Here is a 72,089-nt window from a genome sequence, read left to right as displayed (position 1 = left end):
AATTTCTATCCCTAGCCTTATAAAGTATATGAGAGGAAGGAATGAAAAAGCATAAGTGAAACGGAAAATATAAATGGAGGAAAAGAAAGAAAAATGAAGAATAAGTTAACCCTCTTAGCTTGAAGAGGTTACAGTGTAGCTGGCAAAAAATATTAGGTAATACTTGCTTTTTTTATCCATCAGGGACTCAGGGGACAATGATTGTACAATAAACTTAAAAAATGGAAATATGTAATCCTAATGATGGTGATATAAGGGCTGGCTGTCTGTTGCTATTGTGTGGGCTTTACTGTGGGGTGAGACTGTACAATCATGACTGGTACAAGCACTCAGTACTATGAGCGGGTGGGTGCCAGTTGCTCTAAGGGCATCTCACCTGCTGCTATGGGCCTGACTGTGGGGTGACCTTGTGCAATTGCAAATGGCATAGCAGCCAACATAAGAAAAAAAAAAAAAAGCGGAGGCTATGGACTGCATTCAGTCAAGGGCAAGGGCAGAGGCAGATTATTAGGTGATTGTGCCATTGTCACCCTGGGCAGGGCATGGCTGGGAGAATGAGTGTGTGTTTGCGGAGGGGAGGGGCACAGGTGTCTGTACAGGAGAACAAACATTGATTCATGTTGGGCTGGGTGGACCACTACAAATGGCAAGCAACATGTGGCACCTGAAGAAACGCACTAGACCCAGTTATTGAAACAGAGCAGCTAACCTCTTTCCCATCCATCTGCAATTTGAATTGACATGTGATGGACAAAGGAGTGAACTACACAAAAGTTTCAGTGCCATCTGGTGGACAAAAGGGCTTATTATACATATTGGAGTGCATTTCTATTTGCATGTGATGAATCCATGGACATGGTATTTTAATTCATGGTAACCCAAACTAAACTACATTGGGCTGTGTTTTACTTTAAAATGCAAAGAAGACTTTTAAAACGTCAGAAAAACCCTCGTGCAAATCATAATGCCACTGAAATGCAAGAAATGGCAAATTTCGTCATGTGTACAAGAGCCCCCGTTCTGTTACAAGTTTACACTGGTTTCTGATCACTTAAACTGGTTTATGTGTACCTTCTGTCCCTAGCCTTTATGTCACTGCACTGTAAAATGTTGACAATGTTCTTCTATTGTCCTGAAGGGTCAGGCCAAAACTCAGGCGCTCAATACTGCACTGTTAGACAGGAGGGCGTGGTGTACAATTGCACATGCACACATAAAAATCAATTAAGCACACATACACTCACTAGGTGCATATACCCCTACTAGGCATACACACTCACACTAGCAACTCAGATACACACACATTCAAAATAACCAGTCTAGGTTCATGCACACCTATCACCAGTTTAAGCCTGTGCATGCTACACACACCAAATTTAGACTGAATCAATTACCATTTACCAACACCTGCACATCCAATACACATACATGGATTATTAATTAATATACCACACACACACAATGATATCTATATATGTATATATATATGTGTATTCACTTATTCACCCACATACACATACACACAGGTGAGTTCCTAAATTGGGTGTTGTGATGTGTATGTATGTATGTATGTGCCTGGTGTACTTGGGATACCTGGGGAAAGGTTAAGGTAAGAAAGGAGAAGTGTAGGGAGTGAAAGCTGCTGGGAGTGAAAGTCACCAGGACTGTGATTAGAGCCCATAGACTAGAGGGGCCTGGGCTGAAGAAGTTGCAACACACAGGATGGCCAGGCAAAGGACACAAGATGGAGACTTGACATACAAAATGGAAACTTGACATTACTTTGGTTCACTTACAAACACAGGCCTAAACCATACAATATCCATATGAAACAATAACTATCAATATGAAAATGATCATAATACAATATACAACAGTAAAAATCAATACAAACCTAATAATAATACAATATAAAACAGTGGATATCTAAAACCAAAAACTTGCTACCACAATAAAAACGTTAAAGCTTCTCCTAAGTCTGAGCTCACTTATGCTTGTCTATAGGGAATAGAGAGGGAGAGAAAGAAAAGCCAGAAATAATTGGGGAAGGGAAGGGAATGCATATCTATCATATATGTGTATGTGTATTTGTATGTATATGTATATTAAAAAAGAAAAACTGGGGGTTTTGCTACACTTCTCTTGCCTACCTTTTCTCTAAAACATTATTTCTTCAAAAATAAATTTATTGTAATGTTAAGGCAGAAGTCAGTACAAAACTTTAATGATGAAATTCTAAATTCAAGCTAGGTGTACCAAATCATTCATCCGGGTTTGAACACAATGTCTAAACCTGCCATTGTTATTGAATATTTGCTACTTCTGCTTACACTGATAGGTAATAAATAAGACTGGTTAATTCACTGCAAATTATATTCATTGAAAAATTCTTAAATCAAACACATTTTTCTATTATTTAGCCATCTCTTTAGTTAAATCCAGTAAGCCTAGAACAAGTAATGCTAACAGTAAATAAGTCACCCTAAAGTCTGTCTTGAATGCAGCAGACCCTTACTAATCTGTACTTTGTTAATCCTCACAAATTATTATTCACACAAAAGACTGTTTTTCTCTTTCTCTTCTGAGATTCTCACCAAAAATTTGGTATCAGGGTGCTTCTGTGAGTTTTTGTATTACTGAAATCTCATGTTTTTTACAGGTATACTGTTGTGTATTGTGAAGAATTAGCATAAGTAATTAAACAAGATGTTGGTTTTCTAGATTAAATGAGCCATGCATTTTGCAATCCAATTACTGTACCTTGTTTTCAAATTGAGCCAAATACTGATCCTCTCACCCCAAATTCACTGGAGGCTCCATAGTGTATATACTCACCCAGAAGACAGGCCATATGGAAAAAAGTATGGGCAGCTCCATAACTGCTTCATGACCAGGAAGAACTGGGATGAGGTGGACAATATGTGCAATCCGAGACGTGATCCTGACTGGCACCCAGCAAAAACCCTGCTTCTTCCTCTCCTCTGTAAATGTTCCTCACAAGTTACTGCAATACTAAACCACAACAGCGTCTCATGGAAAAAAAGAAAAGAAAAAGAAAGAGAGGCCAGTGACAGAGAACAGGCCAGTGACCTCTGTTGTATTTTCCAGTTTTTCCTGGAAGAGCGGAGAAAAAATATTGATCTTGACAGATCTGTTCTCTTCCATTTCAGCTCATTTTTTGATGTGTCAGTTGGTTCTACAATTCACTTAATCTCTCATTATTTCTTATGATCTCATATAGCTGAGGATCTCCCAGTCTCTACATTGGCATGCCAGAGGAGGTACTGTTTTTCTCAACATCCTTTCCCAGTCTGGCCTCTAAATATGGAAAAGAGTCACAGAATCATTCTGAAGGTAGATAGGGATGCATTATCAGTAGCTGAGTAGCAGCTATATATATCATATTCAAATTGAATTGTGTGGAAGGAACTTGGAAAGACTATAACTCAGTTTCTTCACTTCACAGGCAATTTGTTAAAATATATTCATTCTCAGGCATCAATGCAGATTTCCACACAAATTTCCATCATACAATGTAAAACAAAGTAAACAAACTAAAAAACCTGTACTGAATAAGATACACTTACAGGGCACATCTATGTGTGCATATTAATATGCAGCAATAAACTCTGGCATATATTGCGCCAAATTTCAGTGCTCCCAGGTGCCACGTTTACATGTGTGCCCCAGACGACAGCGTGCTGAGCCAGGTTGGAGCATCCCCAGCTGCCTGGGGGCCTGGGAGGTCAGCCTGCCAGCCTGGGGCTGCTCTGACCTGACTCAACATGCTGCAGAGGGGCTGGCTAGGGCACAAGGGTGCTTCAGTGTAGGTCAGCATCTACATGTGTGTTGCTGTGCATGAAAAAACTCTGCAGCAGGATATACTAGTACTTGTAAATACCAGTACTAAGCTGCTGAGGAATTGATTAGTTTCCTGTAGCCTAATAGGCCCACACGAATAGACATGGAGACTTTTACTGTGGAGCTAATTGGGCAACTGCTGTAAATGTCTTGTGTAGATGAACCCATAGTGAAGTCCTACACTGGGAAGGGCAGTATGTATGAAGACTGTTTTATTATTCAGGGAAAGTCAGATAATTTAGATGCATGGCTTGTTTTAAACTGCATAGCGTAATATTTGTTCTGAGTTACCTGAATAAATCACTGTTTAATCCCTTGGTGATGATAGTCAGAATTTCTCGACACTAAGCTTTAACACTTAGCATTTGGAAATCCTGATTGGCAATTCCGAGAGGGGAAAAATATGTTAGTTTGTACAAGACTAAGACCATGGTTATTTCTTGTTTAGACAAATAAATAAATAAGTCAGGGTTACCAGTGGCCTGAACCCAATTTGCTCAATGATTTGGAAGTTGATCATACTAGGTGCTTAGCTTTTCTAATCAAACCCTGAGCACCCTCAACTCCTCCAGTCCTTAATGTCTCACAGCAGATGCTTAGCAGCTTATGGGATTGGGCATTAACTATGCATATTACAGGCATGAGCATGCTTTACTTGTGCAGACAAAACTCCTCCTGAATTCAGTTTGAGTTACGTGTATGTAATTGCAATGAGCTGAGACCTTTCCTGTATATGTTAGCTGAAAACAAATTAGATTTATTTGATGTTTCGCATTTTCACCATGGAGAATAGATCTGTGATAAATAGCAATCTTGTTGCTTTGATCTCACATTGAAACACAAGAATGTATAATAAAGTCATGACCCTACTTGTAGGTACAAGAAAACAAATTTCTGATTAGTACATAGGCTAAATAGCTGAATAGAGTCTTTATATTTTTGTTTTGTCTTCAGATATTTTATTGAAAATTATCTTTATTCCATCTTTTCTTCAAAAACAAGATTACTTGTTTGCACCATAATCACCAATGTTATAGTGTCTCTTACTATCATGAAAATAATTAAACCTTATAAAGGTTTCACATGCACACAATCCTGGAAAGATATAACAAAGAATGAATGCTACATGCAGAGGTTACAAGAGAAAACCTCCAATGTCCTCTTTGCAGATGGTGAAGTTTAATTAACCAGATAAAATGGATCCATTTAGAATTCTGCAGAAGTAGAATCACATACTGAGAGATCCACCTTTTAGTGGTATTCCCAATCTCCAGAATAATAGTTGCACTGATTACAAAGCAAATTTATTATAAGCTAAACCGTTAATTAAAAGTGCATCCATTTTAGTATAAAGGGGAAGCATAAATGGAGAGAAAAACCTCAAAAGTACCTGACCTTATTCCATATTCCATTTATTTTGAAACATGTTTAAAAAATGGCAATTAATGAATAACAGGAACATATATATTTAATAAATAAAATATATTTTAATAAATAAAAGCCTTACATTGATGCTATCGATCTATCTATAGATAAATATCTATTTGATAGATAGATAGATATACCATCAATGTGTGTGTACATATATATATAACATCAATGTGTGTATGTATATATGTATGTGTGTAGATAGATAGATAGCATCATTGTAAGTATGTGTGTGTGTGTGTAATGTATGTATATGTGTGTGTATATATAATTTAAAAAGCATCAATGTAAAGCTCGTTAAACCATACTATATTTTTAAAACAGAAAAGAAATATCACGTGGCAAATACATGAAGAAATAAAGAAAAAGTGCTCTTGGTTCTCTCTAATTTATTTCAATATCTATATAAGAGATCAAGAGGCATAAGCCAGTTTTGAGCCTGGGAGATCAATGGAGATTCCTTCCATGATACAGATAACTGCCTTGGTTTCATGTCAATCATATCAATTTACTGTTGCTATCAATGGTATTACAGGAATTTCAGACTTCAAGTAACCTGGTAGAATCCATGACAAACACTTTTCCTTTACGGATCCCACAGAAGGAAACCAAGGGCACCTATACACATGCAGAACATCTGCTCTGACATGTGATAATTAGCACAAGTTGGAACAGGCTTGATTAATCAAGTCCGCTGAAGTGTGCTAATTAGCATGTTCCAGCAGCCTCTGCATCATATGTATTCAGGATCCCCATACTTCAAAATGGCAGCAGGGCAATTTAAAGTGACCCTGACTATTTTGTAGCACAGGACACTGAGTACATGTGATGCTGTGGGTGCTTTAATTAGAGAGGATCTCAAAGCTACTCCAATTAATGCCCCTTCCCATTCCAGCACTTTTGTAAAGACACCCTAGGGATATACATACCATGGGGTGTTTATATACATGCTCCAGGTGGGGGGAGGGCGGTGCTTTAATTAGAGTGGCTCTGAGGGCCATCTGGGGTGTCACATATACCTGCTCTGAAAAATGGTGGAGGGGGCACTTTAAAGCTCATTAAGTGAGCTTTAGTTAAATTGCTCCTGACACCATTTTTCAGCACATGGACGCTGATACACATGATGCTGGAGTCTGCTGGAGTGCGGTAATTACCACATTCCAGCACACTTGATTAACGGAGTCTGCTCCAACGTGCTGTAATTACATGCTGCACATGTATAGGTGCCCATAGACTAAAGGCATGGACAAACATACATTAAAGCCACTTTAAAAGCACAGGGGGAACTGCTGCTCAGAAACAGGTAGCAGCTGTGATGACCTAAATATTAGGTGACTATGATCCTGTGGTGGTACAAATTAGCTGAATCACCCCAATTTTATCTGTGAATGAAGCAGAATTATAGTTGGCAAGTATAGTTGCTACACTTGTACCACTAAAGATTCATGAAGACTGAATAGTTGCATCTTAACAGCTTGTATAGGTTTCCTTTGATAGCAATACAATGATTACATCTCTCAATACCATAACCTTTTGACTGAATCACAAAAATGGTAGAAAGGACCCTGCCACTCAGGAGCCACCCACCTTTCATTTGAACAGTCTTTCAGGACTTAAGAAAGGTTGAATAGGATCACACTTAACTGCTTAAGAGGTAAAATGGTAACTGGTCCTAATATGCTTGTTCAAGGTCACACAGACTGTCAACAACAGGGCAGGGAATTAGATCTGTGTCTTGCAGGTTCTAGGCAATCACCTCTTCCACTGGGCCATCCTTCGTCAGCCTTCCTCCCCTCAACCAACCAAGTATACCTGGAATGTCTTTTTCTTCTGACTGAAAGATACTATCAGCTGCAAGACTTAGATCATTAGATTTGAATAATTTCTGTCACACCAGGATTTCAAAGACATTTCCTGCTATAAAATATACATATATTTATCCTCATGTATTGAAAAAGCCCCTTAAACCAGTGAAATCCTGATCCCATATAAAATTGTGGATGTTTTTTCCTTGACATCAATCAAACTAATATTCCTCTCAAGGAAGGGATGGACAAATTTTTATGGCTGCAGTGTTTTTAGGGGGAGGAGGTTGTTGTTTTTTAATGGAATTATAATCAGGGAAGCAGTATTGTCAAGAGGATGAAGAAGAAGAATTGCCTATAGGATAAACTGATTATGTAGCTCGAAAATAGAACATGTTAATATTAGTAACATCTTTACTTCAGGGCAATCTCTTATGAATGATCTTTTTTAGGAAGGATTCCCATATTAGCCAGAATTAAAATTTGCAGGATTGAGTCTTGAAAGCACTTGAAAGTAGCACAGATTCTTATTAAAATGAACAGGAACCCCAGTTCTCCCAGAAGGACACGGGTGTAAGTCATATTGCTTTTAGCTATGCTTCAGTCACTTTACTTCTCTGCAGTGTTATAGCTCTTAGAAAAGGCACATAATTTTGCTCATATTTTCTTTTTCTCAAAGACAAAAAATGAAGAGGAAGAGAAAAAGATGAGAGAGACAGTGAATCCAGGGCTCTAGTCCCATTATTTGCAGGTAGGCATAATCATATCTTCACATCAAGAATGCTTGCATTTGCATCTAACTGCCCCTTCTGAGAAGCAGTGATGTAAGAAAGCCTAGCCAGACCAAATAAGCTCATATTGGTTTTCATAATCTGTCATAACAGAAAGTAGCAGAGACTTGAATAATTATCTGCCCAATGTTACAGACAGTGACATACATAAGAAGCAGAAAAAAACCCACCTTGTTGTATCAACTATGCTCACCTAATTTGTCTTAAACACTGGAGATCATCATGAATCATAGATGGCACAGTTTAGGAACAGTGGAACTAGCTTTCATGTTCTTTATTCTGCATGTGTTATAACATGGTTTGTACACTTAGCAGATAGATTTAGGTATGTCGTTTGTATATGTCCACTGTATTTGTCTTTTGGTGGGATTCTTCTCCAGCTATTGTGTGCCAAACTACAGCCACTTCCTAACACATACTTTTTTCAAAAGTGAAAGAGTCAGTTCCTCAACCTGTGTAAAGATGTGTCACTTCTCTGGCAAGAATAATATTATGTTAAGTTCTAGTGACTGAGAATCTGCATCACTATATTTAAATACAACTGGTGCAAAGTTCACCTTGACATTAATGGATGTGAGAGAAAGAAACATCCCTTCCCCTGATAACCATTTTAAAACATTCTGGGAGAGAAAAGGATTGGGTCACATTCTCTTTGAAATAAATTGTTCCATTTATTGCAATGGTAATTTGTACTGGGATTTTCTTTTTTGTGTTATCTACCAAGTGAAAAGGGGCTAGGAATCCAGCTGTTCTGCCTTTGGGGTACCATCAACTCCTGTTTATTCCCTTCTGATTTTTTTATTTTCCAAAAAATCAGCAAATGTCTAATTAAAAAAAAGAAGTCAAAATGCATGATTAATTACAAATCAAGAATATTTTGAAAGCAGGAAAAGAAAATAAACAGCTCTGGTAAAGTGAACAGATGGGATTACAAACTAAATTGCCATCATTAGCATTATGAATCCTATAATTAGTTATTAGAATAACAATACATATCTAATATTAACATGAGATAACACTACTGTTGTTGGAGGTGGGGTAGAAAAAGAAGCAAATTTAGAAACATTGTAGTCAAGGACATATTGGGCCTGTTTTCCTTCTGACACACTGGTCTAACTTTATTCAGTCCTGTGGATTTAACCCCAGTTTACGAAGATGTGAGAAGAGACACAGAGCCCTATAACTGTTTTGTTATTGGTATACTGAGTTAACAAGTAACTTTGCTTACAAATATGTCTTAAGAGTATTCTTAATGGCTGGGGGCTTAAAACCTGATCAAACTTTCCCTGAAGTCTGTAGAAGATTTTTTTTTTTATTGTTGTTTTTATGATTAACTACAAGAATTGGTTCATCCACTCCATTTTGGGGGTGGGACATCTAGTTTCCCCAAATGCCCACAAACTCATGTGCCATCGCCTTATGCTGTCAGTGTTAGAGAACTGCCCCCCCTTGAATGAGCTCCAAGAGGAGTTCTGCCTCAGAGTTACTTACTGAACTTTCCTGAACATATATCAATTTTTCTTGAATTAGAGAGCTAGAAAATCTAATTGAAACAACAGAATGTTTAGCTTTTCTTGTAGGCTCTTAGGAAGTCAAACATGTACGTTAAAAAGAAAAATGCGAACTAGTGATGTGTTCTACATGCTGTATGGGTAACACTTAATTGCAAAGAGACATCATTTTGAATGCCAGTTTTTCCCTATCTTTTTGAAGTATGTTCACTAATAAAGCTGTGTGTGATTTAAGCAAAACTGAAGATGAACCTAGCCCCCAATTTTCTTAAGCAGTTATGTACCAACTTAATTTTTAAGCACACACTTACACCAATCAAGTTTGATGAGATGTAAGAATGTGCTTATGGTTAAATATGCATTCACTGCTTTATTGAAATAGGGTAGCTTTCTTGAATCTGAGTCAAAACTTGATATCCTTACTAAAATTGAGTAATACCTTTCTAATAACTGGTCATCCTGAGATCAGTGATGTTATTTGTAAAAGAAAGACAATGGGCAAGGGAAACATTCAGCTTGATTTTTAATATGTGACTTTATTCTTTTAGTTAAATATTTTTGTTTCCAGTTTTCCACTGAAATTATATGTAAGAATAGGAAAAAAAAAGGACTTAGGCACCAAGATAATATGCTTGATGTATGGGTGCTGTCAGGCAGTGAGTTGAGGCTGTGTCCACAAGTTCATATGATTAGAAAAATTCTCCAGGTTTTGTTTCACTGACAGAAAAACCTAGCAGCAGAGCACTATACAGACATTAGAGAGGTATGGCTGATGTGGAGCTCAGAAACTGTGCAGCTGATGGGTTGTAGCCAGAAGACTCCTATCCACGCACCCTAGCATGTTGTAGGCTGTCTTGGTATCCCGGAAACTGCCGCTAGCAGCCAAGTGCACAGGACAGTCCTAACTGGCTAGCTGCCTGATGGGACCATACCTCTTGAGGAGCTCTCCACAATTCCTTCTTTCTCCTTCCCTGCTATGAGCCTTTGAAAGAGAAGATCCAGAGTGCATCTGCTGTCTGTCTGTTATAGCAGAAGCAACCTGCAATGGATGCCTGCTGTCACTCCCTACCCAGACTACTCAGCAACCTATAGTCTTGGAGCCTTGCAGCCTTGGAGTGCAGTGTGGAGATGGAAAAAAAAAGGGGGCATATCTTGCTATCTGCTCATGTGGGCAGCAAAAGTGACACACTGTTTCTCAGGGCCTATGAGTAGGGCTGGAGGCAATGCACTCTGGGATACTAAAGGACTATCCTTCAGCTTCTATCAGAAGGGCAAGCATACAATGTTCTATTTCCTGGGAGAAACTCTCTTAGTAAGTACATCTATTGAGTTAAGGGTGATTTATTTTTCTTCTTGGAACTGCCATTTTTGCTCCAGGAGAAAAATCTTGAATGCCTGTACACTTGTGGTTTCTACCAGAAGAGCAGTGACTCTCCCATCCTGGTAGAAACTGAATGTCTGTATATGGCCAAAATAATATAAATTCTCCTTGCAATTAATTAATTTTGCAAACTGGAAGCAGTCTTTGAATGTTAGGCCCTCAAATCTTTGGGGACTCACAGGTAGTAACAGCAAATTGGTGGGAAGGTAATACAATACAATGGATATTATATTTGTTTTGGTTTTTTTTTAACAGAATTTGTAGGGAAGATCCAGGCTTAAAAGATTGACTTTAGAAGTAAAAACTGCAGTAGCAATACTAGTCAGAGGGAGCTAGGGAAGCACCTAAAAAGTTATGATTTAATTAAGACGAGTCAGCATGCATTTACAAAAGGGAGACCATGTATAGTCAATCTGGTGAATTTTAATTTTATTTCAGCCAATAAGAGTGTTTACCAAATTGAATAGGAAAAAAAGAAAAGAATACCTTGCAGAGAAGCAGTTTAAGAAAGAAAGCCCATTATAGTGAACCTGTCCGGGTGTTTCCATGAGTAGATTTGATGGTAAGCCTGCAGTTTCTGAAAAGGGGATCAAGAAGATAACTCATGAAAGTATGCACAATTTTAAAAGGATCAGAAAGGATAGATAATTACAATTTCAGCTAGTGTCATCTGGTGTTAAAAAATGATATAATTGTTTGCCAACTCTTACAGTCTTATTGCTATTTGGTTGTTTTGTTTTGTTTTGTTTTCTTCTGTTTTTTCTTCAGTATTCAATTAATAGATCAGCACAGTCAACTTCTTTATCAGACAGTATGAAAAATAGCTCTTCTGGCTTCTCAAGAAAGATCTTTGGGGGGAGTCATTCAATGCTTCACTGTTTTTTGGACCAGTACAAATGCATCCGTCTTTGTGTTTACCCCAAAGTGAAATAGCTGATGTTATTAGAACACTTGTTGCTTTCAATTTTCTTCTGTCATTCATAAACTGGTAGAGGAACCATCACTACAATTAATCAATCAGCCTCGCTTAATGTAGCACACCTCAATAAGACTTGATATCCATTAACATACTGGAAAATGTGTACGAAACCCTACGAAGTGGCTAGACAATGGTACTGTAAGTAAAGTCAGTGTCATTGGGGTTGAGATAAAGGCCAACATTTTCAAAATAGCCCAATAACCATTTTCAAGATAACCTATAACCTCAAATTAGAAAAGAATGAAAGACTCATTGAAGTGTACCAAAGATCATTTTGTTTCCACTCAACTGGAAAGTTGTTGTTAGATACTATGGTAATGGATAGTGAGATAAAAATAAAGACAAAAAGATGACTCATGGAATTATGTGATCGCAGCATTCAAAAACATAAGTACACATGAACTTGCCAATATAATTCATTTGCAGTGGTAAAATCAGAAGATCACTTTTTAAAACGAGCTAATGCACTGTATTGTGCAATCAAAATTGTTTCAGGTGTATATAAGGTCTATTTAATCAACACACTTAAGACACATTCATATTTTGACATTACAGAATTATCCATAAACATTTGTTTTTGTGTTTTGGGCAATAAAAGGATAGGTTGTAGACCTGTCCCTTGATTCTTTTATCAGTAACCAATTTACCAGTTCACTTGTAATCCAGGTAATAGCATTTCTTCCTGATGCACTTAAAACAATGGTGCTCAACCTTTTGGTCTTATGGGCAGGGTGAGTGGTATAGGGCTGGCCTGCAGCTCAGATCCCACATGAAGTTAAGTCTCACATGCCTGGATCTAGCTTTGTGCCGTCTGAATTGGGTCCTACATGCCTGGAGCCACCCAGATGCTTCCTTTTACCACTGAATTAGGCCCTGTGCTTTTGGATCCTTCCTTGCACTGCCCAGATCAGGCACCATGCAGCCAGATCCTGCCTTGTGCTGCCTAGATAGGGATCTGCACACCCAATTCCCACCTCACATCACTCAGATCCCCCCTCATGCTGTGATCAGGCCCTGCACATCTGGATCTAGTCTTGACCCATCCTGGCACTGCAAGCCCAACCAAGCACATGCAGCTATATTATCTGCCCAGTGCCCACAGGTCTCCTCATGGTTCCAGAAATGTGGTGGCAGGGGAGCAGCAATTCATGCTTTTGCTGCCCCCCCACTGCCAAATTTTTGGACCTGTGATTAGCCCTGCAGAACAGATGTCACAGCTTTGTGGGCCGGATCTGGCCAGCAGGCAGGGAGTTGAGCACCCCTGGCTTAGATTAAGAATGAGGCATCAAAATGTTGAAAATATATGGCCACAACTTTACTTTTTTTCAATTCCTAGCTTATTTGTGCATGTGTTTGTATGTGCGTATATACACATATGCACCTGTAAATGTGTATTGTGAGAATTAATACCAATGGCCAGAAACTGGCACTGTGAAAGATTCCCCTCACAACTCTGCAAGTGCACCTATGTCCTCTGTTGAACAGATAACTCCAAATGAGGTTAACCATGGCAGACTCTGCGATCATTACATTGTGCATAAATGTAGGAATGGATGAGACTATCAGATACTCATCTACTAGAGAAATAAGTCCTGGGATATTTAGCTGAACATTCATTACTGTGTGAAAAGGGCCAGAGCAAAAAGGTCTTTTTGTGTTAAGGAAGCCTTGTCCTCCTGACAGGGATAAATGTTTCCAGTTATTTTAATTAACAGTGAAGCTCGGGTGCATCATTGACAAATTCTCTGACAAAGTCAAAAGAGCAGCATCAACAAATACCATGAAGATGAAACTGTGAGAATGAGAAAAAGTGGTTTGGATTTCTATGTATATCTGAGAACCTTGGAGTGTTCGAAAGATAATGTAGATATTTCTCAACCTGCTACTGCAATAGCTACTATTGATATTAAGGACAGTAATTGCAACACGAGTCTAAAGTAGCCTTGAAGGAATTTAGCAAAAAAATATCTGCTATCTCTAGCCACATACCTTATTAAGTGAAAGGGACAGCTCGTCTGACGTAGTGATTATTCTGTAAGGAAGCATTGCAGAATCAAACTCTGAGCAGGTATATGCTTTCTTTTTTATCATATACCACCTCCAATGTCAAAAATCCAACCAGAAGCCTTTCCTTGACTTCAATATGTTTCGGATCCAGTCCAGACTCAGTTCAGCTCAGCAGTGTTAGAAAAAAATATGTTATGACAGGGGATCCAAATGGAAAATAAAGCAAAAATATAACATTTTACATGATTTTTAGCATAAGGCAAGTGATATTTAAACTGTTGTTGTCTGTAATGCATTTAGAAGAACTTGAGAATTTAAACCCACAGGGAAAAATTCCTGACAGAGCTAGTGATTTTTTAGGGTTGAGCTTAGATATTTTGACAGGTTTAGTGAAGTGTTAGGCTACTACAACTTTCTTATCTTCCTACACCTTCCTAACACCAAACTTCCCCCCCAAAAAGTACACCTCTGAAAGGTGCTGCCTATTATGCCTAAATGTCATGACTGAATCCTGCAAAACTGTCCTAAGTTCTATGAAGAAGCACCTATTCTGAGATGGCGTGAAGGATTTAAGACATGGAAAAAGAGAGTATATATTTCAATTTTGAAAGTGCCATCTTAAATGTATCAGTACTGTATACATATAACACCTATCACTGACCCATTTGCAACATGCTACAAAGCTGCAAAATCTCAATCCCAGATAACAATTAATAATATATATATTATATATGTATACAGGTAAAGAAGACTGAGGCAGTGGGGTATAAAGTGCCCAGGGCTTAGTGTTTAATGTGTCATTTAGCAATCTATCCTTTCCTTCTCTCTTTTACTGAACAAACTGTTAAAAAAAAAACCTCAGAGAAATGATAATAGAAATCACAAATGCTAAGGATCATAGCAAGTGTAATATAACATGAAGCAAGAGCTACCTTGTTGAGTCTGACTCTTCAGCACATATTTGCAACCTGAACAGTCTGCATAATACAAAGAGAAACTTGAACAGAAGGGGAGTGTGTGCTGCTGAGGTTTGAAGGCACAGTACATTATAAATTCCAAGGGTAAAGTGAACAGAAGATGAGTGTGCTATCTCAGGTCTAGCCAACATCCTATATCAGCATCCAAGATATGGAATATTTCCCTTTTAGACTACGCTGATACAATGGTCTGTTTACAAAACAAAGGATAATGCAGGTCATCAAGCTCTTATCCATGGTACTCTACTCCAGGAACTACCTACTAGTAATTGACCTGCTGCATTACGGGTCAGATGTAATCCAAAGTACACTGTCATCAATTAAAAGATTCTCATTAACCTCAGTGGACTGTGGATCAAGCTAGTGTTGTGAACAGCATCAAGAAAAAAATCTGTTTATCCCTTCATCACAAAAAATGAACTGTTACTTCAGAAAAGCTATGCACAGAAGAGACAAGAAAAATAAGAAGGAAGTATTTGTAGCAAAGTGTGCAGTGTCTACAACAACAGGTGTAGTAGTTATTTGGAATTAGGATACAGTAGGATGCCAATGGCTAGCAGGGAGTACCAATACCTAGGAACTGATTTTCATTTGTAATTTCATGTAGAGCAGTGGTCATCAACCAGTGGATCTTGATCCACCGGTAGATCTCAGAGCCTCTTGGAGTTGATCTGAGGTGGGGATGGGGGGGTGAGTGTCTGCATGCATGCATGCACCCCAGCCCAACAGGTCAGTCTATGGGGGAGGGAAGGGGCAGGGGAAGATCAAAGCCCCTGTGGTGAGGGACAGTGCATGCTGCAAATTAGTCCTGGGCCCTCCCTTAGTGCCATAGCAATCCCCTTCCCCTGTCTGATCTGCTGCAATTTTTTTTATTTACTGCCCTGTCTACTGCTGTGCTGCCTGTGCCCCCTCCTCCCAGTCTGCCATGTGCTACATACAGAGGCTGCCCTTGCCACATGTAGTATGTGTGCAGTGGATTGGTCACCTCTGCTTTTAAAGGATTGAATTCCCACTGGAATTTATTGCTACATGTTTTTTCCTATAAATCTCTTGTTGTTTAATTGAGTATTATTTGAGCTCCAATCCTACCATACGCACTTGGGCAAAATGCCCACTAATGCAACTGCACTACTCATTTGAAGAAGACTTATTTGTATAAGTAATGTCTAGGACTGTAATTCTGAATAAAAAAGTTAAAAACAAGGTATTTAACTTGCTGCGTTTGCATCTCCAAGGTACCTTCAGAAAAAGATCTGCTTTAATGTGCTATTTTTTAGTGACTGTTTTTTTATTGGAAGTTCTATATATTGAATGCATGAGATTTGCCTTTTTGGAGGAAGGCATATCCAAGTAATATGTTTCTCAACTCCTTGAGGCCTGTAGAAGAACAATAGGAAGGAAACAGTTTTGATGTGCTGCCAAAGTAGGAGGGCCCTATCCTCATCTAGTGCAACTCAGAAAAGCTCTACTGACTTAAGCGTAGGGGGGCTAGTTCATACCAGTTGAGAATCTAGCTTGAAAGTTTGTATTCGCTTTTGGTGATATTTTTCACCCAATTGCCTTCATTTTAAGTTCTCTCCACTTGAACAGCAAAATAATAGCTGTAATATCACAGTGGATAGGGAAGACTTTGGAATTACAAAGTCTGCTTGGAAAAGCGAAGTCCAGATGATGTTTGCTTGAGTAAAGCACATGAAATGAAATCACTCTATAAATGGACCATAACATAAGGGCTTTTACAGCTGGCCTTAGGGCTGTTAAAGTATTCTTCTGGAGTGAAGTTCACTTTTAAGCACCACTTTTGGGTAATGGACTGTTTTTCCTTGCTTGCTTTGTATCACTCAAATTTTATGCAATCCAGGTGTTCTAATCATAATTTAAATATTATGGCATATGTGATTAAAATATATTGTAGTTTTCTACCTAACAAAATAATATTAACACATAAATAAAATGCTCCTGATAGCTGAGGGAAATAAGAACCTGCCATTCAAATTGATGGATAATTTGCAGCTCCCATCTCATAGAAATTATCATTAAATAGTGTGATTTTATTAAACATATTCTCTGCTCCTTGCAGATGGTCGTGTTTTAATTTCCAGCTAGGAAGTGAGTTAAATGAATATCGAGGATGTGTATGAAGGGGAACACATATATTTTCTGTTATCTATAGTCTATATACTGTATAGTGCCACAGAAACTGGATTGGAGTTCATTATAGTAAATTTTGTTGTCTTATTTAGACATGTATATTATTACTTGATGTCTAATTGTAGTGATTTTTTCCTGCATGGAGATATCTATTTTCGCACACACGTTAAGTTGATAGAAATATTCAATTTTGCAGGATCAATACCTTAAATGTTGCTTGGATGAGAGGCAGGGTTCATTGGGTAGAAGTGATATCTTTTATTATACCACCTAAATAGTTGGAAAAAAGTTCTTTGCGAGCTTTTGGACACAGACACCCTTCTTTAGGTATTGGGAGACTCTGATGATGTTAGTCTCCCAATGCCTATTAGTCTCCCTATGTCCTTAGACCAACATGGCTACAACCAACAACACTGCAGCTTGGATGAGAGGGTCAGAGTATTGTTGTAGCCAGGAAATGCACAAGAGGCACAGGATATTTTGTGATATCTTTTATTGAACCAACTATATAGATGGCAGAGGTGTTGGATGAGCTTTTGGACACAAAGTGCATCTTCTTTAGATACATTTCTTTAGTGCCTAAAAATTTATCCGACAGCTTTTCCAATTCTACAATTGGTCCAGCTTCCCTCTCCCCTCAGCATCTTCAGAGGGGGTGTGAAGTCCAGCCCACAGGCTGGATCAGGTCTTCAGCATTTCCCAGCAGCCCCTGCCCATAGCTGGTTGCTATGGAAACCCCAGCAGCAGTGGTCCTGTTAGAGGACAGGGACAGGGTTTCCATGAAGACCAGCCCCAGCAGCACTGGTAGGGCACACAGATGGGCAGGGAGCTGTTCTGAGGCTGGGATCTTGCAGTGGTAACCACGTGGTCCAGAGGTGGGGCACAGCTGTGATCCACTGTCCGCACACCCCGGGCACAGGTAGCAGATCGTGGCCCTGCCCCAACTGGACCATGGTCTCACCACTGCAAGATCCCAGCCCCAGCCACAGAGCAACTCCCTGCCCAGCTGCTTACCCGGCTATGACTGCTGGGGCCAGTCTCCATAGAAGCTGGGGCCTGTCACCATTTTGCCTACCCCTGCCTTAGATTAATTAGGTAATGATGTGACATTATTTTATAAGTGGCACTTTCTTCAGGTAGGATTTAAATTTGGAAGAGGGCAGGGGTTTTGTAAAAGTTCTGGGACCCACTATCACTGACTAAAACTTTTTTTCCCCACAAAAAATGTTATGGAAAAAATAGACTCTTTCACTGATTTTTTCTTTTTTCTTTTTTACTCTAGCCATAACTCTGTTCATATCTTTTTTTTCTCATGTTGGATAGTCTTTAGTGCATCTACTTAAATTCACTCCAGTGAACATTGTTCTTCCCAATAAATAAAATGTAATATATCTGCTCCACTGGCAGTATAAGGGCAGGCTTCAAATTGGGGCAAGGGGTTGCTTCGAGCCCCCACCCCAAAACCTGGGAAAAATCTACCTAACTGGGGTCCTTAAAGAATAACTTCCACATTCACAAGCAATTTTATTGCCAATATAACCGTTTATTAAAGGTAAATAAACATAATGAAGGCTTATCTAACTTCCCCATCAACTATTAAACACCCGACAATGAAATACTCAAAATATCAAATACCCCCAATAACTAAACTCCCCAAAATATCAAATAACACCCTTGTCACAAACCCATATACAAGGGCACTTCCAGAGCCTGAGGTTTCTCCTTTGTGCATTGCCACTTGCACCAAGGAACAGACTGAGGTTGCCCCAAGACAGCTCCCTGTCCCAGCAAGGCTCACTTAGACTGCCCTTTCACTGGACCCTGCAACTGCAGTGAGGGATTTTCTGCCAGGCCTGTTTTTAAGCTGAGAAAAAAAAATTATAGCTCCCCCTTTCCACTGAAAGGGTAGCCTTGGAATATCACTCACCTAAAAATCACTCTTTTCACAGGCAATTAGTAAAGGAGACAAACAAAAAAAGGATTTATTACAGGGGAGACAAGAGTTATGCAAACAAAACAGGCTGTAGGTTTGGAGACAAAAGTAAAATGAGTACCGATTCTTCACCTCTTGTCTGGCTACATGGGCGTCCTTGTCAGAGGTCTAGACATCAGCATCCCTACCCACTCCATTATAATAAGGAGTCAGAGAACCCCTCAAAGCCTGAGATTCAAGGACAAAATTATAACCTACCTGTCCCCCCCAAAATCTCCAAGGGTATCCCCCGCCCCTGTCGCCATTAGCATTATTCTAGTACTCGTGAGTCATCAGGAGCCTTCAGAAAGCTCTGGTCTCTTTGGCTAAATAGAATTGCTCAGGCTCAATGAGCCATTACTCTTGTATCTTTTTCCTATTGTGGAGCTGATTTCCCAACTGCAGGGACACAATATGCAGGGATGTCCATACCACCCCTGATCCCTTCTGTCTGCTATTGTGAGTAGCAATTGTTCTGGCCCTCCAACAGAGTGGGAAGTGATAATCAGCCGTTCCACCCACTCCCTGAATTCCCTGGCTAAGCCTCATCCAAAACCATTGAGATATACATAGCCAGTGTAACATAATCCATATAGTGATAACAGTAGTATAAATGGATACAGTATAATATAGGTCATCTGAGACTACACATGCTATATCAGTACATGAAAACACAAGAGTACATTTATAACATACCCCCCAACCATAACAGGGTTCATGACAACTCCACCCAACAAAAAAGCACTCTAACTAACAAATAAAAATACTGTAAATATCAAACATCCCAAACAGCAGACCCTGGGGGGTCTTTTGGTGTCAGTCAGTTTCTATCTGAGAACCCCGCACCCTGGCAGTCCCACCTTGTTCAGCCTGGAGGGGGTGAATATATGAGTCTGCCCTCAGATTTCTGGCTGGAGATCCTGTCATCAGCCACCTGCTGCCCCTCAGGATTGTGTCGCTGCTGCCAGAGTTACTGTCCCTGCCGCTTTACAGAGTGCCGCCTGGGTCCCTGTCGCCCTGAGTTGTTGGCACATAAGCGCTGCATGGGGTTGCTGCCACTTTGGATTGCCACCCCCATTGCTCGGGGAGTGCTGCCCAGCACTGTCCCCTGCCTGACTTCGCTTAGGACCACTACTGCTCCTGCTGCTCAGGGAGCAGTGCTTGGATCAGTGCTTGTGGTCTCCACCACGCTGACACCTTTAGGGATCACTGCCTAATGCTGCTCAGGATTGCTGCCACTCAGTTGCCGCTGCCATAGCACTCGGGGTCACAGCTGAAAATGCCCCTTTATGGATCTCAGCTCTGGCCTCACTAGCAAGACAGCTCCAGGTGCCTGTTACTAGTGAGGATTTTACTAGTCTCCCACAGCTCTGCCTCCCAGTTCACCACGCAGACGTCCCCTGCAGCCCATGTGTGCCTTCCAACTGAAAAAAAATTGGGGAAGTGACACAAAGATGTGACCAGCAATGCAGAGACTAAGCCTTCCCTTGGCCACTTGCATATAATTTTTAAGTCACAAATCAGAGGATGGACACAAACAGACCCGTAAGCTTTTAAACCTGCATATCTAATGCAGGTATACAATTTTTTTTAACATTAACAGTAGGTCACATGACCAACCACACACATAAGCAGGGCTACATATTATAGGTACCTATTGATTTCTCTAGAATTTCCATGGGTGACATGAGAAGATAATATGTCCAAAGTGGAAAATCAAATTTTGGATTTAAATTTGCTCAGCATCATTATGAATTTTTGGTTTTGTTTTTTTTTAGTATAGTGCAATGAGATTTTGGTACATTAATTATAAAGGGGCCTAAATGATACATTTCTTTACACTATGCTTAAAATAAATACCTTTCATTGCATTCTGCATTTTCATTCTCTTAAACAGACTCTAATCAATAGTGAGCATTTAGAGTTAAATTATATGCAGTTCTGTCAGAAATGTCTGTTAAGATTAGGTTCCTTTATTTTTCTAAGTCTGTCAACATATTTCTTTATTGCTGTCATATTTTTTTCACATTTTTGTTTTATCTGAAGAGAATGAATTAATTAAATCAATTTTAAAGGTTTATAGCCCACTTTAGTTTGAAAGAGTACTTCTCTTTTGAAAAAAATGCTTCTCTATATCAAAGCGAGAAAAGTACCCTTACATTACCCATGCCCTGGTATTGTTTGCTTTGTCCTTAAGTTGTAGAAAGTTAGTACTGCCTCCTGATTTTTCTCTTCTTATACCTTAGCTGTACATAATTAGTATATTCATGTGCTGGTAAGGACAAATGTTACTACAGGTGATTCCTAACATAGAAAAAAGAACGCTGCCACTTTTAAGGATTATAAGGAATAGTATTATAAAAATAATAATACAAGGATTATAAAAATAGTAATACACATAAACAAGACAAATACAAAACAGTTGGAAATAATGTTTCTAAGATCAAGTTAGCTCAGCTTCCACATCTGATATTTTTTATTGTTAAGTTTTGCATTCATATGGTAGCTTAATAGCTAAGGACCTGAGTGATACTTTTTCTATAGTTTTGATTTTAAAATTAGACTAGTACTTAAAATGATGTTTGACAGGAATTCAAGTGTCAGGAGAGTACAAATGAAGAACTTTTAGTCACTTACAGTCAGAGTTATTTTTAATCCCTTTGATTTCTTTAAATTCTTGTAGAAACCCTGAAATTAATGATGAAAATAATCATACACTTCCTCATGTTAAAGGCTCTCAGAGGAAAAATGTATAGCGTGATTGCAGTTAGATTATTCTGCCTCATTCTCATGAAATGATTATTATTCTGGAAGGCTCTTCAAAAGTTAAGTCAGTAGCTTTAAAGGGGATTCCTGGACCATCGAGTACAGTTCTCTGCATTCGCAGGCAATTATTAACCCACAGCTACAAGGAACAACATTGAAAACATCAAGAAAACCATGTAACGTGGCATAGGTAAAAGCAGGAGAGAGAAAGGCAGTGCCGATACTCTATTACTGTGATAACAGAGGATTGGTTAATATATGGTCAGAAGATCCTATGAAAACAACCTTGCTTTGCCACAGAGAAAGGCCACTCCTCCTCACCCCACCCCGTCCTCCATAGTCCATGCCAAAGTGACCTAAAGAGAAAATTTCATCCTCTATTCAGGGTCCTGTTTGCTTGTTTTTTTCCTTGTACCAGCAGTACTATCCTAGTTCTCCAGTCCAAAAAACTTCCAGGCTTAGCTATGGCCAACATCCCAGTACCTTAGAGGAAGGCAAACCCTCGCCAAATCTCCCCACTCCAAAACACCGTACCATGCATGAAAGCCAAATTTTTTTTTCTGGTTTTGACTGGTAACCAGTCAAAGCCCTGAGACAAGAGATTACCAGATGCCTTCCATACCACAACTGCAATGTTTCACTTCAACCTGGGTACTGGAAATGTTTCCACATCATTCATAGAAATTGGTGTGCCAGAACTCCCTGTCATACCATCTCTTCCAAAAATGTATCCAGTTCAGTCTTAAAGGGTGTTTATAAATGTGCTCTGGGAGGTATGAGTGGGTGGTGCTTTAATTAGTGAGCCATGCTGATTAAAAGTGCACGAGCATTATGTGTATCAGCGTCCCCACACTGAAAAATGGCAGCAGGGCAGTTTAAACTAAGGCTCGTTTGATGAGCTTTAGTTGAAAGTGCCCTGCCAACATTTTCCAGCACGGGGACGCTGCTATACATGACATCGGAGGCTGCTGGAGTGCATTCATTTCTGTGCTCCAGCAGACTCAATTAGCTCCAATGTACTGGATTTGCAGCATATTGGAGCTGCCTCGCTGCATGTCTATAGGAGCCGAAAGAAACTATTTCCTCACTTCCCGCTTTTTGCTTGGAAAATATTTCTGACAGTCAAAAATCTTCTTATGTCCAAGCTAACTTTATCCAAAACCCAGTTTATAGCCATTTGAACTTGTGCAGCCTAAGAAGTTCTTTGCCTTCCCTCATATATTCTGCACAGGTTGGTTATATCCCCCTGTCTAGAGGGGGTAGGGTTATATGATAGGGTATATAGATCTCACAATGGCCACCAAAAGATTAAAGAGATGATGTGGAGTCAATAAAACCCACCTGCTGTTTCTGCCATTTGTCTTGGATATGGAAAGAATAAGAGAAGACAGCAGCTCAATAAGTTGATGGCTGACCTTGAGAGCAGATTTATAGCTACTTCTAGAGAGGTTTGACTTGAGCTACAAACTATTTAAGGGACTGTAACCTGCCATAACCTCACTAAAGGTGAGACTAATATTTGATTTGTCCTGTGGGGGTTGCCTGATGGTGCTGCCATCCCATCTGAGAGGGGCAATGATTAAACAAAACATTTTTTCCTTCCACTTGACTAGGGACTTGGCTTGTTCTGAGTGCAGAAACAGGCAAACCAGTCATACCATTCTAATACATCAGCTGGTTGTTGAGAACCAGTCTGACAGTGAGGAAAAAAGTCCTTCCTAGTCTCAAAAAAGACAACTTGTACAGCATCCACTATCATATTTCTGGGATTGAGAGTTGTTAACCCACATGTGAGAACTGGATTCAGGCTATACAAGAGCTGAATGGTTTACAATGTTCTTGCTGACCTGCTTGCCCACTCCCCTTTTCATAGGAGCATGTTCCCTGTTCCTGAAGGATGGTGGTCCTTAAAGGAGACTCTGCCCTTTTCCTGTCAGACCAGGAAAAGTCCCAGCACTTTTAGGTTACAGTACCCGCCTCTGTCACAACAGCATAATAGTTATGATCAATTAACATGCTTTGAAAGGGCAATCTTATTAATTTATGTTGGCATAGCCTTAAATAACAAATATTTCCTGGGATTGCATCTGCAAGAAATCCAATAAGGAGGCCAAGACAGAAATGAAGGCAGAACTTGGTATTTTAACTTCTGACGTGAACTGGTTTATGACCCTGCAGGTGCACAAAAGTATGCTGCAGTCTGAATATGAATGTACAGTATGGAAGATTAGATGCCACCTGAATTTTGAATGTTTATCTGCACATACTAAATAAATGTGAATGTTAAACCATCTGAGTACACAGTGCGAATGTATAAATATGCACTAGCATTTGGTATGCAAGACAAGTATGTGTCAACAGAGGAAAGTTTACTCAGAGATGGATTATAAATATGTAGGAGGTGAACTTTACACCTATACTAAAGTCCATAGTTCAGCAGTTTTAGCAGTTGTTACAAAAAGCAAGCAGTTTGCAGTTTGATCAGTGAGGCACCAGAATCCAATAGCCCCAGACTTTGTAGGAGCTGATAGATGAGGATCAATGCAGACTGTATTTGCTCACTTAATACTATCAAGCCAAGGGCATCTCATTTGAAATAATTCAGTAATTTACATAGGCGGAGCTCTTGTGGAGAAAACAGAAGCCAAGGAGCAAGAGCTGCAAATTGATCATAGATTTTTTTAACTCTGCTACTTAGTGGGCATGTCTACACGTGAATTTACACCAGCTTAAATTTACTGTGCAGTAAATTACTACACAGTAAGTGGTAATAGGACAGCATCTACACATGTAGGTGTTAAAGTGCATTAATGTTGTGTGTGGACTGACTTGGGACTAAAGTTAGTCCCAAATCAGTCCATACACACAGTGTTTACCTACACATGTAGGCACCTATACTTGCATTACTGTGCAGTAACTAATCAGGCATAATGCAGGTATCAAATTTACACTCAAGTTAGCATAAGTGGCCATCTGCTGCACAGTATGGGTGTATGCATATAGATGAGCACCCATAATGTGTATTCATTTCAGTTACTGTACAGTAAATGCACACATGCAGACACACCCAGCTTCCCCAAGATATTGCCAGTTCCTTACAGGCATAAAGGGAAGAGACATCTATTATTAGAAAAAATGGAAATAAAAGGACTTTAAAAATATCTACCTGAAAACAATATCTCTGCTTTAGAAAGAAACAGGAAAGGTCATACATAACACTGATATGCATACGCTATAGATCCTTTTAACTTATCAAGTTATATTCCAGGAGTTGTTTTGGTGGCATTCATGATATAAGGGACAAACAAAAACCAGAGGAGGTAAACTGTCCATTTCATACTGTAATAGTCTTTCAGGTGTTTCAGGTAATGAATAGTGCCTCAAAATGTCTTGTAGCTCACACTTATTACTATGGCTGACATTGAAGATTTTGCAGAATGTTTTTTCTACCTTTTTTCACCTTTCAAGAAGTTAGTCATTTACTTTTAAAGTTTGGCTCCATTCTTGAAAAGGGAATGGCATGGTCTTGCTAATTATTCAAATTCTTCAAATATCATTCTTGACACCTAAGACACTTCTTTGGTCATCAAACAAGGAGAAGGGATAATAGGGACTAATTCATTTTTGTATTTTTGATATAATTACGAAATGTTGTAGAAGTGGGGCTTTTGTCAAAATGGAAGAGTTTTATGGAAGGGTTAGTTACTGTATAAATGAAGAAAATACATTTTTTCAGAAGCGAATATAGGAACACTAAAACAAAAAAGGAAAATTACAGGGCAATGACGAATATTTGGAAATCAGATCCTGTTTCCTTGAGAGGTCTGTTATTTCCCTTCTTTTCTGCCATTGACTTTAAACATGCAATATGATTCCTGGTAACTTTCCACCAAAGCATACACTTGATAATATTGCTATTTGTTCATCACCTTTCATACATCAAGATAGTAGCTGTGTGTTTGAAGCATCGGCTATATCATAAATCAGTCATAAACCTTTTTAGATTTGAATTGCCCCTCAAAAAATAACAATTATTCATTTTCACTAATTTTGGCTACAGAAAATAATTGAACAATTCTTCCATTGCAAAGAACCCAGAAAGACCACAACAGGTCAGACCGTTTTTAATGTCAGATAGAGTTCATCAACGCAGGTAAGGAAGCTATGTGACCAATCAGATTTGGCTGAATGCTTCTTCCATGAGATGTCAGGGTGGTTAACATCACCCATGACAACCACACTTTGAGAGCATGCAGCCTCTGTTAGTTCCCTAGAGAATTTGTGGTCAAGCTCTTCCTCCTGGTTAGGAAGTCTAGGGTTTCCAATGAAAGGCTCAGCTAGCTGTACACTAATGCTAGGAGCATGGGGAATAAACAGGAGGAATTGGCCCTCCTGCTAAGCAATAACACATATATGATCTCATAGGGATAACAGAGACCTGGTGGGACTCCACCTATGACTGGAGCACAGGTATAGATGGCTATACCTTGTACAGGAGGGATTGCGCTGGGAGGAAGGGAGCGAGTATAGTTCTCTATGTCAAGGAGCAGTCCACTTCCCTACTAGCTGACATGGGCATCCAAAGAGGGTGACTTGAAACCCTCTGTGTTAGAGTATGGGGAGAACGTGGTGAAAGGGAATTTACTGTAGGAGTCTATTACAGACCTCCTAACCAGGAGGAAGATCTTGCCCATGAATTCTCTAGGGAACTAACAGAGGCTGCAAGCTCTCAGTGCATGGTTGTCAATGGGTGATTTCAACCACCCTGACATCTCATAGGAGGAGCATTCAGCCAAATCTGATCGGTTGCATAGCTTCCTCACCAGCACTGACAAGCTCTGTCTGACTCAAGAAGCCCATGGGCTGACACAAGGCAAGGTGCTGCAAGATCTGGTTCTGGCCAAAGGGGATGATCTAGTGAGTGACCTGAGGATTGAAGGGAAGTTCAGTGACAGTGATCATAAGTTGATCACCTTCCTTATCCATCACAAAGCTGGCAAATGCAGAATTTCAGCAGTGCAGAAATCCTCAACTTTAGGAAAGCTGACTTTCACAAGCTTAGGAGGTTGGTTGTCGATGACCTGAAAGATCAAGATCTGACAGGGAAGGGAGTCCAAGATGAGTGTTCACTCCTTAAGGATGTGATCCTAAAAGCACAAGGGAAGTCTGCTCCAGCCCACAGGAAAGGTAGTAAAAGGGCTGGGAAACCCCCTTGGCTAAATAGGGAACTCATGGACCTCTGTAATCTTAAAACAGAAGTCTATAATGGTTGGAAAATGGAAAATACCTCTAAGAAGGATTATGTGTCACTGGCCCTCACCTGTAGGGAGTGTACCAGAAAAGCCAAGACCAAAACTGAGCTCAAGCTGGCCATGGGAATCAAGAATAATAAAAGTCCTTCTTCAGATATGTAGGAAGTTGAAAGAAAAATAAGGGCAACGCTGGACCCCTGCTGAATCAAATGGGGAAGATGACAATTAACACCCAGGAAAAAGCTAATCTCCTCAATGATTACTTTGTATCGGTTTTTCACCAGCCCAAGGGGATCACCCTGCCTGACAGAACACAGGACTACCAGGGTACGAGTGACCATACACCTACATTTGGTGAAGACCTTGTGAGGAAAAACCTTGAGAGGCTGGCCATCCATAAGTCAGCGGGCCCTGATGAAATGCACCCAAGAGTGCTAAAAGAGTTAGCCGACATCCTAGCTGAATCATTGATATGGGTATTTGAGAACTTGTGGCACTCAGGAGAGGTTCTTGAAGACTGGAAGAGGGCCAATGTGGTGCCTATCTTCAAGAAAGGAAGAAAGGAAGATCCAGGGAACTACAGGCCAATCAGTTTGATCTCAATCCCAGGGAAGATCTTGGAAAAATTATCAAAGAATCCATTCACAACAGGCTGACAGAAGGTGCAATTCGGAGAGACAGCTAATATAGCTTCATCATGGGTATGTCATGCCTGACCAACCTCATCTCCTTCTATGATGAGAGGGAGAGATGGATGTCATTTACTTGGATTTCAAAAAAGCCTTTCTCGTGGCAAAATTGGGGAACTGCGGCCTTGACAACCTTATGGTCTGATGGCTGGGGAACTGGCTCCATGGTCAGACCAAGAGAGTGATAGTCAATGGAACCGAGTCAGCATGGTGTACGGTGACCAGTGGTATCCCTCAGGATTCAGTACTGGGACCCATGCTCTAATATATTCATTAATGATCTGGATTCGGGTGTCAGAAGTGGACTGGCTAAGTTTGCGGATGACACCAAACTATGGGGAAGCATGGTTACCCTGAAGGATAGGCTGGAAATTCAGGCTGACCTAGATAGGCTCGCAAGGTGGGTGGATATAAACTGATGTCCTTCAACATAGAGAAATGCAAGGTGCTCCACCTCAGGAGAAAGAATCCACATCATACCTATAGACTTGGCGGTGCTTCACTCACTAGCACTATGTCCAAAAGAGACTTGGGGGTCATAATTGACCACAATATGAATATAAGCCACCAATGCGATGCTGCAGCTGGCAAAGCAAATAAAACCCTGACTTGCATCTACAGATGCATCTCAAACAAGTCCCAAGATATCATTCTCCTGGTTTATTCAGCTGTGGTGAGGCTGCAGCTGGAGTATTGCAACTAATTCTGGGTTTCACACTTTAAAAAGGATGTGGAGAACCTCGAGAGAGTCCAGAGGAGAGCCATATGAATGACCAAAGGGCAAGAGAGCAGGCCTTATGAGGAGAGGCTGAGGGACATGGGACACTTCAGCTTAGAAAAGCATAGTCTCAGGGGGGACTTGGTGGTAGTCTGAGTATATAAGGGGTGTGCATCAGGATCTGGGATAACATCTGTTCCCCAGGGCTCCCCTACGGAAAGCAAAGTCCAATGGTCACAAACTCCTGCAAGACCATTTTAGACTGTACATAAGGAAAATGTTTTTTACTGTCTGAGTCTCCAGAGCCTGGAATAGTCTCCCTCCAGAAGTGGTGCAAGCACCTACTCTGGATACGTTCAAGATGTGTTTGGATAATCATCTTGCTGGGGTCATCCTGGCAGGGGGGTTGACCAGATGATCTCATAAGTCCCTTACCGTCTTCATGTCTATGAAATCTTTGAAATCTATGAAACACTATGGATTCCTATTCAAAATCCCTGGGTTAATCTTGTGATTCATGTTTGCATACCTAACAGTGCTAACATTCTGTGGCACTCCATAGCACCCTTGCAAGGATCTCAAGGCACCCCTCGGTGCCATGGCACCCTAGTTGAGAATCACTATCATAAGCTTTACATAGTAATCTTTTTTTTCCCCAAATTAATTACAGTTCTTTAATTTCTTATAACTGTATTGTAATTCAATTTACTATAGTTCAAACTTTATTCCTAGCTATACTAGAAATTCTTGAGTTCCATTGTAAAAGCTATGCAAGTAATTAGCTGTTTTAATAATCTCAGAAAGAATTGGAAGACAGTGTCACACAATATTTGTTCAGTTTTTTCCAGGATGTGATTTAATAAAGGACCAGTAAAGATTTTTCGTAACATTAAAAGAAAATAAACCTAAACAGCTACAGCAAAGATAAAAATATTGTTTTATTTATGCCACAATGGCCATCAGAGTTCAGCAATTTATAATCCTAAAACACATGAAGAATAGGGAATGGAATAAAGCTGCCACACTACATATCTGAGGCTTAGCGTGCAATCTGAAATGGATTGATGCCAATAGTTATGTAGAAAAAAATGAAAAATGCAACTGAAAAATATATTGATGAAAACAATGAAAAATGTGATCTGAAATGGATTAATGACAGCAGTCAGAAAACACACACTATTTTGTCAATCCACCATCATGCAACAGACCTGCCAATATGGAATATATTTTGGAAGAAGGCAGAAAAAGTAGAAGATCAAAAAGTTTCTATAGAAGTTTATCACCAAACTCAAGATCATGAGCTGGTCTAAATTTTGCAAATCTACAAATCCAAGAGGAAACATTAGCTAAAAATTAATAGTACTTTACATTTAAAAAATTATGTTCAAAAGCTTTTATTTGATTACAAATTAAATGCTTCCAAACACAATAGCATACATCTGGGGTACCTGTAGAATGGAAGTTGATAACCACTATTCCTCTCTCACTCTCTCTCTCACACTCGCACACATGCACACACAGATACATAGGTATGGAAAAATTAAACAGCATGAGGTGTGTGTGTGTGTGTGTATGTTTGTGTGTGTGTGTGTGTAATATGTGTGTAAACAACTTTACATATATAAAAATGTATATGTAAATTAAACAAATGGCAGCATGATGTGTGTGTGTGTGTGTGTATGCAGCACACACACATTTAGCTATCTCTCTCTGTATATATTTATATATATAACTAAACATGTATAATATATATACAAACATGCATACATCATGCTGCTGTTTAAATTTTCTAAGACTAATTTATGTGTTATTCATCACAATTAATTTAGTCGAAGTTGTAGCTTCTTAATTCTTGCAAAGACTTTTTTTGTAAAGCACTCTGGTGTTGTTTCCTGTTCTAATGTAGAGTCTTTAACATATGCTGCAGTGCTGTATTATTCTCACAGAATGTTCTGTCTGGACTCTATAACTTTGCTGAAACTTCAAAACAATTTTTGTCCACACAAGAAATCTCTGCTGCAATGTCAAGAAACAAAAATGTATAGTTTTATTTCTCGGTTACCCTAGTCCTACAGTTTGGTGTAGGGATGGAGTGGGGAAAAAAATCAAAACCACATTGTTGTTCTCTAAGCTTGAACCTCAGCTGCTGTAACAGTATCAACGCACCATTGACATGAAGTGAGCCATTTCCTCAAGTTGTATTGTACTATACTCAGGGCCTTATTGTACCTTATGCTGTAAGCTGCACAAATGTTGATCAGCTGAGTGCCGGCTTGGAGTTTGAAGCAGCCACATCTTAAGGCTAAAACCTTCTCTGACTGTCTCTCACCTGCACAGCTGTGACTTGCCACTAGAGGTCCGAGGAGCAGGCCTGGTGAGCCAGGGCAGGCTTCTATCCCTGCTCTACAAGCAGGGGTTGTGAGAGATGGGTTGGGGGGAAGCAGGGCAGTGGGGACATGTAAGTATGATCTGCCTTCCCTGGAGCCCGGTGCAGGTGCAGGCAGCATGCTGGTGGCTCACCACCATGAGGCAGTGACCTTCCCCTCCTCCTCGTCCTGCCCACCTCTGCTGCCACTAGGGCTGCTAAATGCTCCTACTAGACATAGCATGGTGTCGTGGGAGGAAATCAGTGAGGTGTTGTGGTGCAGTGCTCCCAGGTCAGGTAGTGATGAAGTTGTCAGTGGCTCTCTGGGCTGGGCAGCAGAGCCAGTGCCAGAGCCCCTCTTGAGCAGTGCCCTCTGCATCCTCAGCACCATCTCATGCAACTTTCTTCTTTCTTTTGTGCTTGGTCATGCTCTGCCCATCCTGGTGTACCAACTCTGGCTTTCCCATGCCAGAGTTGCCATTCCCAACCCACCTCAAGCTATAACTGTCTTCAGCTACAAGTAGAAACACCATGTGAGGGAGGAACCACTACATCCTGAGATACTAGAGGACTTGAACTCGAGAGGCAGAGCTGTGGAGAGTGATCACACTTTAATGGAACAGGATTATGTGGATCCAAGATGATCCTGCTCTAATGTAGTATAACTTAGACCTGCATAGCGAGGGCTTTAAGACACTTAAAGGTGTTTACATACAGCCAGTCAAGGGGTTAAGAGCTCTAGGAGCCACCTAAAAGTATCGTGTAACAAGGCCCTCAATCTTTTGTGTATGTTGGAACAGTGTTAGAGCTACTCCAAATAATGGACCCTTATGTAGTCTGTGAATAGCCATAGTGCAGTGCCAACCCAGAACCTGCCCCCTCTACCAAGAAATAGGACACAGAGGAATTTTTTACATAAGCGCTACAGAGGCCAGGGGAACCAAAACATTGTGAATATTTTCAGGATATTTTAAGGATACTCAATTTATGGCTCCTTTGTGCTGCCAGAGCAGTGCTGCCTTATGTGCTATAATCAAGTCTTTTATTTCCAGTGGAGGTGCAGATAATAGAGATTCAGCTTGTGCTTTACCTTTTGTAAAGGAGGTGGTGGCCTTTTATGTTGGTATACAAGACCTGTCACTGAAAATGGAGTTACTGATGAGTATTTAACTTGTATTGCTGCAAAGCAGTAATTTTTCATATTGACTGAAAAAAATGTAAGGAAAATCTGAAATATTCTACAGCAACTTATGAGCAGACTTTTGTACAGAACATTGCGATGTTATAGAAATTGTTATGGGGCTGGCTGTTCATTATATTCATGTAAAAGTTATCATCTTTCATAATTATAAAAAATATAGCTCATAAACTAAAAACCTTTTAGATACCCAGAAATATCTATAAAAATATTTACTCTCCTTTTTTACATGCCAAATTAAAATTTATTTTGTGTTTTCAGAATTTTGAATAAAAAATCATAAAAGGAGAAGTCTATAAAGTTTCTTCCATATAACTTCATAAGTTCAGAATACACAATGAAGGTTGCTTTTACTCCTTTTCTTTAAAAGCATGAAAAATGATAGGCAACAAAGCACTCTGGTTTGCAGACAGGTTTTTCTTGTTCATCAGAATAAATAGTATAACCATCATGCACTCTTTAATAATATGAAGTAGTACATGGCTGACAGTGTTTAGTGTTTCCAGCCCGTAATCTATGTGGTCTCTATGATTAATGTTGTTTATAAAGTTCTAAAAGAGTGTAAGGTATTTGGTTAAATGTGAGTAATAAGGATTATTGCAACAATCAAATGGAGTATGCTTTCTGTAGTTAAAAATCATGACCAGCTAAAAACTATTAATATTTGCACAAAAGAGAGCTTAATGCAGAATTGTGAGGCATAAAACATTCCTGTGCAGTCTGTTTAAATGAAAGGCTAGATTAGGAAGTAGGATGAATTCTGAGATTGGAACCAAATGTTCTGTCCCCCGGCAGATGTTGCTTCCAGCAAACAGCAGGCAATATTACTCAATGGAAACGGTCATGTCATGTGACCTCCTTCACATTCAAATGGCAAAGTATCCAGAGGGGGAAAACATGTCTTGGGAACTTGCTCTGCCAGGCTTAGAATACTGTTTATGTTCAGAATTAAGCCGTATAGGCTGTGTCCAGACAGGCAGGGGCATGTGCTTGCAGTGGCACAAATTGCCACAGTGCACACCCCTGCACATGTGCTTCTTATGGGACAAATTGTCCTGCAACAGGCAAACTGTCCTTGCCCAGCTCCTCTCAGCTCTTCACCCAGGGAGAGCTGGAGACTGGGGCCAGCACTGCTGCTGGTCCCAGCAGTCTTACCTGGTGCCTGGTGTTGGATCTGGATTTAGGACCCAGAGACCTCGTACCGGGTTTGGGGGAGACAAAGAGAGGGATAGGGAGGGACCCTTTGTTATTCTCAAGCCTCTGTTTTGTATTCTCCTTCCCTCCTGATGACTCCTGATGACTCTTTATCTATGGCTATCTCTGGTCTCTCTGTGATCACACATCCATGTAGCCTTCCAGGCCTTCTCCTAATTTGGTCTCTTCCCCCAAAACCAGGACTCAGGCCCTCATCCTGCTCTGGGGCCTTGCTGCTGGTGTCACTTTATCTTGTGTTATGGGACAGTATGGTTCATACTCCCTTGGTTCCCAGCCTTGTTGGCCTTGTTGTCTTAGATAGCATGGTGTATGCCCCCTCAATTCTCTGGCTGTGTCCATCCATTGGCCTTGTAGTGTAAGACAGCCTGTCTGCTTTCAGGGCTGTGAGAAACTCTGTGTGTGAGACCCAGGCTTCTTAGAAATCATTTAACCCCCGGTGCCCATTCTGAACCATTATAATGCATGTATCTATAACTATAAGCCAATTCCTAAAAAAACAGACCTTTAAATATCATTTCTAAGCCAACAGCCAGGGGCAGCAAGGGCACAGCTTGGGCAACACGGAGGCTTGGCTGACAGCCAGAGCATCGCTCTGGACAGCCTGGCCTCCATGTATGTCATTGCATGCTTTTTGCATACCCCTTGCACCGCTTTTTTCTCCAGTGGTTTTTTTGGATATCAGGAAATCCTGGTAGCAAATTTTGGCCCCATCCTATAAATGTGCAGCTTGGGGCACATTTGAACATTCACCATGTGAGGTTTGTGGCACCACAAATCACACATGCCTGCATGTGGGAAACTGCCCATAGATGTTAATGGCAGCCCAAGTTCTGTTGCAATGCAGATCAGTGCCCATGTTTAAGGCCACAATCCCATCAGAAGCCACTGAGCATTATTAAGTGACTGATGCTGACAGCATGAAATTCAGAACATGGGAGGAAGAAGATATGAGGCTGTCTACCATTTGACCAGGTCCTGTAGGGTGTCCTGTAGGTTAAAGATCTCTCAGAAGTGGGAAACCTTGGCCCTGTGTCTGGGTGGATTGAAGTCCAGGGCTTCGACACTTCAGAATTGCTCCCTAACCCTCCCAAAGCAACAGATTACAGCAACTCTCTAGTTCTCCTGTTGAATCTGGCCTAGTAGCCAGAATGAAAACATGATTCTTTAGCCCAGTAAAGAAGTTCCTCGCTGAAGTTGCAAGTCCTGGCTTCTGCCAGTCTGTCTAAAATGCATAATCAGTCCTGGCAGCCAGAACTTGACCCAGCAGTCTCCCTTCCCAAGAATGTGCCCTCTTTATGGGGCTACGGAGTCATAGCTTCACACTGGCATTTTAAGCATTTTACATATTGCTGCTATGGATTGCCCTTTGCATTCTATATCAAAACATGCAACTATATGCTAAAACTACTCAACATAAAGGGTTAAAGAAATGCAACTATGTCATTAATTTTAATTTTTTGCAAGAATCTTGTCTTAGTTCGGTAAGAAGGTTGCTAAATGATTAAGTCTGTTAAAAATCAACTCTAGAGAGGACCAAAAAGTGAAAATGATTAGAGAACCTGATCAAAACAGACCCAATGTTTTAGAATGAAATGCTTTTTCATTTAACAAGTTTCTTTTGCACAGTATGCAAAGTTAAGTGTTGTGATATGTGTGATATTTAAATGCTAATTTTTATTATTGAAATTACTTCTTCATATACCTATCTTAATTACATTATCATTGTTTACATAAGGAAATCCCAAGAGGAAGCTTTGATATAATATTCATGTCGCATTTGAAACTTCAATTTTCTCTTTCCATTTCTTTTCTCATGGCTTGATGTAGTAACTCTTATTCAAGTGAATAGTTTTACTCCTTTGGATAGTCATCAATGAATATTTGTCAGGTACTGAAGAATGGCCCGGCACCCTTACCAACACCATCCTGCAGGGTACTGTGCACGGACGAAGAAGAAGAGGAAGACCTAGGACAAGCTGGACCACCAACATCAAAGACTGAATGGGATTAAAACTGACTGATTGTACAAGGATTGCAAAAGACCAGGAAGAATGGAGGAAAGTTACTGCTACATCAAAAGTGCACCAACGTTTGGTGGAGCCTTGGGACTGATTTGACTTAAGAATGATAAATTAATGATACCAGCCATATCATTGACAGCTCATATATATTTAAGTACAAAAGTTCCATTTGTCTTAAATTGTATGAGATAAAATGCGTTGTCCACATACAGTATGAAGTACATTTTCCTAAAGTATTTGCAAATATATGAACAGGACTGTGCATAATTCCTGTACATTCTAGGACTCAGGGAAGAGTGAGTCTTCTGAGACTGCTGCAGAAACAGATAATGAAGCCTGAAAAACTTGCAGTACAATGAAGTGGTGGTAGTATAGTTCTCTGTTCTGAGAGACAAGAATGTAGTTCTTAGGTCAACAAACTTCAAATCTGAAATATGGATAGATTATACAAAAAAGGGAGCTGGATTTTCCTAGGACAACTCCAATATTATTATCATGCTACAACCTTCCTTCCTTCCTACTTTACTGTTGATTTCTTCACTCTTGTCATTTTTTTCCCTTAATTTTTACAAATTTAGAACATTTAACTTGCAACGGCTGTTATAAAACCATACAAAATGTACTCAGCATCTTGTTAATCCATGAGCTATTGCATTAAACTCGATGGAAATACTTGGGGTACAAGGGTTTTCCTCATTATTAGAAGGGGTCGCAGAATTGCATACTTAGTGACAGCACCATAATCAGATTATGCCATTGCCCTGCTATGATTCATAATTTACAGATGGGGAACTGCTGCACAGAAATGTTAAGTAATTTTGCCAGTGGAATTGTGTGGTGGAGCAAGACGTTGAACCTAGGACTCCTACATCCTAGGCTAGTGCTCTAACCACTAGAAATTCCTTCCTCTCTACATAGGATAGATGACAGGATTTTTGAAAGCTCTGTGAAGCTATTCAGCCCTGTATGGCATAGATAATCCAAAGGGAATCCAACATGTAGGGGTTAAGTGTTAGCAGAGTATTTGTGAAATACCTGAGGTGAATCTCCATGCCATTCATTCTTGGCACCTCTGCTGAGATTTCTGAATAAAGGTGTTAATTATGATCAGGGTTATTTTGTTTTCTTTTTTGTGAAGAAGTCGGGGGTTGATGTGGATATTGATTTTCACTAAAACGTGGAGTAAACCCATAAACTCGGTCCACTTAAATCATCAAACAGCTGTCAAGCTGCCAGAATTATTGGTCATTAGCCAGCTTCAGAACAATGACCGTAAGATGGAAGTCTGTGTGTATACAATTTTCAATTCCCCTAGACTTCAAGTCACATCTCACCTCCAGTTTTAATGCTTTATGGAAATAAAGGAAGCGAACTGAATGCCTCTGCTTATTTGGCACAATGAATAAACTGATGAAAAATGCTACTTATAATAAAAATACCATTCTAGAATTTCATTTTCAATAAGGGTTCCACAGAATACTTACATGTTAGGTATCCTGAGCAAATAATATAAGTGGTTTGCAAAGCATCGGTAATGTAACAGCCAGAAATGCTATGGAAATTTAAATACCATGTTCTGAAATAGAATCAATGAAACTGTACAAGCACTGCATGAAATACAGTGAAACAAATCTAGTAGGAGAATAAAAAAAAAATACAGGAAAATTGAGGACAATAACTTGTCAATTTGATTTTGTTTGTAATGTTTTAAGATGAAAAAAAGGAAAAGTTGGCATGGATTGTTTTTTTGTTCAGCCCCCCCGCCTCACCTCCCAATTTTACTGAAAGCTGAAACTGAAAAAAGAATGGGTGTTTTGCCCCCTGCCTTTTATATTCTGAAAAAATCTGCAAAATAGAACCCTTTGTTTTAAGAATAAAAACACTCCCTAAACACCTCTCTACATAACTCTCAAATCTGTTCCTAATATGTGAGTAAGAATGGCAGTAATTTTCACTTATTTTGATGTACTTATCACATTTGTGGAGTCTGTTTTTCAGTAACCTTAAGATAACATGCAGTTTGCTACACAATATGGAGAAAGCAGTGGACTGGGACCTGGGTCGTTTTTGCCCAAGTCCTGCAGGTGACCTTGGACATGTCCCTTTCTTTCTCTATGCCTTGCTTCCTCTATGTGTAAAACCATGGCAGTAGTCTTTGTGAAATAGTGTGATATTTCTGGATGAAAAGTGCCACCAATGATCTAAGCAGTAGTAGTCTTATATTATTCATGCCTATTGGCCTTTTATAACAAAACCAAACTTTATTCATAGCAAATGGCTTTCTGTAAGCAAACAATGGATTCTAGTTCTGGATTCTGTAACCCGTGTGTACATTTGCTAATGATTCAAAGATGCATATATGCAAAGGTGCACTTCATTCTGTAAAAGCCACCTTTGAAAAATCAGGAATTTTCTAACTAAATACAGTGAGTTTTAGGAAAAATACATACACAGATAGCTGTTGATAAGCATTATATCTTATTGTGAGGAATACTTACTGAATGCAGTACTTAGGGCCTAATCAACTTCCAGTGCATAAAATGAAGATTAATGATGTATTTAAGGCTGAACAGCATGTGTAGAAAATTGCATGTGCTGTACCCATGTCCATCTATGTGAATAGAGACAAATCGATTTCTAAATGTGGTCAAAGGTAGCACTGTCCTGGTCCACTTAAACTCAGATAAGAGGTCACAGGAGCCAATGATTCCATGGGATGCATCTGGCTTCAGGCATATTGGCTCCATAATGCAGCAGCTTTTTACTAGGCTGAGCATCTACACTTTGTAATTCGGTATTGGAAGGTCTGATTTTCTCATATAGCTTTGCTGCATACTATCTTCAGCATGCCTGTTTTTATGGACATATAATATGTGCCATGGTATCTGATGGCTCCTGGTGTCATGCTAATTTAGGCTAATCTCAAAATTAATAATTAAAAGTGAATTTCTGGCCTTCATGGCTAAGAAAGATAGCTTGAAGAAGTGTCCTGCCTGTATTCCAAGGTAAAAAAGTCAGACGTCAAATAAAAACATTGATTATTTTTAATACTGTCATGATGTTTAAAGCATTCAGGTCAATTTTTGAAGATTTGGGGCTGAGAATGCATGTATGGTAATGGAACAACTAGTTTGGTTACTTTTCAATTTGAAATAATTCTCAAGTGTTTTCCTACTGGAAACAGACAGTGAAGTTAATAATACTGAAATATCCTAGACTTTATCTTTTAAGAAGCTGGAATTCCTACTCTTTTCTCAGTATACTCCAACCAAAGTGGTAGTCTATCAAAACTAATGTTTTTCAGGGTTATATTTTCATCTACACCAAAACACTATTTCCAGCTAGTCACTTCTTTGTGAGCTTACCTGTTTCTAGGGTTCCTCTCCAAACACTGTTAAGCCTTTATTAGAGGCCCATTCCTTTCAACTTTATATACAAGTTTAGACATGAGGACTACTATTATGTCAGAAAAATCAATGTAATCAATTTTTGATAGCATCAGCCCCTTCTAACAAGTTGTGGTGATCATTGCTGGGTTTGACTGTTGCCTTGTAAATGCATTACATTGAAGACCAAATCATCAAATTTACATTACATTTCAACCAGTGGTTCCATTGTGCATAACTTGCAGAGCTGGCCCAGTAAGGAAACTGGTATAATGGATGCTTAATAGGACAGCTGATGTGTTTTATAGGATGATGACATTGCTTCTCAATAAAGAAAACGAGTGATCATAGGCCAAGCACATTTTTCCAAACAAGGGAACTAAATTATTGCCAAGGATAATGGAGCCTCATGCTTTTAATCGTTGTTGGACATTAATACAATAATAAGCCATTCAAACATAAGATAAGGAATTGTGAGACAAAAGAAATCTTAACCACCTCTTATTTTCTTCCACCGTGCCTGCTGTTTCCAAGCAGTGTGTCCAACTTTCTATTTTGGTACTCAGTGATTTTGCGTAAAAGTCAGAAGTTCCCTGCCAAAATAATTCTTGACACAAAATTTAATTTAGGATATATATTTGATATTTGATCTAGATCGAAATAGTTTTGGGTTGCTGAACTGACCCATAGTGTTTTGTTTGAAGTCATATCATATTGCCATATTGCCTCATTGGAGTGGTATGTGCAGTCTGTCCTGTGTCCATCTTTAGTTGGACTACAACTCTGTTCCCAAATGTGGCAGTGTGATAGATCATAGGTATGGCATTAGAATGATGGTCCCCTTCCCTTAACCCCTCCCAGCAAAGAAAAAATATTTCAACTCTGTCCCAATCTGAGGCAAAAAAAACCAATTTGGAAACATTCCTGTCAACACAGTGGACATTCTGGTTTTGCTCACCTCTCATTTTGAAACTATCCATATGGTATAGCATTGGTCAATTTTTTTTCCAGTAGTATGTTTTCCTGCCAAAAATTGCTGATTCGTTGGAACCAACATGATCTGCCAGAACGCATCAAATTAGACTGTGCTATGTACCAGGATAAAATCTGAAATTAAACATTTCAATATACAAAGCTAGAATGCTATGTTGCATTAGGCAAGGTATGCTCAGTACAAGAAGGGAAGTGCTTGAACCAGTGCACAAAGCACTAGTAAGACGCCATGCAGAATATTGTGTACAACTCTTGTCACCAGCGCTAAAAAACAATTAATTTAAAATGGTAACGGTAAAAGAAGGGCAACTTTGTTGTTAAGAGTATGGCAGTAAGTTTAAAAGAGTTTGATTTGTTTAGCTTAACAAATGAAGTTAAGGAAGAGATCTGATTATTTTGGTATAAAAACATTAATGGGGTTAATCTCAGAAAGGAACGAGAACTGTTTAAGTTAAAGATGAATATTGGAATAGAAACATAGAAAATTAGGGTTAGAAGGGACTCAGGAGGTCATATAGTCCCAACCCCTGCTCAAAGCAGGACCATCCCCAACTAGATCATTCCAGCCAGGGCTTTGTCAAGCCAAGTCTTAAAAACCTCCAAGGACAGACATTCCACTACCTCTCTAGCTAACCCATTCCAGTGCTTCACCACCCTGCTAGTGAGAATGTTTTTCCTAATATCCAACCTAAACCTCCCTTCCTGCAACTTGAAACCATTGCTTCTTGTTCTGTCATCTGTCACCGCTGAGAATTCTAGCTCCATCCTCTTTTGAACTACTCTTCAGGTAGTTAAAGGCTGCTATCAAATCCCCTCTCGGTCTTCTCTTCTGTAGACTAATAAACCCAGTTCTCTTAGCCTCTCCTTATAAGTAATGTGCCCCAGCCCCTGAACCATTTTGGTTGCTCTCTGCTGGACTGTCTCCAATTTGTCCACATCCTTTCTATCGGCGGAGAACCGAAAACTGAGCACAATACTCCAAATATGGCCTCACCAGCACAGAACAGAGTGGAATAATTACTTCCCTTGATCTGCTAGCTATGATCCTACTAATGCAGCCCAGTATGCCATTAGCCTTCTTGGCAACAGGGGCACACTGCTGGCTCATATTCAGCTTATTGTCCACTGTAAACCCCAGATCCTTTTCTTTAGAGCTGCTGCCCAGCAAGTCAGTCCCAAACCTGTATTGGTGCATGGGGTTGTCCCATTCTAAGTGTAGGACTTTCCACTTGTCCTAGTTGAACCTTGTGAGATTTTTTTTTTTTGGCCCAATCCTCCAATTTGTCTAGGTCACTCTGAATCCTAGCTCTATCCTCCAGTGTATCTACTACACTGCCCCAGCTTGGTGTCATTCGTGAACTTGCTGAGGATACAATCCATCCCATCTTCCAGATGGTTAATGAAGATATTGAACAAAACCTGCCTCAGGACCGACCCCTGGGACACTCCACTTGATATCAGCTACTAGCTAGACATTGAGCCATTGATTGCTACCCTTTGAGCCCAGCAATCCAGCCAGCTTTCTATCCACCTTACAATGCATTCATCCAACCCATAGTTCCTCAGCTTGCTTGCAAGAATGCTGTGGAAGACGGTATCAAAAGCCTTGCTAAAGTCAATGTAGATCATGGCCACTGCTTTCCCCACGTCCACAGAGCCAGTTATCTCATCATAAAAGACAATCAGGTAGGTCAAGCATGACTTTCCCTTGATGAATCCATGCTGACTGTCCCTAATCAGCTTCTTTTCATCCAAATGCTTAGAAATGGGGTCTATAGTTCCCTGGATCCTCCTTCCCTTTTCTTAAAGATGGGCACTATATTTGTCCTTTCCAGTCATCTGGGACCTCCCCCAATCATCACGAGTTTTCAAAGATAATGGCCAGCAGCTCTGCAATCACATCACTTAACTATCTTAGTACCCTTGGATGCATTGCATCTGGCTGCATAGACTTGTACATGTCCAGCTTTTCCAAACAGTCCCTAACCTGTTCTTTCACCACTGAGGACTGTTCACCTTCTCCCCCAAAATGTACTGCCCAGACCTGACTTTGCCTGTGAGTTGGAAGGACTTCACAGTTGCTATGAACAAATTTAAACTGAAAATTAGAAGAAGGTTTTAACAACCGGAGTAAAGTTTTGGAGTGAACTTCCAAACAAGGGAGCTGGGAAAAGAATCTGAATTGCTTCAAAACAAAGTAGAGGGAAGCATGAAAGGACATGTCTTTGGATCAGTAATCGGCTCATATGGTATATGTGACTCAAGTATTACTGTTCCCATAGTAGGTTTGAAAGGCACTGTCTTAGGCTGAATATGCCTGATATCCCCATGCTCAGGCCTTCTTTCCAGTGTCCTAGGGTCCCAGAAGGATTTTTCCACAGCATGAATGCTTTATTGATTACTTTTGTTTTTCCCACCTTCTTGTGAAGTGTTAGGCATGGTGCTACAGGTAGAGCTGGAAGTTTTGATTAGTGTGTGCAGATGCTTAGGAAACTCTCAGCTACCTAGCTTAGATAGTTTTAGTCTTGTTTTTAAGATCATAACTATCACTGAATTTGGGGTCAATAAGGATTCCCCTCCTCCCCCTAAGTCAGATTACCAAAGACTGGTAGGGGCTTTTGTCTCCATTTATTGTTATAGGTGCGGTTCTCTGATCCTCAGGGATCATATGAGTATATAGTAACCTTATAACTGTTCTACCATTGTAATGACATGATATTACTGGTGTCTTGGTGCCCCTTGGTCTTTGACATGTGGCACATCGTAGGTGATTTTTATTTTGTTTTCACAATGTACGTGATGGCTATGGTGCATGTGTGAGGTACTGGACTGGAGTTTATGGCTAAATGGTTGACCGTGTGAATGCAGGAGACTGGACTCAGGAGGGTCTCTTCTGTTCCTGTATTCTTATGTTATGGTATGTATTGCCTATTTTATCACAGAGCTATTATAAAATTATAATAAAATACAACAGTTTGACATATAAGATAAAATAAAAGCATAAAATAGCCTAAATAAAATAGTCAGAATGTATATGAAACATTTCAGTTTTATCAAAAACAATATTCCTGCTGACCTGCAATGAATTTCTTTCATGGGAAATTCTGAAATCCAGTGATTTATGACAAGACTAAAAACTAATTTTGAAATTTCAGAATTTGTCATGAAATTTTGTAGACATTATTTCATAAACATTAGGGCTGGAAGGAACCTTGAAGATCATCAAGTCCAGCCCCCAAATGGAATGGCAAGTGCCTGATCAGCTTGAATATAATCAAAGGGAACTTAAGTTTTCTCACTTGTGAACCTAGTGCTGAAATTATTCTTAGGAAGAAGGTGGAAGCAAGAAAAGACAGGCATGTATAATATTTAATAGCAGAATTATTTGTTTGCATTGACTGAGACATGATGGGTGGGGGAGGGGGCAGCTTGGGAGGAAACAGAGGAAGACTTAACTTTTATTTATTCAAATGCATTCACTGAGAATTAAAATGGAGATTGAGTAGAGAAGGATTTTTAGAGGAAGAGAACTATTGTATTTCCAGTGAGTCATGTCATTGCGATAGTGTTTTATGCTGTAGAGCAGTCATTTTATAGATGAATAACTGAACTGCACTCCTGCATTTTGATGTGCTTAGTACCTGTTCTTGTATTACAAAATTGTGTGGTACACAGCTTGACACTTGGAAGAGAAGCATTAAACTGGACTTGTTACAAATAATTGAAGTGGCTTTTCCAGTATGAATGTGATAGATGCAGCAGAGTGAGTAAATACTGTACAAGTTGCCACATGGCTGATCTATTGGAATGCAAACAACAAGCACGTTGTACTTAATTTTAACGGGCAAATCCTATGCACTCACGTGGAAAATACAGTAAGTAAATTGGCGTCATTCGAAGCACGTAAAGCTTACATGGCAGACAGAAATGGAAGATGTGGAGGCTGTGGGGCATTTGGGTGAACTTTCTTCTCAGAAGCATCTGGCATCCATCCAGTGAACATAATGGCTTGACAGGAAAAATATAATGGTATTTTAGGTCATCTTAAGGAGGCCGCTAACAATTTCCATTCGGCTAAATGACAGAGAGAGATCACAATAAAGACATCATTGCTACAGCAAACATATTGTGGAACTTACAATGGTATTAAGTAGTATTCGGAAGTAAAATATGAAACAAATAAAACATGTAAGTATAACGGTTGCAAGAGATGATAAATGCATCAAAAGAAACTTAAAATATGCATATCATTATTGCAGCGGTAGCTGTTGTTACAGCAATGTGTAAGAGCAGCCATCAGAGCACCAGAAGCTAGGTATTAAGAGCTAAAAAGCAACTCAGAATCAGGTGTAGATGTAATTTCTTAATTTTTCATAACTTTATGGGTACTTCAATTCAATATATTAATTATTTCACTACATTCTGTTTATAAATTTATATTAGCAGACTAAAATGCAGTATGGTTCTTGTAATAGTGATTTTGAGCATCACTCTATATAAGTTATCAGAGGAGGGAACATAATTCCTTTCATTTTAAAAGAAACATACTTAGAAAATCTAATTATTCTTCTGGAATGTTTAATTAATTAAAGAAAACTGTATGCACCCTTAAATGAATGCTGTATGCATAGATCATATATATTGGTGGCACTGACTGTCTAGCAGATTTTTAATGAAGTTTTGAAATACAGGGAGTTATACTTATCCTTTAAAATATGCACGGAAAATGAACTTGTAATTCTCAAAGCTGATCTCTGGATGTCACCATAGCTACATAGAGTTAGATCTAAAAGGGTATCTATCTGGAAGAAATGTGATTCTCAAAGAAGAAAAACAGAAAGATGGGTGGCTGGAAAAAAAAAAGCTTGAAAATCCTATGCATAGATCACCCAGAACAAGTCATTAGCTTATAATTAAACAATTTAGGTGCCAATTTAGAAACAAGAGATGGCATTGTATGTTGTATTTCCATCCCATAAAACTTTGAGAAGTTATTTAAAAATACCAAAGGAATTTGGAGCATAGATCCTACTGATTGTATCCTTGTAGAAGTAATATGAAAAGTAATAGAACGGATACAATACAACTTCCCTTTTCTATGTCAGTATTCTAAAATGCATAAAAAATATATTAAAATATATCCTTAGAGAACTCAGTTTGGAACTTACAAGCCAGACCTTTTTTGTAAAAAAAAAAAAAAAAATGTTTTTTCTTCTAATTACTTCTGAGAGAGTCCATGGGCCAGGTGATTTCAGTTCAGGCTAAGAACCAGCAAGAACTACATTGTATTCCACGTTCTGGCAGTGGGTCATGGAAGAGGCTGGAGCAAATCACTTCCTCTCCGTGCTTCAGTTTCCTCAGCTATAACAGAAAATAACTCTGAATGACTTCACAGGAATGTTGTGAACATTACATGGTTGATATTCGTCTAAGGTTTTGAAAACAAAAAAATGGTCCATAGATGCTAACTTCCTACAAACAGTTTCTATTGCTTTTCAGTGACGCCAAATAGTCTAATAAGATCAGACAATCCAGTCTGATCTGGGTGGGGATTGTTTTGTGCTTTTCTCTTCTTAGAGAGAAGCTGCTGCTCTATAAGTACTTTGGAAGAGCTGCGCTCCCACCGCTTATTCAGTCTCACTCATTGAGGTCTCTGTGTTGTAAATGTGATCTCATGGGTCAGATCCATCCCATGGAGCCATGTCATCCAGCCCCTGGTGCTGTCTTTGAGTCATTAGCTGACCCACACGTGATATATGCGGGGTGGGGAGAGAGATGGGCTTAATCTGGCCTGCAGGGCTGATCCTGTGTCATTCATCTGGCCTGGGGACCTACACCACTTCTCTGGCCTGCAGGCCCAAACAAGTTTGACACCTCTGCTTTAGGGCAGGAGGATAAGATTCAGTTTGAGACGGTAACATATTTTCTAGTGTCCTACGTTTACAAGAACACTAAAAATGGACACTAGAGAGGAACCTAGAAAGTTCACTTAAATTTAAATGCTGAGGACAAGATTTCCTTATGGGGAACAAGAATTTTGTGATCTCCTACATATCTATAGATTAACAAGAGATGATCATTGTTATAATGTCATATATTTTTCTATGAAAACTATAAGAACAGAAATGACATATAAATTGGTAAAAGTGATCAGAAACTGGTTCACATCTGTAACAACAGAAGTTCAGTGCACACAAACTGCTTTCAAAATGGCCAAAACCAGTTTAAGATAAATCTGGATGGGTTTACTTAACGGATTTAGATTAAATCAGTTTTTTGTATTTCTGTCCCAGATCCCCTCCAGATTCAAGTTAACTCACAGTGCCCCAGCATCCCAGGAGGCTTTGCACCTGCCCTGCAAACTTCCCTTGTAGGGTGAGTGGACAAGCTTTGGCCCAGATGCTTGCTCCAGCACAGCAGGAATGCATGCTTTAGTACCCCCTGGCTTCTGGCCTGGTCCACTGCAGGCATATGGCTGCATTCCTAGATTTTATTTAAAGAACTTTTTATTTAAAAAATGTTTATTTGGGTGTACAATGTTCTTTAAATCTGGTTCTAAAGCAAATTATCCCAGAGTTTAGGGTCTTGATTTAAGCAATGCTCAACAGACACTGAGGATTCTTTTAAAATAAGGCCACTTTTCCAGAATATGAATGTCAGGCTTCCATGTTTTGAATGACTGGCTTAATTCATAAATAAATAACAGAAACGATGCTGAGCCCAAATGACTGTCTGCTTAGGATGCCGTTAGTACACAGCTGAGGCCTCATTTTTTCATAGCTACAGTGTAGCATTTTTGATACTATTCATAATGTGGACTGAGTGGTTGCCTTAATGACAGAACAATATTCAAATTTAAGCTCATCATTTGCAATAACAGAGCACCATTCATAGAATGGCTCTGGGATTCTTCACTGTGAACAACAATGGTCCTGCTGTTTTCTCATTTAATTAAATGCAAATCTATGGGGGATGACAGTGCACATCTTGGGATCATGATTTTTTGCTGGTGCTTTATAGCTTAATGTCACTGTAAAGTAGTTTTTAATCAGCAGGTAGTCTTAATTGGTAAGGTAGCTGACAACCAGTTACCTTACTTTATATATAATTGGAGGAAGAGGAGAACTAGGACTGATCATAAGATTATTATTAATCACAGCTTCAAGTGCAGGAAAAACTGAGTGCAAAACTAAGCAAGATTGTCCAGATTACTAATACTGAATACATATGTTATTGAAGTACCTCAGTTATCAATTATTGGCAGATGGGTGACACTTTCCTGAGAGAGGATTTCGGCAGGGGTAGCAGAAGCAAGAGCTGGGACTGGAGTAGGATAGGAGCAAGGTGATGACAAGGGCAGAAGCGCAAAACAGGGTGGGCAAAGCTAGACGAGGAAGGGAACAAAGATTTGAGAAGATTAAAGCAGAAGAGGGCAGAGAGAGGATGTAGATGTACTTGGAAAAAACCCTTACTGAAAACGAACTGAACCGATTACACCTGAGTCTCAACGTTCCTTTGTTTCCTAGCCAATAGGTTTGAAACTTACTGACATAATCTATATCTTGCCCCTTCTAAAAGGTCCACTACAACCTTCAGTTCAGGTATTTACTTTAAAAGTCATAAAACCAGACCTGCAATCTAAGTCCCCTCACCCTAATTTGAAATTTCAAGTTATTAGGTTACAGGGTCATATGTACACTCTTTCCCACAGCATCCTAAGCTGTTCTGGTTAGAACATTCACCCTGGAGAAAGGAATATGGATTTCAATCCACTTTAAGCAGAGTGGATATCCCATATTCTAGTTGAGAGTTCTGTCCACTAGATAAAATAGGAGTGATGGCATCACTTCCTCTGGTTGTGTCTGTGTGGACTCTGGCCCAGTAGGTGTTCCATCACTATGCCTGATTAGGCCCTGCAAGCAAGATAAGAATTAGGAGAGGAAAAGGAAAACACCTGGCATGGCTCCAACACTCAGCTGCTCAATACTGTCAGACACAGAGATTTTGGGGCCAAAAGAAAATATTTAAATAGTTTTTGGGTTAGGCAAATCTGAATAGGAATATCTATCATTTTTAGTTAGGTGACTATAATGGTGGTTAGCACTAAGCACTTACGTCCTTTTGTGAATTTAGTCCTGAGTTCCTATGTGATGTTGATGATAGAACCAAAATGTTCACAGTTGGTCATTGCATGATCCTTATTTTTCTAGGTGCCCAGACATAAATGTTTTTGTTGAAGTTCTAAAAACTCACAGCTGCAACCAGGAAATCAATGGGAATTCTGCTCTTGGCATTTACAGCTTTCTTAAACTGGGAATTCAAAAATTAGTTGCCAGTTTTAACAGGGTGGTGTATAGGGCTGTGTGAAGCTTCGGTCACTGATTCGATTCTGTGGAGATTTGGCCCGATTTGGTGGATGATTCTCCAAATCCGAATCAAATCAGGTGACCCTTTAATCTCTCCAAATTGAATTGGAGAGATTCAGAAAGGTTCAATGATTTGGACGTAGATACAGTTTAAAAATTTTTTTCTACATACCTCAAGGTACCAGGCTGCTCATGAATACTGAGATGCTGGGGCAGATGGAACGTCCCATAGGAGCACAGGGGGGTCACCAGTGCACTCAGCAACAGACCCAGAAGTGGACCAGAAGCACTTCAGGTGCACTTCTTGGCCCGTCAGGGAGTGCACAGGGGGGGCTTGGTGACTGGTGCTTCTTGAGTCTTGGGGGGGGGCACCCAGGGTCCCCCCACAGCCAATCACCGAGCGCAGTGGGCACAGGTGTTGGTGGGGGGGGGACCCAGTGCACTTGGCGGCAGACCCAGAAGTGGACCAGAAGTACTTCCAGTCCACTTCTGAGCTTTCCACCAAGCATGCGGGGGCCTCCCAGGTGCTCTTGTGTGATGCTCCATCCATCCCACCATCACAGCATTCACGAGCCATGCCTGGTACCTAACGGTATATACAAAAAACATTTAAAGCTGTGTGTGCGGCCGAATCACTGATTCTCCAAGTCAGCATAGAATCTTCAGATTCTGATTTGGCCAAATCGAATCAGGACAGCGATCCGAATCAATGAATTGAATCACTATCCCTGATTTGGGCTGAATCCGAATCTGAATTGAATACGGCCCGTTTCACACACCTTTAGCGGTTGTTTAATCTCTGAGGGTGTATCGAACTGTGCAATTAAGGTGAAGCAATAAACTCTGGGGAAATTTGCTCTGGAGTTTACTACTCCCAAGCGCAATGTCTACATGTTCACCCAGGACAGCACCACTTTGAGCTAGGGCGGAGTAGACCCAGGCTGGCAGCATCCTCAGGGGTCAACCCCAGGCTCCAGGTGGCAGCACTGGGCAGTGGAGGGGTAGGCTGGTGCATGAAAGTGCCAAATGTGTGGAGCCATGTGGCTAGGCAGAGGCAGGGGACTGGCTCCCTGCTGTCTGGGCTGACCAGGTCCAATTTCTCCCCACATCTACCCGAGCATTTGATCACACTTATTTACTCCACCATAGGATTGTACTGTCCCAGCACAAGTGTAGATTTTGACACTTTACTGCAGAGTGAATTAGTCAACTCCATGTAGGTGCATCCTGAGTAACCAAATCTCCTCAGAAAGGTTTTGTGATGATAAACAAATTATTATCTATAAAGTACTTGGATATGATAGTGAGATCCCAATAAAAAATCTATAAGGAAATTAATAATTCAGTATGCTTTTGGATGGTTTCCATGACATAATACAAAAACATTGAAAATGATGGTGAAAACAACTGTTGTTCTAAAGGATCAGTACATGCAAACTCTTACACCAACAGAGACTCCGATTTAAGGTCATAGGAAAATGCATCTGGATTTATGAAAGTGTTTGCAGGGCTGGGACTTGATCATCAAGTTGCTGAACACGGGATACAGCTTTCTGACTGAATTGTAATATGCAGTTCAATGACAGATATTCCTTATATCTATCATTGGCAAATATATAGGAATCATAAATTTGCTCTTGAGAAGGTTTACTCACATTTTCCATATTCATTTGATTCTGCTGGGTTCATATGCCTGTTTTGTGTTCTGTGTCCTATTTCACTCTTGCCAGTCTGGGTTAGATAACAGCAAGTATTTGCTACTGGGTCATTACAGGGATATGAGGAAAGATATCTAGAGACATAATTTTTGAAGAAAGAAAATGGTTAAATTAGTAATAACCTCTATCGTATTATCATCCAAAGAGCAATGGGATATTTACATATGACCACTCTAACACTGCAAATGTACGTTTCCCTCCGAACACTTCCAAAAAGTCAGAAGAAATTGTGCTATTAATGTAAAATAAATATAAGGTACAATGCAAAATTTATATACTATTTTCAACTTATTTTTCTTAACATAAGTAGAATGTGAGGAACCTAAGCATGTAATTCTACCCTGCATGAGTCTCTTGTGGGGAAAGATTAACCTACAGATTGTGCTGCCAATAATTCCCATATTTCTTGTACAGCATTCAAAATAGATTAATCTATCTCAGAGTTTTTTATTGTAACACTCTTTATAGAAACTATAATTTTGTCAGTCTCCTTTAGGGACTTAGAATAGTTATTTTATTAAACAATTTTGTGGTGAAAAAGAATAGCTGCAGAAACTGAAATAAAAGAAAATGCCTCTTGATGAGATGTATTGTTTTCTTTTGTATGAAAAAGATTTTTTTTTAAGAAGTCGGCACAACAGCATATACAGAGGGCCCAGCATATACATTTCCCCATTGATTTTGTTTTGGACAGGAGGATCTTTGAAATCTTTGGGCATTTAGAGATGTGCTCTGGGAGGTATGTGTGCGGGGGGGTGCTCTTAAATTGTGCAGCTCTAAGAGCCACGCTAATTAAAAGTGCCCGCAGCATGACATGTATGAGCGTCCCCATGCTGAAAAATGGTGGTGAATCTCTTTGAACTAAAGCTCGTCAAGTGAGCTTTAGTTTAAAGCACCCCTGCTACCATTTTTCAACGTGTGGACACTGATACACATGACACGAGAGTCTGCTGGAGTGCAGTAATTACCATGCTCCAGCAGACACGATTAATCAAGTCTGCTATGACGCACTGTAATTACAGTGTATTGGAGCAGACTCCCTTTGAGACTTAAATGTTGAACAGGTGCTTAGAATTCTCAGGCTATTTTGTGATGTTTTTAGGTATGGAGCTAGGGTTGGTACGTAACTTGCATCACACCAAAAGAAGCCCTGAAAGGCATCTTGGAAACGTGTTTCTAAGTCTCAGTTCCCTTTCTGCTTGAAGAGGTAGTACTACTTCTGTCAGTGTATGTCTTCAGTAAATTGCACCTTAACCCCATTGCCAGCACAGGCAAGGAAATGGAAAAAAGATGGCTCGTCCCTTCCTACAAACCTTTTACTTGATAGGGTCACACTGAACTTGACATAATTTATTGTAACACTCGTATGGTTGAGGGCCTGCAGGTAAGATCCTATGAAGACAGACTGAGGGACCTGAATCTCTTCAGTCTCCCCAAGAGAAGGCTGAGAGGTGATCTTATGGCTGTCTACAAGATCATCGGGGGTAGGGGGGAGGGGTCAGCAGGGAAAAGGGGATACTCTGTTTACCAGGGTGTCCCTCGGGGTTCCTAGAAATAATGGCCACACACTGAAGGAGAGAAGATTTAGGTTAGACATCAGGAAGAAATTCTTTATGGTAAGGGCTGCCAAAATATGGAATGAGCTTCCAAGGGAGGTGGTTCTCTCCCCTACCTTGGAGGTGTTCAAAAAGAGATTGGATAAGCACCTGGCTGGGGGTTACATAACCCCAGCACCCTTTCCTGCCTGGGGCAGGGGCTGGACTTGACAATCTACTCGGTCCCTTCTGACCCTAGAAATCTATGAAATCATTTTACTTCTGTAAACTCAGGCTGAAGGTTCCTCTAATATTTGTACAAGAATATAGAAGTTGTTCTTATTCCTGTCCCTATTCCCTTCTTTGTTTTCCAAATGATAATTTAGCCATAACTACTATAATAATGATGATAATAATTAGAATGGAGTACATTTGGAGCATTTGAAACGTGCCTATATTAACTTTGTATAGAAAACAACATTAAATCCAGTGCTAGGATGGTTCTGGCCAAATCATCATTTGGCTATAAGAGTAGAGCATATGGCAAAAAGTCTATGAAAAAATGTCAGACTTGCTGCATACTTCAACCTAGATTGAAAAAGTGATTCCAGTAAATGGATGGGATGCTAATTTTGGAGGCTCAAAGGTCTTGATGTAATTGAATTAGGTTAATTAAGAACTACGTTTTCAATATTAAAACAGTAGGCAGAATCAGATGGAAACACAAAAAAGACCCAGGGTATTAAAAATGATACTTGTTAACAAAGTTTGAAACACTCTCTCAGGGGTAACGTAGATGGTAATCTAGATGGACAGGATTTTTTTCCAATCCAAAATAAATTACAATGATAAAATAATTAAAATAAGCAAAAAATCAAACAAACAAAAAACCCTATATCTGGGGAAAAAAAAACTATCATCAACCCTCAAGACCATTATTTTAACTGAAAATATTATAGTAAAAAATAAAGTAATAGTGGAGTGGAGCAAAGAAATGCATTGTATTCTCATATCCAATTTTCATAGTTTTAGGGAGAGTTTTTTGCTTTTCTTTCTTTTGAATATCAAGGATATCTAAGTTTGGGGTGCATTCAAATTAAGAGAATTCAGGAATACAAAAGAGACAACCAGATGAACAATATGTTATCAACAAACTCAGGCAAACAAAAATCAGGCTCTGCTTAGGGTAGCTGACTGCCCTATACACCATGTTTAGCCTGTAGGACAATTAGGTGAACTGCAATAATCTGGTCTGAACCTGATGAGTACAAAGGCCGTGTCCAAAAGGAATCCTGGAGATTCCTTGCTAGCCAGAAATGGATGATGATACTTTTGTTGCTGGCTATAATTTTGTGGAGGCAAAAATTTATATTTTTTAACTAGGCTAGCCATGACTTACTCTACCTAAGGAAACTGTTTGCTACCACAAGAAATACAAGAGTTGAGGTTTTTTTCACTGCATCCAGATTTCAGTCTCTTCTGAATTAAAATAGATGGCATATATGTCTGTCAGTTCCTTTGGAGGCAAAAAGACAGTAATAAAGAAAACTACTTTTTTCCAATTACAATGAAGTAAGGGTTTCGTAACATTAATTTTGGACTAAAAAATCAGAAACATCTACCCAAGTGTTTAAATACCAAATATGAATATGATGCAATGCTCTCAAAATTGTTGTAAAAGTTGGAATGATTCCCATCAACTGAACTTTACTGCTCACTAATTTGAAAAAAGACAAGGGGAAATTAATCCACTTTAATTATCTGTTTACACATCTTACTGCAAAACTCAATTTAATTTAACAGTAATTATTCTAAGTTTTACAGTAATTTTGAGGTGAAATTGAAAGGTAGCTTTGAAGATTTTTTTTTCACTGCAGCATCTGTTGCTGTTGCTAATTTCTAAATTCATACTAACGTGCAAGTAATGTTTTCTCATCAATGAAAAGGTTTAATTTGCTTTTATGTTTCTTGTGTCTAACTTTTCCTAAAATATTAGCTTATATTATTCATTTTTCAGTTAGTAAAGGGTCTTACCAATTTCTTCCAAATACATAAGTACTTAAACAAGTATTCTGCTCCTTGTTTCAGCAGGAGCCTTTGCAGGTGTAAGGAGTGAAGAACTAGGACCTGTGACAACTGTTCCCCTTCACTGGCTATTCATTCATTTGCTTTGAAACATCCAAATAGCGTAATAGGACCCAAGAATCCAAACAATTACACTTACTGAATTTTTATGTATTTCTTTTTCTGTGAGCTTCTATAATAAATGAAAATAATTTATGGTTGCAAATCTGGAGGCATACGAAAGAAAGAGGAGCATCTAGAAGGGGTGGGGGTGAGGGGGAGTGCTTTGCTGTTAAGCCCTTGCACAAGTGAATAACCAAGTAAAATGTTTTTTTCAGGAGTTTTCAAAAGGTACAGCTCCTCACAGGTTCTTTCCTAGCTGAAATAACAATAATAACTGACATTCATATAATTAAGTATTGCAAAGACATGAGTAGCTTCTTAGCAATGTTCAGTATTTGAGTTTTCCTGTGCAGCCTCATGGTCCTTCTTATAGGTCTCACCTGGGACATCAGCAAAACTGTTGTCAGGTGGCAATATGCCTGCTAGTTCTGCTCGTGCTATATTCTGGGGTTTGGTCATCTCAACCTAGTGTAGCCAGTGCTGTGGTAAGGAAGTTTGGTGCCCAGGGCAAAGCCAACAGAGGCAGCCTGCCCTTGCCCCATGCACAGATCTGGGGGGAACCCCCCGCCTCGCCATGCTTGCCTGGGGGTGCACACAGTGGCAGGAGCTGCCATCCCCCCCATTCCTGCACCCCCCCAAATGAGCTGCAAGCTGCTCCATCCCTTGCCCACTCCAGTGGGGCAGCATCTGTTGCTGCCCCTTGGCTTCGGCACCCAGGGTGGTCACCCCGCTTGCCCCTGCCTTGCTACAGCACTGGTTGTAGCTGTTGCCTATGAGAGACCTTCCTGGAAAAAAAGTGGTGACTGAGTTTCTCATCTCCCATTTCTTCCAAAATTTGGAGGTGTCACCTGTTTCTCTGTGAGTGACACACATTAGGTCGCCAATGGAAATTGAATGAGGTTTTGTTGTTTCAGTAATCTGTGAGTGTTATGTTTGTTTCTTCATGCTGTACAAGAGCTGGCTTAAATTCATTCACACTGGCCGGTCTATTTCTGCTTTAACTGAATTAAACTTTTTTGAAACATTTTTAAAAATTTGGGTCAATGAACATGGTTTGGTGCTTGTGTAGAAGACATTTTAATGGTCTGCACTATACCTTCCCAACAGAAAGTATTTAACAGGAGTGGCAGCTATAGTGTAGGTAAAGCAAGTCAAAATATGTTTGCAATTTGCTGAGCAGCAGTATGTTTAGACATATCTGATAGTCTCTGTGTAGCAATTTATGCTACAGCAGCTACAGCATAGAAACTGCTTTTGTATCCAATTTAAAAACATGAATGTTCCGTCTTTACCCTAGAGCTTAAAGACAATTTACAGAAGTAGGGCACTATGAAGTATTGCTACAATAAACTGTTGTTTTACTTCCCTTTTATAGCAAAAATTAGGGGAACACTGCAACTGCTGTCGAGTCTTAAAATATGTTTGCAATAAAAAAAAGCCATCGGGTTTATTTAATTTCCATTTTTTTTCTTATTCAAAGGCCTCTTTAAATCTTACATTGATTCAGATGTGATTATTTTTGAAAAAAAATCATAATTCTGAACCAATTAATGTAAATTCCCAGCTTGCACAGCCATAAACATCCATGATCCTACTGTATTTCCTGTCATGAGAGAATGAGAAAGTATTTACTGCCACCATATCTTTCACTAACCACAGGTTATTGGTTGCTTTACTCTGACAATACCTTGGATAGATTGTAAAGGCATGGGAAGTATTTTGCTGACCATTACTACAGCCATGGTGACATCTTTTGAAAACCATTTAAAGAACTGGAGATCTTCATTTTTACTGGTGACTTGTTCATAAATGACCCATATTCTGGTTTATATTCACCTGCTGTCTCTTCAATCATACAGACAGTTGGAAACATCAAGTACTTTATATGAGTTTCTGGGATGGTTAAGTGTAAATACAACCATTTCCTAGCTGATCTCAGCAAGTGAAAAGGGTTACCTAACTGTGGGAAATATTGGGCATGAACACGTTTAGAGAATTTGATTGTTCACTAATGAGGTATTCAGGTGTATAATATCCATTAGCTGTGAAGAGTAGGATATGTATATACTTTTTATAATCTTAAATCTATAATTTCATTTATCTTCTTGTTATTAAATGGAGGAGTGCAGAGGGAGAGGCAGGTTGTCCTGTTAGAAGATGCCATTAACAAAATGTTTTTGTATAACTGGGCATGTCTACATGAGATGTATACTATGGAATTGACTAATTAGCTAAGCAGTAAAACATCATCATCTAAATATGTGGTGCTATTAGGATGGAGTATGCTAATTAACTTTACCGTAGGATACCACCAGACACAAGTTCTATCCTACAGTGGAGTTATTTATTTTGGTGCAATGCATGTGTAGATGTTGGCAGGGCTGGCTGGGGCATGAGGGTGCTCCAGTGCAGGGCAGCCCTGTAGTGAAGCACCCTCATGCCCCAGCCAGCCCCTCTGCAGCATGTTGAGGTGGGTTGGAGTAGCCCTAGGTTAGCAGGCTCTCCCTCAGAGCCCCCTACCAGCTGGGGATGTTTCACCCCAGCTCAGCATGCTGTGGTCCTGGGTGCATGGCCTCTTGAAGGCTCAGGACAAGCATAGTGGCTTCTTAACCTGGCAGGGGAAATACCATGTATCTGTGTCCAAGAAGGCAGTTTTCCTGAAGCCCGCCCCAGGAGAACTGCTCTTTTAGCATGGTTCAGTACCCACCAAGGTTCAGTGGCTTCAAGCCCAGTTTATGGAAATGGGAGTCTCCTCCCTTGCTTGCTCCAAGGGTCATATGACTAAAGGCAAAGAAAGCTCAGGGGCATCCAAACCCCAAGCCTCTGGGCTTCGGGCTGCAAGTAGGATGCCCGCCAAAGTTTTTGGAAACATCTGAAGCCCCAGCTGAAGTTGGAGGGTGTTTGCTGGTAGTAGGGTGTGGCAGGGCACTGTTGGTACCTGCGACTTTAAGGACTCAGCCAAGCAGTCAGCAGGTACTTGATTGCAATGGCCATTTTAGATCTCTGGACATCTATATAAACAGAGCAATTTGCTGCTGGCAAGCCAGGCAGTAACATCGCCTGGCTGCAAGGCTGCTTGGAACACCTGGAGGTAAGGGCAGGAGCTGTAGGGGATGGTTTGGAGGCTCCTGGTCCTGGGCATGACCTAAAACTGCACCCTGCCAGGAGTGGGTGGCCTGGTGGGGCTCTCAGTGTTGCAGGAGTCCCCAGGAAATGCCAGGCCAGTTACCACTGGGGTGAAAGGCGGGTCAGGGTGCCTTAATAGCCCTATCTCCCACAGCCAGGTGGGTTATCCCATAGAAGGGTCATGAAGGCAGACCCAAGAGAGAGAAAGGCTCATAGGCCTGACTTGAAATCCCTTGACTGGTCAATGCTGGGGCCAGGACCGGAAGGGTCAAAGGGCCAGGGGCCCACCATGAGGGGTGCCCAGAAATGAGGGCCCAGGGTTCTGACTGGCCTGGAGGTGAGGCCAGGGCCCGTGTAGCCAAAGGTCCTGGGGGACCATACCCATAAGAGGGAACATATCAGGGAGCTAGGCAGCCCAATGAAGGTGGAGTAGGCTGCCCAAGTGGAGGGGTCCAGTAGGGGTCTGGATTGGAGGATTCTCAGGCCCAGAGTGGGGCTGGTGGTGTTAACAACAGTGGATGCCATCTGCGAGGCTTGCACTGCGGTGTAGGGGAGGAACAAAACCGCAGATAGTGCCCCCTGGCATCTGGGCAAGAAATGGGTAGCCTCCCATCTAATTAACATCCTAATTAGATAACAAAATGATGTGGCAGGTGAGAAGGCAGGCGGTTGGTCCAGAACAGGTGGGCAGGGCGTTGGTAGATGAGCCCCAAGAAGGCCCCCTGGTTACATAGGACCATTTATGGTTCTGGACACTTGGATTTAGAATTAGTTTTGGCTAATTTAGCCATGGAAAGAAATCTTTAAAAAAATTGCAATGCCTGGGAGCACTCCAGCACAAACTGCACCAAACTTTATTCAGCCACATTAATTACATGTGGAGATGTATCCACAGTCTATTAAAATACTTTTCTCGCAGCTGAAAGGCTAAGTGCAGACATTCAAGGGGTGAGAGGGAGGTTAGATTGGATTAAAAATGGGCACCCAATCTAACTTTGTTCACCCAGGTGCAGAGCTTAGACTTAGTCTCAGTGATTGGAAATCAATCTAAATCTGTAACTGTACAGAAGTTCCACACACACAGACTGGTCTAAAAGATGTTGAAACCGAGTCCAAAACAGACCTGGATCAGTGTACACTCAAACTTAATCAATCTAGGTTTGACTGGTGAATCAAACTTCAGTACAGTTACCTGCATAGCCCCAGGGCTGGGAAAACCTAGATGATCACCTCAGCGTGCTCGGCAGCAGATCTGGAAGTGGACCAGAAGCACTTCTTGTCCACTCACAGGTCTGCTGGTGAACACCCCCCCCCCCGTGCCCCCCAGCTAGGTGACTGGTGCCTCCTGGGTGGGGGGGTACCTGGTGTTCCCCTGCAGCTGATTGCTAAGCCAGCGGGGGTGGGGCAGTGCGCTCCCCGGCAGACTCAGAAATGGACAAGAACTACTTTGGGTTCACTTCTGGGTTCACCACCTGTGCAAAACTCCATGCACCCCAGCATCATAGTGATCATGAGCCATGCCTGCTACCTAAAGGTATGTAGAAAACATTTTTAAAGCTGTGTCTATGTCTGAATTGCTGATTCTCTGAATCAGCATCTGAATCAGCATCGAATCTTCAGATTCATATTTGGCTGAATCGAATCAGGGGCACTGATCAGAATCAACTAATCAAATCACTGTCCGTGATTTTGGCTGAATCTGAATCCAAATTGAATAGGACCTGCTTTGCAAGGAGAGTATCGTCAGTGCTGAGGGTTTCAGTCGCTTTGAGGAAGGGCTTGAGGACCATCAAGTTCTGGCAGTCCCCTCTGCAGCACAGGAAACAAAGGAAGGTACCCGAGGCATACCAGGGCTTGGTTATACGGGTAGGTATCTCTCTGGTTTATATTAAGCCTAAGAGAAGGTCCAAGTACCTGTCAGAAGCCAGGTGCTTACTATTAAGTTATATTAGCAGTTTAGCTTGGAGCCTTCAAGGGAAGGCAAGGCTCACTTAGAGGGAGCCAGCAGCCCAGCAGGGGCTGAGAGTGGGACCAGCAGGGTCCAGTGAGTGGCCAGGAATAGTGTAATGGAACTGGCAGGGTCCTGAGGCCCAAAGAGGGGCCAACAGGTGTGAAGGCCAAGAAAGGGGCCAAAGGAAGGACCAGCATGTCCCATCCCCTGGAACTCAGACCTGCTACAAAGAGGGAATGAAATGTATTTGATCTGCAAAGCCTATTCCATGCCTTTACTTGCGACTCAGCCAATCAGTGCAACAATTTAATAAAAGGAAAGAACATGGCTGGCCCTTGTCTGTGCCTATGCCTGTGCCGTGTTCCTTTCTGTTTTCTATACAACTACTTAATAGTAGCCCTTGCAGTCCCCTGGGCACTTTCTGTAATTTGTTGGTGACTGTTACCCCTCTAGAGCCAAGTTGCAAGCTATAAGAATTTGGAGGTCATTCTATTTATGAGGAAAAACCGATAATGGTATCCGTGTGTGTGTGTGTGTGTGTGTGTGTGTGTTTGCAAAGAATGTAGAAAAATCCTGCTTCCTTAAACACGAGTAATCAAGAAAACAAGAGTTTCTTCATCCACAACACAGCCATCACCCACTCCAAAATCTTTTTCTTACATCTTTTTGGCATCCCCCAAAAGAATCTCTGACCACTCAGCACCCGATGGTGCTCATAGAATCAATTCTGCATCTTGCCAAAAACACTTGATTGTGATGTGGTTTGGTTTGTTTGGAAATTTTACAAGACAATGTCCTGATTCTAAAAGTGTTTGACATATGGAATATCTGTTGACATCCCTGGCAGACCTGTGTGTGTAGCATTTCCAACATTGAGCCCTTAGTGGCCAAAAAACCTCAAAAAAACAAAACAAAACAAAAAATCCCTCAACAACAACAAAAAACATGCCAAAAAACAGTGAAAGATCTGTCAAATATTTGGAATATAGTAGATACTGTTTTTCATAGAATCTTTATTTAAAAAATGAATTCAACTTGGTTTGGCTGGGGACAGGTTCACGAGAACTGAAAGTTGGCTAAAAGACAGCGAATAAATAAATAAAGGTCAAGTTGGTAGGAACTTGTCTAATGGGGTACCGTTGTGTCAGTGTTAGGTCTGAGCTCATATTACATCTTTATTTATGATCTGGAAAAGGGAGAAATTTTAGATGTTTGTATAATTCACAGATTATACAAATCAAGAAGAGTTAGAAATACCAGCAAGGACAAAGAAATGAACAACACAGAGGGATTTGAAGGAATAAAAAATATGGACATGATGTGACTAAACAAGATTCAGTAAGGTGAAAAAATATGCTAATGCAAATGGCAGGGGGAAAAAATTAAAGCATGTAAACTAAGTAGGGAAAAAGGTCCCTAGGAACTAAGAAAAATTATGCAAAACCCAGAAGTGATGGTGGACAGAAAATGAGTCTTTAGGTTGTCAAGCAATGTTATAAAAAAAACAATGCAAGTTTGTAATCAAATGCTTTATGAAGTCAATAAGATTTAGGTGATTGATGTCAATGGGAAAATGCAAAAATTAAGATGAGGATAGGAATATTTTCTCTACATAAGTCTCTAGTATGATCTGATCTGGGACACTGCCAGGATGTTCCCAGAACGATATTAATTGGAAGAAGTTCAGAGAAGAACCAAAAACTTTGGTCAGGGTTCTGTAGGAATTGACTTAAGAGGGAAAATGAAGAGTTAAATGGATATAGCATAGATAAATGACTAAATGATGGATAAGGTCAAAACACAAAACAGCTTTCAAGTGTTTAAGGTTGTAAGTCTAGGCCTAAAAATGGAGACAAGTATTTAATTAATTACATTGGGATTTAATTGAAAGAGCTAAGGGATAAAATTTCAAGAGGAAAAACACTCAGTCCAAAATCATGGAAAGCTGTAAAATAATCATCCAGGGAAAGAGATGGAAGTCCTATCATTTGGCATTTTCAAAACTAGACTGAATTCTAGATATTGAAATCTGGCAAGTAATCCTGCATTAATACTGGGCTTCATTGTGCTGTGATACTCTGAAGTACACCTTTCTGAAGATGTCTAATTTCCTTTTTAAGGTGATTTCTGTATAGACTGCACATATTTTTAAGCCTACATTGGGAGACATAAAAGTGGCATAGATGTTCTTATCAGGATAATCTGCCTTTAAAAAAAATGAATACTGCAAATACACATTAGATGTCCTTTGATCATGTATCGTTCTCTGTACATCACTCACTATGATTAATATTACAGTAGTTTATCATCCCCATAGACCAAATCCTGAATTCATTTCAGAATTTTCAGACACTGCTGCTTCACTCAGGCTTAAATCACACCACATTATAGTGTTTTGGGACTTATATATTCGTACTGATAGCCCAATAGACTCATTAGGACAAGGAGTTTTGTCACTATGAGCCTCAAATGGTCTGACTCATTTAGTTTCCATGCCAGTGCATCCTGATAGCAATGCTATACTTTACAAGGCATGGGACTTCTTGTCGTCTTGTCTTAGGTTCATCTTCTCTGACTATTCCTCTCTAGCCTCTTCCCTTATAAACTATATTTATAGCCCCCAAATTCTAGCTATTGTCCTAAAAACCACACACATTCTTCTTCTTTAGCATCAAAGGTGCCACTTTGGAAAAGAATGATTGCCATGCCTAGAACAGTTCTATGATCAATCACTGTTATTAAGCTACTTAAATAGCTATGCCCTATAGAACATCGATAACCTGTTAAATACTGTATATAAGTACCACTTGTGCAGCCATTTCAGACACCAAAATAGTATGCTTTTCTATTTTAACAAACTTCACAGGGGACTATGCAAAGCCACATGCCAGCAGAATTAATCCAAGATGAACTTATCACTAAAATACACATGAGAGGACAAATAAGAAGAATTTTTTTCTTATTTCAAAAGCAAAATTTAGTGCTCATGACTGGGAAAGTAAATGCAATCAATTTACAGTCTGCCATTTATCCCCAATTTGTTTTTGCTCCCAATCTGAAGTCTTTACAGTAGGACTGTATGTCTACACGTGCATTTAAACACACCTACATTTTTAAGGTGCATTATCTTAATTCGCATTAAGTGGCTATTGGCAGGCATCTATGCATGCAGGTGTTAAAACTCATTAATGTTGTATGGGGACTGATTTGGGACTAAAGTTAATCCTAAATCAGTCCACACACACAGCATTGACACATCTACATGTTTATTAATGCACTTTAACTATTCACACCTAAATATGATATCTGCATTTGCAGGTATAACATGTAGGTACAAATAGCCTAAATTGCCATTTTTTAAATGCATTAAGGGCATGCACGTGTAGACACACACCCTAATGCACCTTAAATTTAGGCTAATGCCCCTTAAAGTGAATTTTACCTTCTAGTTTCACATTTTAAATTCTTTATTGCTATTGAAATGACCTCAGATTCCCATAGATGTGAGAGCAAAATCAAGTCCAGAATCAGAGCAAAATCAGGTTTGGATGCTGTATGATGTGAAATTCAGGATAGTAGAAGTCATATAAAGGAGAGGACTAAAGTGGGGTAAGAGCAGGGAGTGGAACTGGCAAAATGTGCTGGCATTATATCCAAAAGAAGCAATTCAGGATTCCCATGCATTTTTAATAATGCATTCCCATTCTTAAAAGTGGGAATACATTTAATTACTTCCCAGTTTCTTTGTTTGTTTTTCAAATACTGATTTTGTTTTCACTGGAGTTAAAATGAGCATGGCTATTTCTTGTTGAATAAAAACAATCTTTCCTTTATAATATATGAATGATCGGATCATGCCAAAATATTGGTATAGAAAAGCATGATGTGAACAAAGTTCTGCGAATAGATTTCATTAATAATTTCTGCACAGTCAGCACATGGAGCAATATTGTCACTGGGGCTAGGTACAGATATTCAAAAAGCCTGAGGGAGATTGAAGCTAACTTGTGTGGGTTTCTCTAAGCAGACAGGTTAGTTCAGGAGTGAACAGGACATAAGTTCATTCACCCTTTGGTTGTGGGGGCATGCAGATCACCTACACTGGCTGAGGCCAGCAGGCTGGGGGAACTCCCACAGACCTTCCAACAAGCTACCAGAGAATGCTGAGCCCAGCCAGCAGCAGGCCACCCTTGACTGGCTACCATGTCCCCCCACCCCAGCCCTGCCTCCTGCCAGTGACCTGTTGTCAGCCATGGTGGGTGGAAGAGTAGAGCACCCCCCCCCCCCCCAGCTGTGCTGGCTCAGGCCACATCAGCTCTTATCAGCAGCTGGAATAGGGTGGGGGCAACAGAGATTTATCCCATCCCCCCAGACACAGACACCAGCATTCTCCCCTGCCCCCTGCCTGGCTGTGGTTGTATCTGTGTCCCTAAATGACAGAGCAGCAAGGGAAGGGGGGACTGCTCCTCCTCTGCCAGGCAGCCTGCTGGGAGGTGTGCAGGAGTGTCCCCAATCTGCTGGGCTTGGCCAGTACATGCAGTCTGTGTGCCTCCCCCACCAAAGGGCTAACTTCTGTTCTGTTTTTCAGGCACAGGGGGAGCAGTCCCACCTCCCCTTGCTTCTCTGTTGTGCGGGAACACAGATGCCAGGATTTGCTCCTCCCAGCACCTTCTCTCCCCCCCCCCCACGTCCTGCCCCCACCGCTGACGACAGCTGGACAAAGGCAGGAAGGAAGAAGGCTGGGGATATCGCAGGCCGAGTTCCAGGATGCTATCTTGTGAGGGGACTGCAATGCCTGTGACCTGTAGGGACCTGCAAAGCAGCCTGAGATGCTGGAGGACAAGGACCTAACTTGAATAGGGAGGGAGGTACAGAAGTTCAATAGACTGGTTTAACCTAAATCACTTAAGTCAGATACAACAATGACCCAAATCTATCTTAGACTGGGTTCTGCCATTTTTAAACCAGTCTGTCTGCTGAACTTCTGTTGTGTTACAGGTTTAGACTGTTTTCTGATTACTTTTAACAGTTTATGTGTAATATCTGTACCAGGCCTGGAAGCCCTAATAAGTAGTGAAAGTGTGGTTTTGTTATGTGTATGTGTGGGTATGTTTTCCTATCAAAGTCAATATGTGTCAAAATATATTCAAGATTTAAATATTTAGATGTCAGATTTTCTGCCTTATGTCTGCCCATTTCTACTAGCGAGCACTTTAAAAGAACTTGCGTGTTCAAATCAGTACCAAGGAGTCTTTTCAGGTCACATGGTCCAGCCACTGATTCTCATTACATAGCCCATTGACTAGTCCAACTTTACCTATATAAAAGGACAATCAAATATGCCTTCTATTTACCATAAAGAAATGTGCTTAATACATTAAACTTCATTAAGGCCTGTGATTTAGCTATAGTACCCCTTAACTTTCAAGCATAATTATATTATAGAAACTGACAAGACTATATATTTTTTCATCTAATATTATTTCAAGGTCTTAAATTCAAACTTCTTCAAGTGCAAGATTCCCTTTGGATGCTATGGGGACACTTGCAACAGTTCTGATGTAGTGATTTCCATGAAATAACATGGTCAAGTTTTGAGAAGAGAATGAGGGAACCAGGTAGAGATGTATCAGAGAACTCCACCATGGGTATGTGTAACTGCAGGTGTGAGTTTATAATACACAGGCGTACCCAAAGGAGCTTTAATCTAGCTAGCATGGATATCAATTGCAGTGAAGATTTGTCAAAGCAGGTTTCTCTATGAACTAGCATCCAAAGTGAGTCCCCAGAGACTACATGGGGGCGTCTTTTTGTTATTATTTTCTCAGATTTTGTTTGTGAATAATACCATATACCACATGCATCTCCCCCCACTCCCAGTTGAGCCCTCCAGAATTGGGGTGTATGTTTTAAGCAGGGAAGCTGATTTTTCTTCACTGAAGTAGAATGAGGGAGATGCTGTCTTCTATAAATTGCCAAAATAGCTGTCACTTCTTTCTGGTTCAGACAGTAGCAAGAGCAGGCTCCAGCATTAACCCTCTCACAGTGACTACTTCTGGAGTCCTAAAGCAGCAAGTGAGTTGGGCCAGGGCAAGTGAGTTGCTTCATGCAGTCTGCAATATTTTGATGAAGCTTATGGTATGGAAACAACACTTTATTATTGATAGGAACTTATATAAAGAACTGTTTACAGTAAAGAAGTAACAGTCTTGCTTCTTGCAAGGGCCAAGGGCTAGTTATGTTGCTATTCTGCTTCCCCAAGAAGTCCCTACTACTTCACCTAGACCAGGATTGTCCAACATATGGCCCACAGGCTGCCATGCAGCCCGCCAAGCCATTTTCTAAGGCCCGCAGTGCTGCGATGGGAAAGGAAAGTAAACACTGTTTACTTTCGTTCCCGCCCCTTGTCCCTCCCCCAGCCCCTCAGCAGCTAATGGCTGCTGAAGGGCTGGGGGAGGGACAAGGTTCCCACATGCATCGCGTGAGGTTTATGTTGCCGACGCGGTGCAGCTCCTTCCCTCTCCCCTCATTTCACGGTGTCCCTTCCTTGCCCCACCCCTCCCTTCCTCATTCACATGCCAGCTCCTCCCCTCTCCCACACTGCAGGGTTTCTGTTCCTATCCCCGCCCCTGCCTTCCTCATTTGCATGCTGGCCCTGTCCTGCGCCAGTCCCCACTGGCCACATGGGCTGGAGCAGGTCGTGGTGCAGCATACAGGAAGGTGCAGGGGGTGCGGAAGCTGGTTCGGAAGGATGCTGAAGCCGGGCCTATGGGAGATGCTGCTGCCGCTGCTGCTGTGGCTGTCAGGGCAGGAAGCCAGCACCGCTCCCACCTCCCCACATCCCTCTGCACCCACAGACATTGCGCTGGGGGTGGTGAGTCATGGGCCTCAGGGAGGGAGGGGCCCCTGCTTCTTGGGCTCAGGCTCGGGCTCGGGCTGCCCTGGGGGAGAGGGAGTAGGGGGGTATCCCTGCTCATCTTGCACCCCCCTGTAGAGTCCCCACATGTCCCCCTGGCTGCTGAGCCCAGGAGCGCAGGTGTGGGAGCATCCTCAAGGCCACCCAGGTAGCAGGGAGGACACAGCGGGGTCAGGCTCCTTGACCCCTGTGCCCCTAGGCTGTGGCCCGACTGGACAGGCTATGTGAGCGCCCGCTCCTGCCAGCCCACTGGGTGATAAAAAGTTCATGATCTGGCCCCACATTCAAAAAGGTTGGACACCCCTTACCTAGACTTTCTAGGGATGCCATGCTTCCCTAGATATAGTAAGATGACTTACTATATGTCACACAGTAGGCCATGACCCTGGGAAAAAGCTTCCAAAAACAAAGTGCATGTCTTACTTGGAGGTGTGTGGCATGTGAGAAAATAGGGTAAATTGTGCCCTGAAGCAACAGGAAAAAAAGCTGGACCTGATGCTGATTTTTTCCTGAACTGGTGACTAAACCTACTAATTTACTTTTGCTTCTCAGTCCTTATTTGTCACTGAGAATCTAGGCAAGAGGTTATGTCTACAACTAAAACTCACTATGGACATGACAATCTTCAGCACTGCCTTACAGTGGCTTCACAGTTCTGATCTTCTCCTGTATTTAATATTGCAATTATCCATTAATTGCCCTGCCTTTCTGTTCTGTGTCAAAATTGCAGTATTTCAAAGTATCACATCAAAGGACAGCCAGACTCTTGAGTAACTACTCATTTGAAGCTATTTATGTGCTAGTCTCTGAAGTTTATTCACACAATGAAGTCCTGTTATTTTTCTGCATCAAATCATATATTGGCAGAAAAAATTATGGACCTGGCAAAAAGCATGCGAGAGTCTACTGAAGTCATAAAAGGGGGGTGTCAAAATAGCTTTACTTGTTGCTTTTTATATCATTCTCATTCACTTCTGTTAATATAATAAAAATGTTTTGCACTTTGCCTAACGTTCTCAACACATTATTAATATTGAATTAAGTCCCACAACACCTTCATATATTTTATCCAAGTATGTAATATTCACTTTGTACTCACACTTTCTGTACTTCTCTTTCTTCCCATAGGGATGAGAATGTCTCAAAGGGTTAGTGTCTCTGCATGTTGCAGTGAATCTCCTTGCTGGGCCCAGTTATACCAGTATAGAGGCAACATTTAGCTGGGAGAGAGGGAGCAGGGGGGGAAGACGAGAGGGACACAGAAAGGAATTAGATTAAAAAAATACCCATGCACTGGATGCAAAGAGACTGCAGTCACTATCCTACCCAATAAGGCAAAATGAAAAAAAAATGTATACAAGAAACTTAATTGCATTCTTCAAAAAGTAATTTTCATTAGAAAACTGAAAACAAATCACTTGAAAACCAGTTGTTTTTCTGTTAATTTTGAGGGCAGGGAGGTCAGCAAAACAACAAATACATCCTATAGGAATCACTCTCTTGCTTCCCAATAAGCAATTTTGGCACAAAACTTAGAAGTTTCATCAACAAGAGAGGATGGACCTGACAAAAATCAATCAATAGGAAAATGCTAGACAATAGAAATAAATCTTGGAAATCTGATTTCCAGTCCAGTGCCAGGACCACTTCTCTATTCCTAACAAAAGGCAAATATCATCAAGCAGCATTTTAGAAAACTGGGTTTAAATGATTAGCCAGGTCAAAAAGCTGTCACTTACTGTGAAACCAAGCAACATTTAAAAATATATACCTACCCTGCCTTCTTTGGAGCTAGAAAGAAAATTTGAAAATAAATTATTCTAACCCCCAGCTCTCCATATCTTGATGACAATTGTAAAGTAACACAGCAAAGAAATGTTGTCAGCAGGAGAGAAAGTTACATGAGCACAACTGTTTGAATTTCTTTCTAAACTTTGACAGAGCCACAGTTCATTCAGTAAAAATAGTATGTTACTAGTCACCTGACTTGACTTACCAGGTTCTTTGCCCTGATATCTGTGCCAGGTAAAACAGAAATTGCTGATAGTACTGCTTCACCCCTCTGGTATGTTCCTGGTTTGGAGAAAACAGTTCATTCCAGTGTAATCGAGAGGCAGTCAGGCTGGAAAGAGCAGCAGGAGAGGTTGGTGCTCCTTCTTTTGCTTAATAATCTGTTTCTGTAAATCCAAGCTAAAAGCACAGATGTGGGTGTCAATTGGGAGCTGGGAGTAGGAGGCCTAAAGAAACAAGTGAGAAGATAACGTTGTCATTTCTTTTTTCTTAATATTGAGCATTTAAAGTGCTAAGAAAGCACCAGCTGCAGCCACAGACAGCAGGAATAGGAGCTGAATAATCTTCCCCCTTCATTACAGAGTAATTGAGGACTGATTTGAGGCCTTTTGCATTGAGAGCCTGATCCAGAGCCCATGACCATCAGTTCCAAGACTGTCACTAACTTAAATATTACCCCCTAACTTTAAAGTGCCCTAAGCAAAGGACAGATTATGCCAAACTGGGGGTGGTTTTGTGGTATGGGCCAATTTACACTAAAGATTTGAAAGCCCATGAGGGCAGATCCTGCCCTATTCTATGAACAATATGAAGGGGATGAGAAAAAGCTATCTAACTGGGAATCTGGTGATCTACTTATTGTGGGGAAACCTCCAAACAGCATAAAGCCAAAGTAAGCAGTTATAGTTCTCCCCTTAATGTTTCCCCTTCTATACCATTTTCTCCCTAGAACTGGATCGGCAGGATGGTGTACCAGGGGAATGAAGTGCATGGCAGAAATCCCTAGGCTTTATGGCCTCTAGAGGGGGAGCATTTAAATCTGATGGCAGGCATTAGAGTGCCTGCCCTTGGTTCTACTGGCAGATGAAAGGACTTGGAAAGCCTTATATCCTGTTTACCAGTTACAGTTTGGGAATACCTAGGGATCCTGGAACACCTTGTGAAAGAGAAGAAATCAACTGAGCTGCCTAATACCTAATGGCATGGGCAGTACAAAACAGAAATTAGCATGGGAAGTGGTAATGTTGCAACAGGCAAAGAGATTTAAAGATTTGGCATTTAAAGATACCAAGGTCAAAGAAAAGCAACAGCTCTTAAGATGGCACAGTTACGTTTCGATGTAGAACTAGCATTAGATTTGACAACCTGAGATAAAAGCTTCTCTGAGTAAAGATGAAATACATATACTTTAGAAGAGGATCGAAACTTTTCCTTTTTCTTCATCTGAGTACTGTGTTAATAAGAAGTTAAAGTGGAATTAGTTTGAGTCTATTTTAAGTGTCAAGTAATAGCACTTTACATCCCTTAGCTTTTATTTGGATTGTTTTCTTTCAGCTATCAACAATATCAAGCTATCATTTTTGCACTTAAAATTATACTCTATGCTGCAGCGATTTCTCTCCAGCTAATAATGCTGTCAAATGTTCCTTGTATGGTGCATGTTATAAACAAAAGGAATAGAACAAACACTTGTCAGTTGATTTCCTACTATTCCACTCGCATATATTGGTTAGCAGTGCTATTGATATTTTCAGCTTATTCTTCTTTGAACTGCATGTGTTCCACCAAATTAGCACATCGTGGGCTCTTGAGCTTACCATAATTTAATATTATGGTGCCCTTTATGTTGTGCTTGCATATTAGTCTTCATTTACATTTAGTAGGGGGTGGGAATTGTGTTGAGGATGTGTTTAAATCCTTTGTGTGTGAGGTAGAGGTTGGTTACTGCTAATCTTTAGTCACAGCTCATCAAGGCTTTGCTTGGTGTCCTGGAGCTTTCACAGTTACTAATTATAGTTATTAATTCATGTTCCTGACACTTTACTGCTAGGAGATGAAAATTCATGGAAAAGCCATTTCTTCTTCTTGAGTTTTTTTCACCCCTCCTGAGATGCATTCAGCTTATTCCCTCTCTTCCAATATTTTACCCCCTCTTCCATCAAACCCCAAAAGCAATTTACAGTTGTGTTAGGCTTTGCTGTAAAAAACCCCCCAAAAACCCCAAACAGTATTATATAGGCATCCACAAGGGATATCTGGCAGACTTGAGACTGAAGTGTGCTACAGACTAGGCTAACCTTTATGTAACTGTGTTTATTAACCTATACTAATGCATGAAAGCCTGACATCCTGTTAAAAAATCCATTTGAACAATACTATTCACCTATCATGTCACAGACTATTTACCCATGTAACTACAGTAGTGGCCCTTGATACAGTTACCTTTTAACTTATTGCAGCTTTTCACTTGTTGCTTCATGCGATGATGAAAATGAAGAACTTTAATATGTAGTTTATAGCCTATAGTTGGTGAAAATGATTAGAATGATGATACAGGCCCAGGTGCCACGGTCTACAGCCCTGGTGTATGTCTGAACACATAGCAAGCACAATGACATGATCACAAAAACTCATTCAAATTTGAGCAATTTGTAGAAAATTAAATTAAAATGCCCCACTAAAATGTGTGGTCATGGGTGGATGGTTATTTAATTAGTGGTCTGGCATCATGTTGACTCTTGTGGTTAAGTAAGGGTTATGTGCTTCAAGTTATTAAACACCTGCTTTCTGCTGTTCACATCAGATACTTGTCTGATTGGTTTTTCAGGTAGAGCCATTGGCCAGCTTCCAGTCCCCACCCACATCAGACAAATCTGGTCTTTGATCCTCATAAATCTTTGCATAAAGCAGTTCTCTGTTTCTTGTAGAACAAGAAACTGAGGATATTTGTTTGACTAAGGCAATCTTCCCATTAGGTGACAAACATCATTTAATCTTTACAATTCTGTAAATCATGTATGTACCACTTATGTTTCCAGCCTTCCTTGCATATAGCACTTTCAGATGTATATTTGCTTCTCTCTTTCCAAATCACAAATGGTGATTTACCACACACCATTGATTTACCACACACTAACTTTTCTTCTAGATCCCTAAATAAGCCCTAACTTTGATTAATTTTGGCTTCCTGTTACAGATGATCTCTCTCAGATGGACCTGATCTTCTGACATATTACTAACTCTTACCACTCTCTTTTCTCTCTTTCTTTGTTTTCTTAGGACTTTTGCCTAATGCACGTTCTCTTCATCGTTTCATAGTTTCATAGCAGCTAGGGTGAGGAGGGACCTTAACAGATCATCTAGTCTGACCCCTGCTACAGGCAGGAATGAATGCTGCGTTCACAAGACCCCAGACAGGTGATCATCCAACCTCCTCTTGAATTTGCCCAAGGTAGGGGCGAGGACCACTTCCCTGGGAAGTTGGTTCCAGATTTTGGCCACCCTAACTGTAAAATATTGCCTTCTGATCTCCAACCTAAACCTATTCGCCATCAGTTTATGACCATTGTTTTGTCTTGATTTTTGTCTTCTGAAGGTTGTCCTATCCTTTAAATGTGACACCTTTCAGGCCTGTTTCATGTTGGTATAATTGCATTGCCTTCTGTGTAAACAGTCCAAATTTATATCAGTATAACTGAAAGCAGAATTCCCCTTAAAACTTGCCTCTTCAGTATTTCCGCTCTTTAGGTATAAGCACCTGGTGTCATTTGTGTTAGTCCAGAACAACAGACCTACCATTAACAGAGTTGTTTCCAGAGGTGTGAAAGTAAGGGGGATGACACCAGTGTTAAACTGGCATGAGGAAAACAAACTGACAACAGAAACTATCCCTGAACTGATGCGGTACTTTGCATGGGAAGAGAAGTTTGCTCACACTCAATCCACATTTCTCGTGTGAATGGCAGTAGGAGCTAGGCAGAGCACAGGCATCCTTCTCATTTTAAAACTATATTACACCCCACCAAAACCTGAACTTCCACTAATATATCCTCATAATGCCTTTTGTACTAATTATTCTTTGGAGGAAGGCTGAACACTGCTAGATTAGACTGTCATGAGTCTGGTCTCATGACCAGTTCTGCTCTAAGGGCAATCTCTCAGGTCAGAAAGTACCCTCCTGTGATTTTCAACAGAGTATTTTCAGTACAGATTAGCTGCAATTGTAGGAACCTTCCTGTTTTTTTTAAAGGTTTCCCTCTTTAACTAGAATGACACTCACAACATATTGCTACCATTATGGACCTTCACAACCATAGTAAAGAAAGAGTATTTAAAATGCTATGAGGTCTATGACTTCTAAATATCTGGATGGGGCATTTATATCCCTCCTGCCTTAAGAATGGTAAGATGTTGGGTTTGTTACATAAAGAAAGCACTGAACACCTTAGGTGTTCTTAGGAATAGGTAAGATAAATACCCATTGACAGCTTATGAGATACTGTGATAGAGCTTCTTTTTCAAATAAAATAATAATGATAAAACTCATCTACACATCTTTTAGTTGATCTTGTGGGAGTTGAGGATGTTCAACCCCAGGCAGGCTGAAAAGGAAAAGAGTGGTTTGATCCAAAAGCTGTATTTCCATCCTATGTTTTCATTCCAAAGCATTATGAACATTTATTTCTTTTAAAATGTTATATCAGCATAATACAAAATACAAGATAATTAATTTAGGGCCTAATAAAAATTTCTCGTATAAACTGGAAGAAGAGCAAAATCCTAGGACATTTCAGGCAAGGTATTTCAAGAAGAGTTTGGGACATATTGCATGGCATTATTACACTGCCATCTCTAATACCATGTACATTTCTGGTTTCCTATAGAGATAGGTAATTATATATTTAGGGAAGATTAATTCGAACTGTAATTAGTACAAAGAAGGGTTATGTGGATGTTCAAGTGGAATGGAAAGCATATTTTACAAGAGGAAACTAAAAGGCTTACTTAGCTTGGCAAAACAAAAGCTAAGGGGC

General features: G+C 40.3%; 1 long non-coding RNA gene across 1 annotated transcript; it reads right to left on the bottom strand.

The window, feature by feature from the left end:
• Positions 1-35,216: 35,216 nt before the first annotated feature.
• LOC102576094 (uncharacterized) lies at positions 35,217-67,530 on the bottom strand. The gene is made up of 4 exons (XR_002091529.2): positions 67,262-67,530; positions 66,365-66,485; positions 49,488-49,624; positions 35,217-44,827 (listed from the first exon to the last, which is right to left on the bottom strand). It is a non-coding gene; the product is annotated as an uncharacterized LOC102576094 (long non-coding RNA).
• Between the last annotated feature and the right edge of the window lie 4,559 nt (positions 67,531-72,089).

The sequence above is a fragment of the Alligator mississippiensis genome, chromosome 7 (genome assembly GCF_030867095.1).
Source record: "Alligator mississippiensis isolate rAllMis1 chromosome 7, rAllMis1, whole genome shotgun sequence".
Taxonomy (NCBI): Eukaryota; Metazoa; Chordata; order Crocodylia; family Alligatoridae; genus Alligator; species Alligator mississippiensis.
This window is presented reverse-complemented; position numbering and strand designations above follow the sequence as displayed.